Source organism: Poecilia reticulata, linkage group LG2 (genome assembly GCF_000633615.1).
Source record: "Poecilia reticulata strain Guanapo linkage group LG2, Guppy_female_1.0+MT, whole genome shotgun sequence".
NCBI classification, from domain to species: domain Eukaryota; kingdom Metazoa; phylum Chordata; class Actinopteri; order Cyprinodontiformes; family Poeciliidae; genus Poecilia; species Poecilia reticulata.
In genome coordinates this window covers 2,157,220-2,218,577 of record NC_024332.1, presented here as the reverse complement: position 1 = coordinate 2,218,577, position 61,358 = coordinate 2,157,220, and the positions used below count along the sequence as shown (strand labels likewise).

The 61,358-nt window shown below is 39.8% G+C and overlaps 3 protein-coding genes and 1 long non-coding RNA gene across 9 annotated transcripts in view; 2 read left to right on the top strand and 2 right to left on the bottom strand.

The window, feature by feature from the left end:
- Positions 1–1,358: 1,358 nt before the first annotated feature.
- LOC108165635 (uncharacterized) lies at positions 1,359–13,334 on the top strand. 2 transcript variants are annotated; one of them, XR_001777601.1, is made up of 4 exons: positions 1,359–1,451; positions 5,323–5,465; positions 8,594–8,676; positions 13,254–13,334. It is a non-coding gene; the product is annotated as an uncharacterized LOC108165635 (long non-coding RNA). The 2 variants fall into 2 exon arrangements; XR_001777600.1 differs by having other exon boundaries at positions 8,589–8,676.
- A 2,642-nt stretch (positions 13,335–15,976) lies between these two features.
- Positions 15,977–21,285, top strand: spry2 (sprouty RTK signaling antagonist 2). 2 transcript variants are annotated; one of them, XM_008428089.2, is made up of 2 exons: positions 15,977–16,432; positions 19,304–21,285. In XM_008428089.2, exon 2 carries the CDS (start codon positions 19,352–19,354, stop codon positions 20,399–20,401), a length of 1,050 nt encoding a protein of 349 aa, XP_008426311.1. In that variant the 5' UTR covers positions 15,977–16,432; positions 19,304–19,351; the 3' UTR covers positions 20,402–21,285. The 2 variants fall into 2 exon arrangements, with proteins under 2 accessions (XP_008426311.1, XP_008426336.1); XM_008428114.2 differs by lacking the exon at positions 15,977–16,432 and adding an exon at positions 17,900–19,190.
- Positions 21,286–38,893: 17,608 nt separating this feature from the next.
- ndfip2 (Nedd4 family interacting protein 2) lies at positions 38,894–47,326 on the bottom strand. The gene is made up of 8 exons (XM_008428128.2): positions 47,092–47,326; positions 42,316–42,517; positions 41,966–42,096; positions 41,395–41,482; positions 41,171–41,295; positions 41,019–41,085; positions 40,826–40,931; positions 38,894–40,710 (listed from the first exon to the last, which is right to left on the bottom strand). The coding sequence occupies exons 1-7, from the start codon at positions 47,116–47,118 to the stop codon at positions 40,828–40,830; spliced, it is 744 nt and encodes a 247-aa protein (XP_008426350.1). The 5' UTR covers positions 47,119–47,326; the 3' UTR covers positions 38,894–40,710; positions 40,826–40,827.
- A 9,102-nt stretch (positions 47,327–56,428) lies between these two features.
- The window catches only part of LOC103476088 (gamma-aminobutyric acid receptor subunit beta-3-like), a 57,174-nt gene continuing 52,244 nt past the window's right edge, over positions 56,429–61,358 (bottom strand). For 3 of the 4 annotated variants that reach the window (XM_008428176.2, XM_008428186.2, XM_008428194.2), the window contains one exon: positions 60,112–60,483. In XM_008428176.2, coding sequence (XP_008426398.1) covers positions 60,112–60,483 — 372 coding nt within the window. Of the gene's footprint in view, positions 60,484–61,358 lie in introns of all 4 variants that reach the window. The other variant, XM_008428167.2, reaches the window with a different exon arrangement.

Genomic DNA, 61,358 nt, shown 5'->3' with positions numbered 1-61,358 from the left:
ACAAAATTAGTTGTTCCAAAATAGTACAGTTTAAGTACATCGATAAAAGTATACTAAAGTATGTTAAAATTTAGTATACTAAAGTATACTTTTTTTCCACCTGGGAAGGTATCATTCCTCAACAAAGAGAACCTTAAATCAAGCCTGTTTTGCAATCATCCTACCGATATTTCATGTCGTTGCAGTTTGCCGTCCTTAAATTAATCTAGAATTGATTGAGTATGTCTATGAGCAACCATTCTATGTTTATTCAGAGCTGAAATCAAGTTAAGAGCTACGACTAACTGTGTTTGCATTATAAATCCCATTGAGAGACATTTCATTGTCCTCCTGCCACTTCCTGTCATCTTCTTTGTCGTTTCTGTCAGTAGTAACATCCGGCTGTTGATCATGTGATGTGAAACAGGAATTTTCATTGCAGTTTTACGAAATACACTAATTGTGTTACAGTGACAGCAGTTCATTTCTTCATTAGACTGGACAATAGTTGCTTTAATCTCAGGGTTTGAGGTACTGCTTCTCCACAGACCAGACATGTAAAGTTCAGGACGACCTAAACTCTACCTGGGCCACCATCTTAACAGGAAGTATATTAAAATGTCTCAGACACTAACCCGTCATGGCCCAATTTAGAGAAATTCAAGAACAGATGTGGAGGGGGAAAAAAAGTCATTGACATTTACTGCTGAGGCTTTGAGACTCTGGTCAATAAAAAAAGAACTCCAGACTTAAATCAAACTGAAATGTTGTAAAGAAGAGTAAGGCCAAATTGAATAATTGTCTGTAAAGATTTATTTGGTTTAAAGTTGGGTTGCTCTTTAAATGTCTACTTTTACCATAAAAGATCCTTAAGTCTTATTGTTGTGGTATTGTTGATCAGCTAAACTAATCAACTACTGCTTTTTTCTAGACAGAGAAGTGCTTTAAAAAGTTTCCTGTTTTGTATTTTTAGTTTTTTCCAAAGGAACCTTTAATCTGCGGTAGTTGTCACAATTTCCCGAGTTAGCAACACACAATCATTTTGACAGAGACGCTACTTGAGTGAATCAAGTCTGTTATTTGTTGTTCTTGATTAAAAAAAAACAAAAAAAACATTGACAGAGCATGTTAAGTTCTAAATTAAACCCTTTGTGGACTTTAGACACAGATCAAAGAGAAAGATAAAGAGGCAGAAGGATTCTACAATGAATTGTCTTTGCCATAAGTCTTGATTTTGTGAGTTGAGTATTGTTTTTCTTTATGCTCCCTTTACCAATGTGAGAAATTCATAGAATTGTAGTTCTCTGGTTTTCCACAGATCTGTAAACCTTTTCATCATGACAGTAACAAGGCCTTTATCTTCCCCAAATTAGGACGTTGAAAAACTGAACCAAGTAAGCTGGCATACGAGCTCCTGCTGTGCCTCGTGCTCCGGATCAGTCCATCAACTTCCTGTTTCTGTCTGGAAGCAGGTTTGTAGCTTCAAGTCTTCCACTAATTGCATTTATTAGCACTTCGTTAACTCTCACATTCCCCCTTTAGAACATTTTTGCAAGCCCACAAAGGCAGGGGGCTCTCTTCTTTGTTGTGTTCACAAGCTACTCTTAGCTGCTGAATGCAGTCAAGCAATTATCTGAAAATAAAAATCTCCATTGATGAACATTCTCCATTTTCTTCTGCTACAATGGAAAATAAAAGCGGGAATTGCAAGAGAAAGCCACAGCAGGTCATGTTGTCCTGATAAATGCAAAAGACGCCCACGCGGGGTTAACGAAGGTCCTTCGGCAGTCGACTGCCAAACAAAGCGCTACTTTTTAATGTGCAACAGGAAAAAAGCTTTTGTGGGAGTCGTTACAGAAAACCGCTCATGTTCCAGGTGAACAAAGGCTTTGCTGACCGCTTCAGAGCTGGTGGTGGCTCAGACTGCTGTCCAAGACGGAAGACGCTAGCTGTAAGAAACACCAAACACTTTACGTTTTTTAGTTTGGTCGAGCGCGTTCCCGGTCTATTCTCCCATGATGCTTTGTTGTAACCCTCTTGTTTTGGATGGCCAAAGTGCTTCTTCCTTTTTTCCCTCCACTGGTGCAGAGGTCGCATTAAAATCAAAAACCAAAGCAAATTTTATTTGATCCTGACTAGCCTGAATGGCACACTGCTGGGATTTAAAAAAAATCAAGACACTAAGGGGAAAACCCGACTTTCCCATTGTTCTCCCACAATAACAACTAATTGTGTTTCAGAACGTTGAGCTATGCGGCCGTCCTCCAGGACGGACTATTGCAATATTAATCCATAACCGCGGGGAATTGTCTCACAGTCCCGTCTGAGTCTGGACTCTGCAGCCAAGCCAGGCCATTAAACAAACCGCTGCTCTCCAGTCTGCTCACGTCGGGCCCCACAGCAGATTGCCCTGCCTGCTCTGACACAGCCCCGCTATTGGCTCGGTGCACATCGGGTAAGGCTTAGACATCATCGGCTTCCTGAAAACATTAAGGCTTTTTTTATTTATATGCTGCTCAGACAGCCCAGCTATAGACTCTTTTGTGCCGAAAAGAGAAGACTGACAAACGGATGGTGGAAAAACTTTAAATTCTTCTTATTCCGACCGAGGCAGGGAATTTCATTTTGGGATGCTGGGATTCGTATGCGCCGAGCGTCTTATCCTGTATTCATACGAAGGAGCAGAAAATCAAATTTTTAGCCTCAAATGACCCAGAACTAATAGTTTTTTTGGGGGGGGGTTTTGGAGTCAATCAATCAATCAATCAATCAATCAATCAAATTTTATTTGTATAGCACATTTCAGCAACAAGGCATTTCAAAGTGCTTTACATAATTAAAATAAAAACAGCATGTGACATTGAATAAACAGTGAGAAAGAGAAAGAGATTTTGAAAAAGATTAAAAAAGATAAAAACATTAAAACCCGCACCCCTTTTAGGACTTCAGTTAAACGTCGTTAAACTGGGACGTTTTCCGGGGGCGTTACATCATTAAAACGTAAACAGTGAGAAAGAGAAATAAAAAAGAAATTAATAAATAGATCAAAAGTAAAGATAAAAACACTAAAACATGGAAGACATCAAAACCCGCACTCTAATCCCAATTTAGCCATTAGCAACTCTAAACAGGTGGGTTTTAAGTTGAGATTTAAAGGCACCCAGTGTTTCAGCTGTTTTACAGTTTCCTGGAAGTTTGTTCCAGATTAGTGGTGCATAGAAGCTGAATGCTGCTTCTCCTCGTTTGGTTCTGGTTTTGGGGATGCAGAGCAGACCAGAACCAGAAGATCTGAGGGGTCTAGACGGTTGGTACAGCAATAACAGATCTTTAATGTATTGTGGTGCTAAACTGTTCAGTGATTTATAAACTAACAGCAGTATTTTAAAGTCTATTCTCTGAGCTACAGGGAGCCAGTGTAGGGACTTTAAAACTGGTGTTATGTGCTCTATCTTCCTGGTTTTAGTGAGAACGCGAGCAGCAGCGTTCTGGATCAGCTGCAGCTGTTTTATTGATTTATTAGTCAGACCTGTGAAGACACTGTTGGAGTATAGATGTTATCTGGCATCCATTTGAAGGGGAAAAAAAATCAACTTGCATTTTTTTTTTCTATGTATTTTTTGCTTTGGAATAACGTGTTCCAGTTGTGACCTGAAAATCCTATTCTGTTGCTCCACAGCTTTGTCAACAGCTTAATCATTTTTTGTTTTTTTTCCAAAGTCAGATGCATTTGGGAGCTTATTCAATAATGACACAAAATCCTACAAGTGCTGCTTTTTGATTTAAAGTGTCGAGTCGTGACCAGTTTCAAAAAACAACTCGTACCCAAGGACTCCTGACTCAATCCAATTTTTTTTATATATATATATATATATATAGAGAGAAAGATCTTTTTTCATCTAGCTGTTTGGCAGAGATCAAACAACATCCATCGCTTGCACCTTAATATTAAGATGTTTTATGAACAAAACATTTTAACAAAAGCGTTGGTTTTTTAGAAACTAAAAGTCAATTAACTGTATCCCAGTGTAGGATAATAATTTTATAAATCATGATTCTTATTATCTCTGGTACCAAGGACATTTGTCCCTATAAAAGGACATTTAAAATAAAAAAAATCTTTGTCCAAAAGTCATTTCTGGTATCTATCCAATCACACATGAAAAGGCTTTTTCAGACTAACTGCATAATGAGTTGCTGAAGACAATTCTGAAAATGGGCTCAAACATAATCATCATTAAAATGATACTGAATGCTCACACCCCAACGGTTAAATGTGACAGACTGTCACTGCTGCAACAAAAGTTCCTCTTTTTGCCATCCAATTCATCAATATTTAGAGGTCTTTATAGTTATTTTACACATAACTTAGTGCTAATGTCCTAAACTAACATTCACAAACTAGCTAGCTAGCTCACCAAATATATCCATTTTAGCTAGCTCATCAACTAGCTAGCTAAAGTGGATATATTTGGCAAGCAAACAATTAAAATTCAAAAATCTTGAGTAAAAATGATCTCGTTTCTGGATATTATTATAAAACAAAAATTAAAAACAAAACGGAAACGGTAAACAGCAACATTATCTAATTGCTTTTTATGTTTTTTTCACACAAAAAAAACACATAGTAATATAGTAATAAAACATCATATATTGAATATATTCTGGAACAATTCTGTTTTTATAGCTACATTTGAGCAGTAACAAAATAAATTTAAAGTTTGGGTGCTTATTGCTCAGAATATTGTTTCTTTGTGCCATTTTATTCTTACAGTGCAACAGACCTAGCGAGCTGATGTTTGCACTGTTGCCATCTTATTGACATTGTCTGTAAAGGGGAAGTGTTTTTTAAAGAAAAAAAAAAACAACTGCCAACAAATGTAGCAACATTTTCTGATGAAATTGAAGAATTTTGTAAGCAGCTGAACACAATCTTTATACAGACCTCACGCAGTCACATCTGCTCCCTCTGCATTCAGATGGCTAACAAATGACATGTTGCTGCCAGTGGTTGTTCCTGACTTCTCTTTTGGAAATACAGGTACTTCATGCACTTTTAGGTTGTTGATGTCAATGAATTTTAATGACTAGTTTCAACAATATGGTAATTAGGCATGATTTAGCCCTATTTTGAACCATAATCAGCTAAGATAAGACTTGCAAATGTGTCTTTGTTGCCTATGTTTATTCAGGAAAAAGCATGCAGGCCAAAAAGCTTATCAAACAGAAAGTACATTCTGAAAAACTGCCACATTTTAACATTTTAGTTGTCCTCCACACCCACCACCTTGCTGTCAAAAGAGGAGCCGCTTTGCTTTTAAAAAGTGGCATCTGTGTTTTCTGCAGCTGAAGAAGCAAAACGTCTCCATGGATAAGAGTGAGACGGAGGCATTTGTGGCTGTGCGCAAGCTAACCCTGCTGGAGACGCTGTTCTGCTTCAAGAAATCAACCGGAAAAGACAGACGGATTAGACTGAATGTCTCCATACAGTAAGAAGAAGCAAATTAAGCTACAAATAGTCCCATGTTGTCTTTTCGGCTCACATTTCCTATATTAAAAATGACTGGTGTTAACAAAAAGGTTTTTGTCAAAGCCACAAGAAATTGCTAGGTGCCTTCAGAATGGTGTTCATATTTAGTTTTGCGTGACTCACTGTCGTGTTAACAGCACAAAGTTAAAGCTCCACATTGATCCATCTGAGTCACATCAGTCAGGTTAATATCAGCGAAGATTTTCTGTAAATGACCGCAGGCTGGCATTGTGGCAGAATTTGCGGCAGCACACATTAACCTGATCCCACCATAAAAAACAGGCATGAGTAAAAGCTCTTACCCCCAGCAGTTCCGGTGCTGCAGGATGTTAAGTAAATGTCCTTAAAGTCGGTGACTCAACTTCACTTGCTTTAACAGGTCACCCCCCCTCCAAAAATAAAACTGCTCTAATCTTCCTGGAGACTATTACTGATGACACATGCTTGCCTTGGAAAGGCATCATCGCTGATGAAACCGTTAATGCCTTTTTTTTTCCTTCGTAGGAAATTACTTCAAAAATGACCCTAATCGCTGAGCTGTCACCTAAAAAGTTAAAAATCCTATTTTTAGGACCAGTGAGTTGAATAAACATGAAATCAGAGGAAGCGTGGAGATGACGGATGCTATTAAAAGCAAACTATTTTCTGCAACGTCTCTTTGGTTCATTGGGGTTGCTGCGAGAGAGTGAGAGAAAGCAGCACTTAAAGCAGAAAACAGTCTTTTAAAACAGCCTGTCTGTTGCATGTCATGAAAATGTCCATAACTAGCTAAGATAGTCAGTAGCATTCCATCTAGTGTTTAAGCAACGATGCTTAAGCTAAAATGAGCTAAAATGCTATGATTAGCTAAAATGCTGACAGTAGCATGTTGACTAACATCGACTTAAACCAAGCATGAGGCACCAAAAACGTAAAAGCTAGCTTGCCCAGTTTAGTTGGTACTTTACAACAAACTGCAGAACATCCACAGATATAAGATTAGAACTTTCATGTTTTCTTGTTAGAAGACAGGATTCATGTGGAGTGGATGCTAAATAAGTTGCAAAAGACAGCGTGAACTCGTCAACGGATTACAGACACATATGTCACGACATTGCCGCAGCACTGAACATGAATAATTAATGTCCATTCAAGGCAAAAGGGAAAAGAATCGAGACAGAAGGATAAGATTTCCAAGAGCCAAGGAGTGAAAATCTGTCCCAAACATCCGACTGGTGCATCTCTCGTATAAAGCAAGTAGCCATCTCCCAGTCATTACATGTAGATTTTGGCACATCTTCTTAAAACTGTACTGAGTGAGATATTTGATAGTGTTTTTATATGTGTAATTATGGAGAAAGAAATTAAAGAGAACTCTGCCTTCTGTTCACACACTCCCCAAAAGGCCTGGCTGATCCACTCTCTGGGGTCAAGTAAACAAAAGCTTTATTGAAAGGAACAATTTCTGAGCCCACGCACTATACACACACACACGCACACACACACGCATTATAAGAAAAGGCGAGAAAGAATAAAGTTCTTCAACAGGCAAATGCTAGAAGTGTTGCCCGCATCCTCCATCAAGAACATTCCTCCAGCGCCTGATGTCTATCCAAATGGCTCAGTGACGCCGCTAAGGTGTCCGTGTCTTTTGCCCGAGGGAAAATATCCATTATCCTCCGCGCCTCCTTGTTTTTCTTGCCTCGCGGGGAAATAAACGCTCAACGATCCGGGGCTTTCACCTCTACTCTGATAAAGGTTATCTTGGCAATTTAGTGCCGGCGATATCGCATTATGGAGAGAGTTATGAGGCGGAAATCAAATTTTGCTCCCAGTGACTCTGAGGAGAACAGGGTGGGGGATGAAAGGTGTAGGGGAGTGCACAGTAATGATATAGTGGGAAATGGGGTGTGTGTGTTGTACACAAATGTTGGCCTGCACGTCTTCTATTTTACTCTGTCTAGACTGGAGAATAGTGAACCATACAGCTCATATATTTATGAGTTTGTAGCCAAGATGTTTGAAGGATTTGTTGAATCTTGCTAATAAGTCCCAGGGGTGCAAGTAGGCATTTACGGGTTGTGATCTGCCAACTGTTCTGGTGAGCAGCAAGCTGCAGAAGGTAGAGTCATTTCTTTATTTGAGATCCAAAGCAAGAGGTGTACAACCCTAACATCACCCTAGTTGTAAATTCAAATCTGTGCCACAACTTGATTCAATACGTTGAAGTCAATCAAAAAGCAGTTTTAGATTTAGTGTTTTAAAACATTTTTTCTTCTAAACTCTCGGGGAGAAAAAAGAAAAAGCACATTCCTCCACCTTACAACTTTACTACGTCGGCTGTTACTGTATGGACAAGCAGACACCCGAGTGAAGCTGATAACTTGTTATAACGCGGTGTGAGGAGTGACACCTCCTTCCCTTGCACAGGAAATTAGAGAAACATTACTTTCGGGGGCAATCAAGAGAGAGAGCCTGCAAAGCTCACCGCCACATCACACCTTCCGTGTTTGTCGAGATACATTATCACATTATTATATTCACAGTTTACCCTGCTCCCTGGAGAGCAAAGAATTGCTCCATAGCCAGGCTCTTTGTGCCAAAAAAAAGGTTGCCATGACGATGAGATTTCACTCCTTCCCCTCCACCCCCCGCCTATCCTTCAGTTTCAGCACATTCGACTCTTTCTACTCCTTCATGTGCAATTATGACGAAACGACCATTGTGTTACGTTTGCCCAAGGATATCATTAGATCTGCAGCTATAAATTACAAGAAACTGTTCTTCAGACTATAAAATAGGATTATACAAAAGCAAATGCGTGACTCCGCCACCCCGAGGTAAACACTCAGAGCTCGGATTTCCATGGGAAATTGTTTATGTGACGGCGTTTCCCCCCCCTCCCGTTTTCTTGGAATAAATATGTATTTTTAGGAAAGCGAGGGAACATTTTTCATAATGCATTGTACACCCAGACTGCAGTGCCATGAAGAATCATGTAATAGACAGAGAGCGAAAGAGAGAGAAAGAGGGGACAAAACTGCCTCTGTTTGAATGAAGCAAACAAACTGAGCTGATGAAATTCCTTTTTGTTTCACGTCAGAACAGATTTCATCAAAACCGTGATGTCTGCTTCTACCAGCATCTCAGTTCTGCCCTATAGAGGAAGCACACTGAAGCCTAAATAGCAGGTAATTGTACAGACAAAACACGCTCAAACACAGCAGCAAACAAACCCTCTTCTCCACTCCTCAGGGACCTGATGATATCTTCTTTTCTCTATACTCCCGATCTGCTGCATCTATAAACACTATTATTTCTCTTCCTTGCTTCAGCGGGTATTTGTAGCCAACTGGCTCCGTCTGTCTGATGGAAAGCTATGCAGAGTCTGAATCTGTTGACTGTTTCTTCCTCTCAGAGGAGAGGGGGGAACTCTCCAGTGTAAAAATGCTACATAAATCCTCAGGACAAGGTACTGGAGATTTAAGCAAAGTTTCGTATCAATCCATTTCCTATAACTGTGTACTTTCTTAGTTTTACGGTGCCAGAGAAAGTACTTTGCCATTTTTCTTTGGATGGGGTCTGACGGATATATTGCTGTGGCTAATTTTCTACACTGTGCTCTTTGCTTGTCTTTTCCGTAGATAGTTTGGCTGTCTCTCTTTCTTGGGCTGGGTCACTGGCAAAGTCACAAGTGCCACTAACTTCGTGTACCATACTTTGTTTTCCTTTCCTATAGGAAGCACTTCTGACCCACTAGTTTTGTACTTTCCTGTGTCTGTTTCCTTGACAGAACCATTTCCTGAGCTATCGCTGCTAATAACCTTCCATATTGTTCTCTGTGTTTTTTGCTTTCCTACAGAAAGTACCTCTGGCTCAGAGGTTTCCGTGTTCAGTTGTGTTTCCCGGACAAAACCTTTGATGGCCCTGTCGCTTCCGTCTCTTGTCTCTTGTCTTTGTGCAGTCTGCTTCTTGTCCTCTCAACTTGCCTTTGGTTTTGTATCCATAGGTTGGTGCTACTGGAACTGACACACTGCCAGAATAGAAAACTTTATCTACAGGGATGGATGAAATCAGCTCTTGTTTAGATAGATTTGTTTTTAATCAATGTGCATTACAAGAGCAACTTAATTTGACATTGTAACTTCGATTGAATTGGATGTCATACATCATCTATTTGCCTTGACAAGATTTTTGCAGTGTATTGGAGCAACATGATTAAATAGAATCAAAATACAAGTGCTGCGGCAAGAAATGGTCTGAGTGTATGTAATTCATATTTTTTAGTCTGAGTTTATTTTGTCCTTATGGAAAGCCTTTGCTGCATATCACAGACTAGACAGGCAAATTTGACCTTAGACATGACGCGTATGCGAAGTGCTTTAGGAAAGTTGGGACTTGTGCGTCTTTCTAAGAGAGTCTATTTTAAAGTTCTGGCAGACGATCAGACATGAATTTATGTACTACATCACAACAGTGACCCCAGCTGGACAACCTAAATTCTTGGATATAAAAGAATAGATGCACCTTTCTGTTTTGTTATTGGTATTCTGCTTCACAACACAACACCTCCCGCCGTGATCATACCGCCGACTTTTTCCATCACTTCACCGAGAGACAAAAACCCACAGGCTTTCGCCGTAGACACTTTTCTCTCTGGCTCGGCACTCTGGTAGAGTTGGACGGATTAGATGTAGTATTTCAGTGTCAGAAGGAGCATCTGCACTGTCTGTGGCCGGCTTTATTCCTTGCCTGGCTCTTACTTTGTTCTTTTCTCCACTCCAGCCGGTCCCGTTGAGCTCGCTCTCACTCGAGAGCTTTCATGGGAATCGAGTACAGAGAGCCGAAGTGTGCAGGGTGAATGCAATATGTTTCTCCCTCCGTATGCTCTCACAAAGAATGGAGTGGCTTTCTTTTGTGGTGTCGAAGCACAAGCAAACTTCCACATGAACAGCGACACTGTGCTTTTCATGAGTTGTGAATGCAGCTACGTGAGCCTCCTGAGGCTTTTGCAACATCTCAGTTAATGCAGATCTGGGACACTTTTCAGAGCATGGATGTTTTTTTTCCCTTCTGCTAAGGCTGAATATATTTCTACAGATACAGGCTTAGCTTCCTCTTGGGTAGTATTGTTCAAAACCTGAATTTATTTTCTTTTAAGAAAGTGGGATTTAGCTGACTTTGCATACCCTACAGCTAATGAGCTTAATAAATATGGTTAACTGTAGTCCAGGAAGCAAATGTTAAGGAGCCCACGGGTCTACGTAGACAATCGTTGTGTGTGTGTGTGTGTGTGTGTGTGTGTGTGTGTGTGTGTGTGTGTGTGTGTGTGTGTGTGTGNGTGTGTGTGTGTGTGTGTGTGTGTGTGTGCGTGCGTGTGTGTGTGTGTGTTTGGGGGCAAGATGTGTAATTTTTCATTTTGCTGAAGGGACTATCTTTGGAGGAGGAGCAGTCTTTGCTTCGCATCGGATTTCAAGTGCCAAAAGGATATTGAGTCAATGTGTAATAAATATCCAGAAATCCCTGCAGGAAAAAAAAAAGTAGAAACCAGTAAATTCAGTTTATAACAGGATCAAACATGCCGGTGGCAAACGGAATAATAAATAGGGGAAAATGAATTAAGATCACTGGAATAAGGGGAAAAAAGAAAATACATTACATGTGCCTACTTCAAATTAGATTAATTCCCAATATGAAGGCTGATTCATTAATTTAGAATGTCATAAATAGTAATGCCCAACTTAATCGTGTAAATGCATAAAATATTTATTGATGGCAGTTCTATTCAAAATGTCTTTGAGACACCCTGAGAACAAAAGCTAAACACAAGAACTCACTAAAGTTACAAAAATGCAGGTATCTGGAATAGTTGAGTTCAGTTTAGCACTGTGGCTATAAACAAGGATTAACTTATCAAAGTTGTAGCCAAAATTGCACCATTATTACTTTTTTGTTTGTTTTTGCTCTCATTCTCTTTGAACCATCTATGTTAGCCATTAGTTAGCCACTTATGCTAGCATTTAGTTAAATAGGTAAGCTAACCATTAGCTAGCAAGTTGTTCCAGCATTTATTTAACCTGTTAATTTACCCATTAGTTAACCAGCTGTGCTGGTATTTAACTCTCTAAATTAACAGTTTGTTAGCCAGCTATGCTAGCCGGGCATGTTAGCTACTTCTGCTAAGCAGCTAAGTTCACCATTAGTTAGCCAGTTGTCCTAGCATTTATTTAATTAATGCATCCATTAGTTTGTCAGAAATGCTAGTATTTAGTTAATTACTTAAGCAGCTATGCTAGTCAGGAATATTAGCTACATCACCTTACCAGTTATGTTAGACAAGTCTGCCAGTAATAATATCTATTTGAGACCACAAGCCTTCTCATTAAAATGTTGCTGGAGTCTTCACCTCAGCAGAACTTTCTTTAGAAGTGAGTCTAATGTTAAATTAGTCTTAATTAAGCAGTTGGGCAATTAAAAAAATTAATTAAATAAATGAGGGGTTCTCAGTTCAGTCCAATATTTGTGTGGACTCTTTCACACCTAAGGCCACTGAAGGATCACAAAGCAGCAGTGCAGCGGTTCGACTTCCATCAGACTGCCATGCGAGAGCCAGAGAGGTGATGGACCTGTAGACCCTTTCCTTTTACAAAGCTATTTCTAACAGTTCGCACAGTCGCTGTCTGACAATCCAGACACAGTTCATCTCCCGCAGCAGCGGGGGTTTAAGTTTCATTTCAATTTTCTCTCCTTTTTATATGCCCAGGTTTCTACCAGGCTCAGCAGGGGTGAGAATCACTGTTCAGGGATTCTGCGGAGAGGAGAAGGAAGGCCATTGCTCGTGGCGTGGTGGCACGGGCTTTTTGGAAGTGCTGTAACTCAGCCCTCATTAACGACTCCACTCCCAGACCTGGCTGGCTCCACAGCAAACAGACATTTATCTTGCTTAGGTCCGAGAGAGCATTTGATGAATTTTAAGGCCTCTAAAAGAGCAATTCAGATTAAATTTAATTAAGCCGCATGTGAGTGAGGATTGTTTTTCTTTTTGATCGCACCAATTGTTTGCTAGCATGTCGTTAATGTTGTAATTCTGGTCATTTTGGTTCCGATCTTTTGCTTGAAAAGTCTCCAGATAAGTCAAACTTCAGTTTGAACTTCAGTGTCCAGCAATGAATACTTATACCACTTAAACTTTTTCACATGATAGCAAGGAACTTCAGTGTTTTATTCTGATATTGCATGATACCAACACAAAGTGCAGCATATTTAAGTCGAAGTAAAATGGTACAAGATTTTTAAATTTGACCAATAACAAGCTGAAAGATTGGAGATTAATTGGTATTCAGTCCTCTTTACTCCGATACTCCTAAATAAAGTCAAGCCTGTTGATGCAGTATAGCAACTTATTGGTAAGTGAACTATTTAGGGGGCTAAACATGAATCGTTCAAATGTAAAGTGATTAGTTTTTTATGTTTTTTTAAGTGAAAAAATTTGAATACTTGTGCAAGGCCGTGCGAGAGATACTTTTAAGGTTCAACATTTGCCTCCGATTTGACGTAACTCCTTCTGAAAGTGCTGAACCGACTAAATTTGCTTCTTTTATTCAAAGTAAGGAAGTAATTGAAGGTGGTCTGTTCTTCTGGGTAGGATCCTACCCAGATGTTCCCCTAATCAGCATGGTTTTACAGTGAGTGTGAATGGAAGAACACTTATTTATCACACCAAATCTTTTTTTCTTTTTTTGCTCATACGCAACGCTCCGCTGTGCAGCTCATCAACATGGCTGCATCTGCAAAGAGGCTTTCCAAATCTCTCGCCGCACCACAGATGTGAAAACCCGCCGCATTTGCTCACAGGTAAGAAGAGGTACGTCTTGTAATGAAATTTGCAGATTTTATTTTTAAAGTCAGCCCATTCTGCAATTATCTCCTACACCTTTTCTTTTTTTTCACTGCTTTATCAGGGTCATTAGAGGCCAAGAGATAATCCCAGCAGCCACAGGGCAAGAGGAACACAATGCCATCCAGTACCTCTGAGAGTTGTGTGGCAATATTTAATTAGCTGATAAGAAAAGTTTTAGTGATAACACTCGGAAGCAACTTTATGAAGGCTAAAAAAAGAAATGGAAAAACTGGATTTTCAGGATTTTCAAGTTCTGTTTCTTCCCCACAAATCCACAAAGAACCTTGTAATATTAATGCACAAGTTTATTAAAAGATGTAAAATTGCTAAATATATATATATATTGCTAAAAATGTAGCATTCACACACATTCACATTCATATTTAGCATTCACACACATTTTGTAGCTAAAGCAGCTTTTGCAACAACCACATCCTCATATGAAGCTGAACAAACCACAGCAAGTGGTTCTATGAAGTATTGACCAAGACATATCTTCTGATTCTGAATCCGAAATGTGAAAACCGTGGATCTTTTTTCTTAACCCTTCCAAATCAAAATCTGTGGAGGATGCTGTATGTGCTCTGGGGGGTGATGGAGGCCTTTCATGCCTCAGAGGCGTTTGGCAGGCCTTTGCTGTTAAAAAAACAAAAAAAACAGCAGCGCTTTAAAACTGAATGAACTGCGGGTAGGAGAAAAGTCTAGAAAGCTTTCTGACCCAGATCCAAGTTAATTTGCCAAGTAATACTTAGAGCTGATTAAAGTGACCTCTGCCTGCAGTGTGGCACCCAGAACTTCATAATTATTCCGTCTGGGATTGATCAGACACTCTATTACTAAAACAGAGAAGAGGAGGGAGAGGACGTCAAAGCTCATTTTTCATTAATGATTTGCTCTTTTGGCTCGCATATATTGAATACAAGATGATTGGTCTTTGAAATAGTTTCAGATCACACTTCCTTGTATCTAACAACGATGTTTGAATTTCCTTTTAAGATGAGAAAATGTCTTCCCCGATCGACATTCCTTTCTCGCATGAGTTTTTAATGTGGAGCCACATGGCCATTTTATTGTTTCTGTTCAGTTATTTAAACAAATCTATAAAGCTAAACTGCAGATTGAAATAATTTGGCATTTTATAGATAATAGAATGGCTCGTCTCACACTAATCTAAATGTACTCTCAAGAGTTAAATTCATTTTTTTTCCATAACGCTGCAGTGCTCTGGATTGTCCACGCGGTGGTGCTGTTCTACAACCATTTACATCAGTTGCAACCAAGTTTGGTTCATTAATTAGTTGCATCGACACTTATTGAATTCCTTTGCCAGTGATTTGCTGCAGCCTGGCAAAGAACCGTGAAAAGGTTGGAAATCTTTCACAGAATTAACCAAGATTAACTCTGAGTCCTACCGAGGGACTTCTTAAGAGTTAAAGGGACAAAACAAGAGAATTCACAAAAATATACACAAAAATATTCATTAAAGTAGGACTTTAAAGTAGTTTAAAAAAAAAAGTTATGACATTTATTAAATGCTTCAGATCAAACTAATTTTATTTTCAGACAAAAAGATAACTTATGTACATATAAATAGCTCTCGGGTTATTTAATATTCTAATGAAAAGCACTATTTAAGCCAAGCTGAGTAACTGATGAATTCTGCTCTCTACCACAAAATCCCAAAGGAGGAATGTTGACTTAGCATTTTACCTACCGGATCAGAGCTGTTGAAAACCACTGCCTGTAAAAATCAGACAGCGGCGTCGTTATTCATTCGCCACCAAACGTACAACCAGGTGTTTCACAAGCTTTTTGTGTGCATTGTTTCCATCATCTCGAGGAATTTAACATGGAGGCGATACACTTTTTGAATCCTGTTACATGTTTGGCGTCGTTTATAAAAGGTGTAGTGGCTCTACATAAATACCAGGTGGCGTTTTTATTGGCGCTTTTGATTTATGTCCATAATAATGGTGCAATCGTTTTTTACAATCCAGCTGCAACTTAATACACATCTGCAGGCATTTATAAAGTATGTAGTGCTAAATAAACAGCAGGTAGTACATTTAACATTGTTTATATAATACCAGATAGTGGTGGATAGAATGTGATTAATGACCAAGATGGTTGTCCATATTTAGCCAACACCTGGTGGCGCTAAGCGTTTTGAACGCTGAGTGGCGCTAACTACACGTCAGGTTGCGCTTATTAGGCATGGATTTGGCGCTAAATAACCGCAAAGTGGCGCTGGTAAAGGCATGATTAATGTCCAAAATGACTTGCCATAAATTTTGCTCGTAGGTTTATTGCTCAGAGTATAAACTAATATAAACAGAGGTCCTGTTACTATCTAAAAACTTTTTTTTCCCCACAGCAGCATAACTGAGATGTAACGTGGCAAGTTGAAAAGTGGGTCAGGAGCGATAAGAAGTCTCGAGACTTTCTTGAGGATCACGCAGGACTCGTGTTTCCTCAACAGTCGGCCGGCAGCGGGTATAATTGATCAGACTGGGTGTGAATGGCTGCTCCTCAAGCGGCCAATGGCTGAGCACCGGATGCGAGATATCCGCTGCAACAACAAGCACTCTGTTCCCCCCTCCTCTCTCTTCAGCTTTGACGCCATGTACGGCCCAAATCCCGACCTCCTCTCCGGAAAGCGAGAGAGAGAGAGAGAGAGCGAAAAAAAAAAAACATGAGAAAAAATAGTTTGTGACCCCTCATAGTGTGTCGGATAAAACACGCCGAGAAAACCACTTGTAAACTGGAGTTTTGGTTGTTTTTTCTTCTGCTCTTACTTTTTTTTTTTTTTACCCCTCCTTTCTTAAAGGAGTCTGTTAAGATTTACTCCGGCTGATGTTTTTAATGCCTCGTGCTCTTTCGCAGAACATGGGATTTACGTCCTAACGCAGCGCGTTGGGGAAAAATAAGCGACGCTTGGAAACTTTCTCAATGGATTTTGCAGACCGCTTTCCCGGCTGAGCTGCAGGAGTAAGGAAGAAACTGGGACTTATTTTACCTGAGCTGAAGCTAAAAGTGACGAAAACACGGTGAGTGTGAGCCTCTTATGGCACGCGCACGGACGTTTAGCTTTCAGTCAGAAGTGCTTTGAAAACTTAATTTGCCGTTTTAATTTAAAAGGTAAGATTTCTTTATTAAAAAGTTGCAGATTTTTCACTTAAATTTGTGGTATTTTATGTGACTGACCAACATAAAGTATTGCAGAAAACCCTAAAAAGGAAAATATCTCGGGTTTTAAGTGTGAGCTGCATATATCCAGTCCACCTAAGTTCTCTTTAAATATTTGGAGAATGTTTCTCCAATTCTTCTTTTCAGATTTGCTCAAACTCTCTTAGACTGAACAAAGAGCATTTGTAAACAGCCATTTGCAAGTGTTAGGTTTGCATCTGGGTCATTATAACTATAATATACTTTGATAATAATCATTCCCGAGCTGGAAGGTGAACCTTTGCCCTAATCTTGAGTCATTTGCAGCCTCCTTCAGGATTTCACATAGGATTGTCCTGCATCCACCTTCCCATCAACTATGACCACTTTCAGCGTTTCTGCTGGGCAAAAGCCTCCCTGCAGCACCATTCTGCCACCACTGTGGCGTGTGCAATGTGATGTACAGTATGGCTTTCCTTCCACACAGGGTGTTTTGCATGAAGGCTATTCTGAAGTTCACATTATTCTGCAATTTTGCTGTGTTCCCCTCGTGGGATATAGCATTTCTAACTTTAACCGAGCTTTAAACTGCTTAACAGCTTTCCTCCTGATTTGTCTGATTGTTCACTAATGCTCGCTAACACATCAGTGAGGCCTTCACAGAGTCGCTGGATTTATACCAAAATGAAATTATGCACAGTTGGACTCCATTTACTAGTGATTTCTGAACGCAAATGCCTGCATTGGCGCTCTATATATCCAAATCGCACGTTATTCGTAGATCATTTTAAAAGAAAAATCTACCTTTCTCTCCATTGAGCAATTATGCACGTTTGTATGCCCCTACTTTACACCACCACCACCCCCTGCTTTCCGTCCCACCCACTGTAGTCAACATGGCCTGTGCTCCAGCCCCCAGAAGTAGATGAGGGGGCCAACACTCTGACAGCCGTCAGTCTGAACATGCCTGCAAACCCCCAGTTGCTGGTTGCTTTGCACCTTTGCAACTTTGTGCTCTGGAGGCCCCAGACTCACAAAGTCTGGGACCTTCACAAAAAAAAAGATCTTTGTACACATTTATCTGTTGATCATGGGAAGAGCTGCACGATATAACACAAATATCTGGATATTATCACACAAACGAAGTTTGACAGTATTTATGAGAGAAGATGTAAATCAAAAAACACTAGATGAGCAAATAGTTTTTTTTAAGCTATAAAGCTACAAACATTCCTATTGTTGCCAAATTACTAACATAATTTTTATAATATCATTACTATTTTAGGTAGTAATTAATACTTGTCGGTAGTGCTGACCTACTCGTTTTAAACTAAGATTAACAAGCTCACAACTAGTTACTAGTGAATTAGTTGATGCGTAGCTACACTGCAGTCACTGTGTTAGCTTAACAGCAGTGACAGGTGGTGATTTTGTTGGTTTCCACATCATAAAATTGTAAATAATTGTCTATGCCTTAACTGAATGAAACAAAATACGATCTTTCATGTTGAAACACTTCTCTGACCAAAAACAGATTAAATTTCAAATGGAAATGATATAAAATGTAAAACCTTTGCACTCTAAATTAGCTATTCTTAGAGGTTTTATCACTGTAACTCATTATAATACCCAACTTCCAGATGAAATAAGCTTATATGCAGCAATACGTGCGTGGGCACAAAAAGGAAGTTGACCAGGATTGAACGTGTTGCCTGGCTGCAACAAAAAGGATCAAACAACAGAAAACAACAAATTAATCGGAACTCTGGTGAATGTTTCCTCCCACTGGTCGAGGCCTACCAAGACCTAAAACAGTTTTGCCGTAGACCCTTTTTGTTGCAGTTATTTTTTATCTTGTCACTCATCTGTTTGACAGCATGGCAATGCAAAAATGGGGTCAAGAAAAGGGATGGTTGTCATGCATCTAACCAAAGTACATCATATTTTATTATTTTATTCAAAATGAGTTGTTCAGTGTGCCGATATGACTCTATCCCGGTTTTTTTGCTGACATGCAATATTTAGTGTGCCCTTCATGTGTCAGAATTCGCTTCAGTTTTCTGTTGAGTCTTCTCTTTGACTTGTGTCTGTCTTTAGTATGGCTTCCTCCAACGCTCAATAAAACCGTGTGAAAAACCTGAACTTTGATCACCACAAATTGCAGTCTTTGAGAGAGAGGAAAAATTGACCCAGTTCAGCTTTAGATTAGAAATCAAATGGCTTTTCACTGGTGAAGCAAGATTAAAGGTGAGTGTTTTTAAGGCTTTATCAAAGAGAAGTACGAGAGTAGAGGAAGGGAATTTTTTTTCTCTCTCTTTGGTAATGGTTATTCAAAGCTGTCATGGTTGAAGGAAAACAGGAAGTTTTTAACAAACAGCCTTCAGGGAAGCATCTGCATTCAGATGAGATATTGCTTCTAAAACATAAAGCCTGGCTGTGGAACTTGCTATGGCCCCGAGCAAACAAACTTCCCTGTTTCTGAGCGCACACAAAGAGCCTCTGTAGCTTGTGGCTCTGGAGACTCCACTCTCGTGTCAGACTCTGAATCTGGTGGTCCAAACAGATGGTGCCTCGTGGCTTTTAGGTTGTTTGAACAACTATGTAATCAAATGGATCCATCTCTCTGACGAACACTGACCTGTGTGTGGGGCTCATTTTCATAGCAGTGCTTGTGCAGATATCTGTTATTATTTGCATGCCGTTATTTGCAAGCCTTGTCTAGCACGGATAAAAACGTTCCATCTCTCCAACAGGAATTCAGATGTGTCCCCAGCCAGCTAGAGAGGCCCTTCAGTCCAAAGATGGATTCCAGAAGTCAGAACGACAGCGACGGAGGAGGAGGACGCCATGGAGGGTTGCCGTCATTGACTGGATTGGCGAACATGGCGCATGACGAAGGTAGAGCACAATCCTGGTCTCTGCAAACCCTAGATGCTCCGTCAGATCCTGGGCTGAACTGCAGGTTACGGCCACACACTCCACCAGTGTTATCTCTGGATCAGATAAGAATAAGCGGTGGTAGTAATGAATATACAGACGGGCCGTCGGCTGCTCAAAGGTCTCCGGCCACCCAGCAACGGAAGACTGAGGTGGTTACATCAACAGGTTCAAGGACCAATGGACAGCAAGAGACCGAGGAAGAGGTGTCCAACAACCTCCGCAACCTGCATTCAGTGACTCACCAAGGGAATGCAAATGCTCCCATCTCTTCAAGAGAGGGTGTGTCTCAGTCTTCCAGTGTGGAGGACTCCCAGAGCAGCATCCGCACCAGCGCAGGGAGCGGTTCTTCGGGTCAGCGACTTCTCGGTGGCCCGGTGAACAGCAACGAAATAATCAGAAACCAGCCAAAACGAGCTGATTCTGAGGAGCTGAAACCCCTGAACGCAGAGTACAGAGACATAGAAGCAATCCCAGGCAGCAGGAAGCCTTTAAAAAAGGACAAACACTCCAACAGATGCGAGTCCTGCGGTCGGTGCAAGTGCTCAGAATGCGTCCAGCCGAGAGCGCTTCCGTCTTGCTGGATGTGCGGCCAGCGCTGCCTGTGCTCTCCAGACAAGGCCGTGGAGTACGGGACGTGCGTCTGCTGCCTGAAGGGCATTTTCTACCACTGCTCCAACGATGACGAGGACACCTCCGCGGACAAGCCCTTCTCGTGCTCTCAGTCGCGCTGCTGCGTACGCTGGACGACCATCGCGGTCTGCTCCTTCCTCTGCCCTTGTCTCTTGTGCTACCTCCCAGGTAAGGGGTGCCTGGCCATGTGCCAGTGCTGCTACGACCGAGCCGCACGACCCGGCTGCCGATGCAAGAACCCAACCCTAACCCGCTGTCACGACGACAGCACAGCGACGTAGGCCAGGATGAAATGCGACATTGATTGACCAACTCCACACTGAGTGAACTGCAAAGTGTCAAGTTGCACAATTTGAGCCATGTAATAGCGCCATTGTGGCTGTTGTCTTTATGTCCACCGGACATGTCAGGAAAGGCTCCCATGTATCTACTTTGAATGCAAATTTATTAAAAGAAATGTTACTGGTAAAGGCACTGGAGGTGCATTTACTCACCCTAGCATTAGGAGTTTCACTTGAATGGTCAACCAAAATAAGCACTCCACATTTAAAGGTATGGCATCTATTTAACTACTGTTATATCTTTTCACTCAAGTGCCGTGATGTTTCCTAATACAGTCCAAGCAGATAGCTTTGGGGTTTTAACATTTGATACAAACTATATTCTAAAAGCTTCTGCTACTAACTGTATGTAACGTAATAATGGAAAAGGGGATGTACAATAGAAAATGACAGACGTTTTATTTTTGTATATATATATGATACTTCAACTGTGAAAGGTTTTCTGCCATTAGAGGCACCTTGATGAATCCGCATCAGCTGCCATTTCTACAAAGTTTCTGCATTCACTGGAATGTCTATCAATCATATTTTTAAATAATTTACAATGTTGGAGATCTTAACCCTGATCCTACCTGTAAATTGTACAGTGACCTTATTATTTGAAAAAAAGAAAAAAAATGTTCTAATTCCAAAATTGCCTAGTGTAAAGTTAAAAAGATATATTTATTAAAGGTTTTAATATTTTATTATTATGACAAATATTTATTTTGAGAAAGCATTGTTAAAGACCTCCTCTGTTGCTCGGCAGATTTGACACGAATAGCTCACTATGGATTAGAAGATGAATATATTAATGTATAAAATTAAAAAGCCTTGAAGTCTAACTGAGGAGTGTGATTCTTATTGATGGTACTGAAAAGTTGCTATGACCACAATGAAACAATGAAATGTCACTGCTGTGTAAATCGTATTCCTGTTTTCACTGCTTTTTTGTGTCAGCACAACATGTTTTTTATTTATTTTTGCTATTAACCTAAAAAATAGAACAAAAAAAAAGTTGACGCCTGGTTTTGATCGTGTTGACGAAAATGACATCACAGCTTCTTTTCATCTGGAAAAAATAATAATAATAATAATTTGAATGTATTCAACTCACTTTTTCTCAACAAAGCTCCAGGTTAATTTCAAACACTTTTTATTTTCTATTCCTTTTTTTAATTCCCCCCCCTCTCTCTCCCTTTAATCGAAGTTTTGTTTGGGAATTCCTCTTGCGGATGTCCCTGCAGGCGGAACATAAAGCTCCTCACACTTGTTGACAGCGTGCGGACGTGTTTGCAGGCATTCAGAGCTGTGATTGACACGTCGAGGCCAACTTGCTCTTGCTTGTTTGATGCGTCTTTGACTGACGAATGTTGAAAGAGGGTTTCAACATTCGTGGGGGGGGCTTTTTACATAATTATCAACTTTCACCCATTTTACAGAAGGTGTTGGAGGAGACGGGGGGGCAAAAATAAATAAATAACGGGCTGAATCCCATTAGAGGCAGAAAAGGCAGAGTTGATCTGGTGTTTAGTCTTCGCGGCCCTCCTCTCCCTCTGCATTGTCTCAGCTGTGAATGAAGAAGGGAAGCGCGAGTGAGATGGAGGGGGCTAAGGTCGTTTGGAAGAGGGTCCGCTAAGGGTTAAAAGCGTCGCTTTGAATGACAAAGACCAAACAGTTTACCCCCGTATTCAGCCCGGCATGCATTCATCCTGTTCTCAATAGTTAGGGGGTTATTTTGGCTCCTCTCTGGTACCTGCTCCCACTTGGTATTCCCATAGGGAGACGGTGGGGTTGTTGTGGAAAGAGGGGTGGAGGAGGGGGGAGGAACACTGGATGCACAGTGTTGGTTGTTTTTTCTGCTTAAAAAAATTATTTTTCTAAGAGTCCTTTTTTATTTTTAGCTCTACGTAGATTATCCAAGAGAATTATTCAACTGATGAACCAAAAAAAAAAAAAACCTACAAACTGGTTTGATGAAAATATTTGTTTATCCATCGAGCAGTTGCAGCATTTTGGCAGGAGGAGGAGGAGGAGGAGGATGGGATATGAACTGGAAAGAGAGAAACCGGGGAGGGGGGGAGGCAGAGCAGCTCTCTTTGTTGGTTTTAGCCACCGTGGCCCCTGCGGTTCATGGTGTTGTGGGGCAAGAGCGGCCCATTCACCCTGCTCACCAAGGCAGAACGCAGCACAGGAAGACAGGAAGGAAGCAGGGCTATTCTTTATGGAAGCATTGTCTGTCCGTCTGATGGGGCCAGGCTGAAGCAATCAAACGGCCCTGTGAGAGACGGGAGACTGAGGCGGGGGGGTGAGGGCCCACCGTTTGCCTGGTGATGACGGAGATGTGCTCCTCTGTGAAAATATACAACAACAAAAAAATAAATACAAGAAAGCCAAATGCGTCTCTTTCTACTTCCTTTTGCTGGTCAAATTTGAGAGAAAATCGGAAAGCCACGAAGAGAAAAGGTCAACCCGCAATTTGAGTTGACTTTAACTTCGAGGCTTAAAATTGTAACAGGAAAACCAAGTTGCAGGAAAAACTATTTCTGTTTTTAAAGAAAAATAAAATAATTTTCTTTGTTTTTTATGCTCAAAGGAAGGGGTGTAAAACTCATTTAACGTGTAGATAAAAGCAATTCACAAATGAATAAATAGCTGCAGGCGATGAGTATTAAAGTATTAATTATTAATTTCACATATTTTAGCTTTGCAGGATAGAAAAAAATGCTAATATTTAAGCACACAGCTGTTATTTGAAAAGGCTTTATTTTTAAAGTTTAGAGGGCAAAAAACAATGACAAAAAATAAAACTTCTGGATTTGGCCCACAGCCCTCGAGTTTGACACGCGCTCCATTTAAGTTGCACAGCAGGTTTAAATTTCTCATTTTCTCCACCCAGGTGTTCTTCTAAGTAAATAAAAAAACTTACAAGAAGGTGCAAAATTAATTTAAACTACTCTAAAATTTGAGGCATTGTGTGTTTTAATGTCAATAGAAACTATTTTTGTAGCAAAAACAGAGAGTTGAACTGTACTCAAGAGAGCTCACCTCAAACAGCTATTTGAATTTCTGTAAAAAAAAAAGAAAAAAAAAGAAGAGGTAATTAATTTTTCACACACTTTCTAAAAGCAGCTTGAAGAAATGATGGACGAAATGAGACTGGAGAACGACTGTCACTTAAAAACAAATCAGCTCTTGACTGCTTTAGCTATATCAGTCCAAACTTTGTGCTATGAAGTCGGGTCAATAAATCCATCAGAGGTGCTTAAAACCAAAGAGGAAGGGAGGAAAAAAAAAGATAAAAACCTCACACCTATCTCGTCTCTACCGGTGAAAATGTTTTCTCAGAAGCTGAACTTTTCTTTTTCTTTTTTCTTTTTTTTGTTTTCCGATGTGGGCGGCTGAGATGCATGCGTGTTGAGCTCAAAGCCAGAGCGCAACCCCCTCCACCACCTGAGTGTGGTTTAACTTTCCACTGAGCTTTGTCCTCTGCTACTGTCGCACTTTTACGCTTTCAGGCCAAGTCGAGAGTCTTGGGACTGAAACTGGATGAAGTTTGCCCACTCGCAATTAATCTCAACGCTCCCTTTTGGTGGAGCAAAGACAATCGTTTCTGCAACGTTAGTTTCTGAGATGAATGATGTGCTGCTTTTTAATTCGAAACCTAAACCTGTAGCTGCTCAATCAGCCTCCGTGACAGCTGAACTACTGTTATGCCTTAAGAAAGAAGATTACAGCAGCCATGAAAGCAAACAGACACCGACTAGAGAGCGCATCTGCCATAAAGGTTTAGTGGGTGTGTAGAAGACAGAGGGCGTGCAAAAGAGGACGCCATGCTAGAAGCAGGAGAGTCTTTTGCTCATTGTGGAAAATGGGTAAAAAAAAAAAAAAAAAAACTGAAATGTGGCGTGCGTTCGTCCTGATAAACTCCACCGCTGGCGTATTCTTGCACACGTGTGCAAGTCTCCCCCTCGCACAATGAAATCTCCCACTAGAGGCCCGAGTCTAATGGCAGCACTTAACTTCAATCCACCACAGGAAGTCGGTTCATCTGCATGCCTTTACACACACACACACAAACACACAGCATCAGTCCGCTGCTGACAGCCAGTGGATATTTGTTGGCGACGCGGAGGCTGCAAGGCTCTTTTACAGCTTAGCGGCCAATTGTTGTTCACCCAGACACACACACACACTAAGAGCTTAGAGCTTCAGTTGTTATCCTGAAAGGCAATCCTGATCCCCCTGCAACACAGTAGGACAGACGCACATTAAAAAGAGGAATTAGTGTGGTCTGACAGCTCACTATAACACATGGCACTTAGCTTGTGGATGTGAGCCTTTGTGGCAATTATGTGTGTTTTGGGAAGGTCCGTTCGCATGTGGATGCATGCGTGTGTGTAATCGGGAACAGACTGCGAATTATATAGTAACGGTTTGCATACAGAGAGGAGAATAGTAGCCATTTAGCGTGTGTGGCGTTAGCCGAGCACAGTTTGCACACATGCAAATGGAAAAATGGGCAACTTGGAGACTAAATGGTGACTGTTGATCAATTTGAAACTTAATATTATAGTAAATGAAATTTTCAATTTATATTTAAGCGTATCTGTTCTTGCCTTTTTTTAGGCAATGCACATTTTTAAAAGAAAACTGTCACTTTATATAGTTTGATTCTATTAAACAATGATTGTATTCTCAATTACATAGTTTCTAAAATAGTTCCTTGAGTTTTAAAGCAAAGTTCAGGAATCATGATGTTTAAAGTATCCGCAACCAATGACGCCTGAGAAAACTCGGAAATATATGCTTTACTTCCAACAAAAAATATGCACATGAATCCCAATTCTTTTTTTAAATAAATAAAAATAATACAATTTAAAAAGACAATTTCCAAGAAAGCCTTCTGCAGAGGGTTTAATATGTAAACTAAATCTTAATATTAACTAAAGATTTTTTTTATTCAATAAACAAGTTTGTTTTAAAAGACAATGACAATTAAATATTATAAAACAAATATCATTAGACATGCATCTGTTTTATATACATTTTAATTTAAAAAAAAGCATGTTGGAAATTATTTCTACCTCTCAATAATGGAAATATCTATACTGCCAGCACAACTGCTTTCCATTGGTGTCGAGATGATTTTTTTTTCTAAATGTGGTTCTGTTGAGAGGTAGTAAATTGTCAACATATTACCAACACGTTATTACTACCAGGCATTTTCTTAGAAAAATGCATCTTAAGTCCTTCTGAAAACAACACTAAACAGTCTGGATTTTAAAAATCGAAATAAAAACAAATTAACCATTACACGATGTTGATGTTAAGACCACGTCTTTATGGCTTCAGGTGTTTGACTATTAACACCACACACTATATTGGCTCTAGCCAACAAGTTTTTACATATCCATTTTTTTCTCCTCAACCCAATTTGCAAACCAGCTTCCGTATTCTGCAGGTGTCTCATTCGTCGCCAATGGCATCATACAAGCGCCTACCTGAATAGAGCCATTGAGACCCATGTAGAATTATTCAAATTTGAGCATAAGCGGAAGAGGGTGAGAACATTTCCAAGTCAGATCTTACTAGATAACTCAGCTGAAAAAAATATTTCAGTTGTGCATTTTAATAATGCCAGAAAACAGAATCCAGAAAATGGAGGCTTAGCTTCCTTTCCCCTAAAATTACCATGTTTATCAGGATCTTAGAGAAATGTACAGCGAGTATGAATAACCCTTTAAACTGAAAGCACTAGGTACTGAGATATGCCAGCAAGTAAAAAGGACAATTACATGCCTTTTCATTCCAAAGCAATGCTAAAGTGTACAGAGTTTAGTTCACACACTTGAGCAACGGCTGTACTGAGATCATAAGGTATCACAATCCTTTACTCTTGTTATAGACAACACATTATTTACAAGAGGCAACCACAAAAATGTGTGTGTTTCAAAAGAAATGGGGCAATGGTTTTTCAGCAAGAACCTCAACCGGGATAAGACTGAAGATGTTCGTAGGTACATGAACATCCTTTTTTTTTTTTTTTTATTTAAGACACTATCTTTTTGGTTTAAATCTGAGGCAAACCATTTTTATGTTCTCTCTCTCTGCCTGTCTCTCTCTCTCTCGCCTGGAGGAAATGGAGATATTGGGTCTGTCATGCAGCTATGAGAGCACTGCAAGCCACGGGGTCTTGTTACCGTTCACAGGTGCGGCGCACTGACAAGCTCACGATGACAGCAAAGCCAAGGTGCGCTCGAGTGTGCGCGCGCTCGCACATATGGAAGTGTTTTCCCAGCCTGAGGACAGAAATTTGTCAATGGCTGCAGAGATTGTCAACATGCCTGAAATTCCTCTAGACTCCAAACAACTGGTGACAAGTTTGGAGTTCTCCAAAGAAAGAGGGAGAGGCTCTCTCGCCAAAGTTTTCCACTCCGCAAGAACAGGTGAAACTTTTCAGAAAATAAAGGGCCTACTGTTCTTCTGTACAGCCGTGACGTATGGAGAAGCTCAGCAGTACAAGTTTTAAAAGGCTTGATTGTGAGAAGTATCAAATTATCCAGAGGTACAGATGTGGTACAGAGTCTCATGATGAGAAATGGGTCATATGACAAACTAGTTAAGAGAAACTACAAAGTGAGGATTTCAAAGTGCTAACAGTTAAATTTAGTGGCAGCACCATTTTACTGCAGCGTTATGCTCCTAGTGACATTGTTGCATTGTACAAAATGAATAGAAAACTAAAAATGAGGCACTGACTTTAACTTCCTCACCTTCAGTCGACAGCTACACAGTTTAAATTTGGGCACAGTTTGACCAAATGTAAAAAGCTGAATTGTACCTAGTCAATAGGATTTTTCAGAAAGAAGATGGACCTGCCTTTGTACTACACATTGTGTCTAAAAAAAGTTTCTAATCAAAATTTTCCATTCTTATTAATTAACCAAAACGCAGGAGTAATGGGGGGGGGGAAATGGCCAGATCAACTCGTCCTCAGGAATCAGACCACCTGAGCCAAAAGGAAATACCCAGTTGGATACTGAAGTGCCTACATGCACATATGGGATGTTGTTTCAGCTTTATAGGTTCAGTATAAATTTTCATAAAATTCTCCACAAGAAGTTCAAATACTGCTTCAATAAATGCATTTAGGTCTTAAGGCCAACATGTGTAAGGCCACTTGAAAAGTCGTTAGCAAATTTAATGTTTATGGAACTTAGTCGAAGCATTCCAGCTCCACAGACCACGATTGCCTCATTGCCGGGACTCCGAAGTAAGAGAAAACAAGACACACACTTCATATGTCATTTCTTGAGGAGCAGCTCTGCAGCTGAGCTTGGGCCAAAAGCAACAGAATGCCATCAGCTCGGTATGCCTGCCCGATTAATATAGAAACAGAGTGCTTTACTGGGCTAATTTAGTGTAGAAGTGTGGCACTTTCCTGGTCGTTATGCTGTCCGTCAAAATAACGAGAGGGTTGGACAGAGCAGGGTAGAAGGAGCACAACTAGGATTCTGCTCAATTCCTTAAACTTTCATCACCGATCCAGTTTAATGGCGTCTCTGCAGAGTTTGGCCACTTTGCTTCACTTAAGGATATCGCCTTTCTGCGCAAGTCCAACTGTATCCATACCGTCTGCTGAATGTTAAAGCCCATGATACACAGCAGACCAATGCACACCTGCAGCAATGGTGAAACAGTTCTTCAGAGGTTCAGGTGTTGTACTAAGAGTCAGTCAAGGAGTTGTTGTGTTTGCCATCATTAAATCTTGTAATGTCCAACCCAGAAACTTACAACAGATAACATGCAGGAGGCATGAGCAAAGGTAAGTGGGCATGTTATGAACCCTAGCGTGGTTCTAGCTAGCTAGTTAGCGCAGGCAGTCTTGACCACTTCCTTTGTTAGCGCAAACTTTGATTAGGAAACTACACACTGTATGGTACTTGACAAAGTTTTATCAACAGGTCATAATTTTGAAATGTACTTAAAACGTTTATCATTTGAGCTACCACAAATACAAAAATACAAATGCAAAAAAAAGAGGCCAACCACTATTTTGTCCAGTCAGGAAGCGCCATCATGGGTAGCAGGGGCTAGATTTCAGAGCGAACAGAAATCTAGCCACATCGCTACAGCTACTGCTCCACCTCCCGTTTCCCTTGTCTGAGGTGGCCAGGATCAACGAAAAATAGCAAGTTTCATCCATAGAAAGCCTAATAGCAACATCTTCTTTGGTCTAGTGTGGTTGATATAGCAATAAGCCTGACTATTGTGGGGCAAACTCAAAACAATGGAACGAAAGGCAGCTATTTTACCCATTTTTTATTTCAAAGAATTATGCACAATAATCCAAGTTCAGACTTTGCCACTTGTAATGTAAATATAAAGCAATTCATCTTAGTAATTCACTTTTAACTGATCTATATGTACAGGCTTTCAGCCAAAGACTTGTATAAGGATGTTTTTTTAAGAAGTTGTACAAAAACTGAGAGGAAGTTACTTATTAAGTATCTCGTCTACCTGTGCCAAGATAAGCTTTGTGTCTCTGCCACTTTAACCCCACCAATATCCCGTCTGTGTGTGCTCAGGAGTGGGCACGTGTGTTTTCCATGTTTCTCGGAAGGCCACAGAGCAACATTTCCTTTATGCTTCGACTTGCACACAGTCGAGGACACAGATTTGCCCGGTCCCTCTGCCTTTTTGGAGCCTGCGCAGGGGGAGCCGCAAGCCATCGCCATAAAGTTTGCTGTTGACATCGACAAAGCAGCCTCTGTTCTTCCTTTAACGCCCCCCCCCCCTCCTTCCCTCACTCCTTCCCTCCCACTGCAGCTCCCCTGTCCTCCCCGCAAGCATTTCATTGCTTCTCCCTTCGATATGCCACTCTCGCCTCACTGTTCCTCACTGCCTCTCTCCTTTCTGTCTTTATGTCAACCCCCCCGTGGCCACTCTCCCTCCGCCCTCCATCCTCTCTTTGGCTCTCTTCCCTCCTCACATTTCGGATGTGGGGCAAGAGAAAAGGAAACAGCGCCAAGCTCTGTTTGACAGGGAGAGAGCAGGGGCAGGGACTGAAGCAAAAGGAGCCTTTTCAGGGGATCCATGTGAATGTTTGAGTGCTTTCCGAGTGGTGACAACGGCAGCCACACCTCTAAATAAGGAAGACTCTGTTTACACTTCACGACTGCTAGAAGTGTTCGATTGGTTAGATTGCTACACGCTACGACATTATTGATTTTGCTACATTGGTAACATGTTCATCGCAAAACTCTGTTAAAGGGTGCAACAGTGAAGCACCTTTGTGCCTCGTTTCCACTGAGTGGTATGGCACAGGTCAGCACTGTTTTATGACAAAATAGCGTACCGCACCAAGCCGACCCGTTGTCGTAACTCTCAGTGGAATCGAGGCAATAGACGATCGTTGAAGCTTTTACAGCTGCAATTAAAAAGAGAAGAACAATGCATAACTGTGAGAAGCTTAGCATTGAAAATTATTTACTTCTGTTTCACAGAGAACCGAAGACAATAATTATGAACGTTTTCTTTTTTGCATGAGGCTCTAATGATAGGCCATCCTCAATCATCACTATCAGATTCAACAGTTTTATGAGCCAATTATTGGTCAACAATGATTTAATAGACTGCACGTACAACTGGAAGTGTAACAAGACTATTTCTAGAAGATGAGAGACAACCCAATGTAAACCTGGGCCAGAAATACCTGCCTATGGATGGATATGGATGGGGAAGGAGTCTGTTTTATGTGTTTGTAATCAATGCTGTCCTGTTGTCCTACTTGAATGTCCTTCAAGTAGGACAAAAAACCCAAATATACATCCAGACTTAATAGATGGAGACAACAATAGAATCCCTGAATCAAGAGGAAAATGTTTTTCAGGGTTCCGACATCTCTCAAATCAAGTTTCAGAGTTCTCTGTGCTTCATGGCACATCTTTTAAAAATAAATATAAAAGTTCACACTGAATTTTCATCAACGGTCTTTAAATAGGGAACCTGCAGGAGTTCCCCATTTCCCTGAAAAGGAAGTATGGGTTAAGGAACTGAACAGAATTAGGACAGAGGGAAGAAATAAATGGCTTTACTGATTGTTAGAATTTGTTTACTTTTAGTCGAGGGAGGCAGAGAAGATTTTAGCAACCATATATGATATTTTGATGCCAGTATTGTCAGAACATGCGTGTGATGACCTGTGGTAATCCTAGTGATGCGCTGGAATAAAAATTTATTTTGCAAAACAATCTGAACTAAAAATAATACAGCTCCTCGCTTAGCCCAGAGTGAAGTCATCCGGCTGCATGGATTAATTGATGGATGTGACGGGAAGCGGGGATGAGCGAGGGGAGATTGTAGGTCAGAATGTAAAGTTGGAATTAATTAGGGCCCATCGCGGGGCAAGTGAAAGGCTCATTGTTATCAGGAACAGACTGCAAGGAGGAACAATCTGGGCTTTGTGCTACAAGTTCACCTCTCTGTCCTCTTCTTTCTCCCTCACTTTCCCTCCTCGTACACCAGATAGATGGAATGGAACGCCGGTAGGATTTTTCTATTTGTGTAGAAATAGTTGGCTATTTCTATGCAAAACATCCAACTTGTGTAGAATTCGCCAGACCTGTCACGATAAATTTTGTTGGACAATAAATTGTCCCAATCGTTATCGCGATAAACGATAACATTTGTGTTTTGCATCAATAATGCAAGAGCACATTCTTGAAGATCAATAAATTGTACATTCTAATGAACATTTAACACGGGAAGACATTTCAAATATCCAAATTAAATAGACAAAACAACAAATGAATCTCTGTAAGCAGTACCAACAACCTTTAAAGGAGTTTGACTCTTTATCTCTTTGCTTCATGTAGGTCTATACATTAGAAAGGCTGAGCAACTTCTCCTCCCCATTGAAATCTTGCTAAGTGGAAAATTGAGCTGGAAATGGAACTGCCAAAGGTCTACCAAACCTCCCCACCCTGCATAATTGCAGCCTCGAAGCTTGCAGTAATTAATCTTTGAGAAAACTTGTCAAATTATTAATAGGGCCCTTAAGTGATGGCCCTGAAAGGAGGCCACTGTTCTGAAAGGAGCGAGAGAGAGAGGCGCAGGCCTTTTGGAGGGGCTGTTTACTGTGAAAATACGAAGAGGTCGCTCTCCAGGAGTTCCACGACTCCACGTGTCAAGGCTCTCCACACGCGGACGACTTGAAGGGAGTGCGAATCTCTCTGGAAACCAGGGAGAAAGTGAACTCCTCAGTAGACGCTACAAGGATGATTGATTTTTGTCAACACACCCAGTGCTGTGTGGTTTAAGGATGTGTTCTGCTTCACATATGACCACCCTAGCAACTGTAGTCTCCCACTCCTTACCCCACTGTGCCTCTTGATCCGCCCTCTGTTGCCACCGAACACAACGGACATTGTTCTCACTAGCCGATCAGATCTCGCCGTCCCATTCTCAATTTTCAATGCTATACGTCCTCAGAATGTACAGAGCCACGGTCTTCAGGGTTTTTTTTATTATGAGTTAATGTGACTGACCAACACGCCTGATTTTTCAGTTTCTGATTCGGATTAATCCATAGCTGGAGGAAGAAGGGAAGCCTTCCTGCGAACGAGTTGACACAATTTTCGTTGCGTAACTAACGTACAAAACTAATTTACACTTATCTAGTGTAGTAAGATAATTTCAATAGAAACAAGATTGAGTTTTTGTAGTGCAATCACTGCAAAACCAATCGTAAAAAAAAAAAAAAAAAAAGAGTACTAGCCTTTTGTTGGTTGGAAAAGAGATAGCGTGGATCCATTTTTAGTCACCTCTAAATTTACCGTGCCTTTGATTTGCCAAACAATGCACAAAAGGTTCAGTCAATTCCAGGAAAAAATGAAAGTAAACTCCCTTTTCCTTTTGAGAAATATCACTACAGAAGAATTCACCCTCAAAGATCAGTTCCACGGTCAGATTAAACAGTCCATCTTCAAAGACGTCTCATTGAGAAACCCTGTCTTCCAAACAGATTCCCTTTAGGTCACAACACACGTCCTGTTAACCATCTGCTGCTAAGTTTCACATCTTTTTTGCATGTAAACAACATGTATGTAGGTTGTGTGTACTTCCACGACTTGTGAAATGTCAAGACATGCATCCTAAAAAGTTGCTCCAAACCCTTTTCTTCCTGTCTGAACCAAAGACGCCTCAAGACCCGGCTGTTTTGTTGCGACTCCTGAATGGAGGCGTGTACGTGCATGTGAACGCCGAAAGCGGAACAACAGAGCTATTCTGTTCTTCCGCAACACAGTGTTTCTTGCCCACTTGAAAGCAGCGCTGCCTTGTGCCAAAGAGATTACATATTTCCTCTCTTACTGCCACGGGGTTAAGAAGCTTTGCTCTCGTGTGGGTGACTGCTGTTACGAGTCAGCGAAGGGCTCCATGCTGCAGATCTAAGAGCTACAGTTTTCAATCCTTGTTGCAAAATTCACCTTTTAGCTCTTTGGGTTATAAAAACAAACCGAAAATGACTAAATTACTAACTCTGCCTAATTAAAAAACAAACCAAAAAACTTTGCCCTGCTGTCATGGAAACATTAAAGTTGAAATATAGCAAATTGATAACTATGATAAACTGCAACTTGATCAGATCTCTAATTTTATCACTTATAAAAATGTGGTTACTTTCCAGTGGGTTATTTTGAGCGTCAACAGAAAACCATCAAACCACAAGTCTTTGATAAACATGGTCACCATTAAAGTTTTCCACCCACTGACTTTCTGTTCGAGTAGAAACAGAAAGTCAGTAGATTTATTTACGTTAAATAGGCTAACTCCTCCAGCTAGGTATGCAAGCCTCGTCTTACATAAACTATTTAAAAATAATAATAAAATAATGAACAATCAATGCAAATTTAAAAAGCAAGGAAATTGTGCATATTGCTAAGATTTAAACGCACACTTTAGTTAACATAAAAATCTCTCGAGGCAGCGATTGCAAGAACATTCAAGGTTACATTATTATTATTATTATTATTGTAACTTTATTTTATTTTAGCATGGCCCGAATACTCTGTTGTAGCTGCTAAAATTTCATGTCTAAAATAGAATCTACAGAAGAAAATTAAGTCCGTCAGAAACTGTGTGGCATTACAGTACCACCTATAGGCATGGCATAGGTACTGCAGTGTTTTGGTCTTCCTGAGTGGATCAAGATGTCCGCAGTGTCGTTTCCATTAACCATATAATTGCACAAATTGCAGTTCAGAAAATAAATTTACCAAATGGAAATACGGCAATTTACGTTTTTCTAAGTTTTTTTTTTAATATATACTAGGATGACGTGGTTCTTCAGCTGTATCGACATCAGTGTATTTTTCCAAAACCACAATGGAGACATTTTTTCCACATCACAAGAGTCGTGATCAACAACCGGCTGTTACTATTGCTGGAAAAGACGAAGAAGATGACGGGAAGTGGTAGGAATTGATGGCGCAGCATATTTTAATGACGTCATTTTTAAGATGACATTGAATCACGTTTCTTCTCCAATGGCTCAAGCAGACTCAAATTTGGCTCCCGCAGCACTTCTGCTAACAAGAATACGCTATACAATAACCAATATAGGCATATCGCATATCTATGCATAAACTCATGTAAATGATAAAAATATTTTCTACCTCAACAACACCCAGCTCAAACACTAAATGCCTTTATGAAAAAAAAAACATAATTAAACTCTAATTAGCTGCTAATTAGAGTCACACCTGGTAAACACGCAGTGACATGGTCTTACCCACACAAGCTACCAATCAGATTAAAACCCAACCTCGCCATACAATGTGCAAAACTCACTGAACTAGCAGCCAGAAAAGACAAAAAAAAACAAAACATAGCTTATTTTACAAAGCTAAAAACATAAATTTAGTCCTACCTAGAGATGGGACATCTGAAGCGAGGCTTCGAGGCGGGTACCGAGGAAAAAGGGGGCGTGCCAGATGAAGCACCGCGGTTTTCAAAATAAGAGCGCGCAGAGCCGTGCTGCTTCAGAGGAGAATATTTGTCTTCAGTGGCCAAAATAAAAGGAACATTGACCAACATATTTGATGTGTACTTCACTCTTGTATTGTTTCAAAACGTTCACCTGGAATTTTATCAACCAATACCTTTCCAAAAATGTCTATGCTTAATGCTTTTGGAATTAAATTTGGTACAGTAAGTGGTCAGAATCTTTACTGTGAATTGCTGGAGGTTCTGGATTTCAACTGCATGGCTTCAATGAAAATCCACATTACGTAATGTATTCTATTTATTTATTTTTTCACTGTGCGCCATTTGTATTGGTTCTTACTCATTGGTTCTAGAGTATTCTCTAGAATATTACCTGTTTTGATACCTGAACCAGTCAAATGCACCTTGAACTTCCTCAGATATATGGAATTCATTGTGAAGGTGTCATTTTTGAGAACTATCAAAAGAAATCCCCAAAAAAGATTTATTTTTTTTGACTATTGTTTAGTGGAATATCAAAGTCAATATCAATATTTATAATGGAAACGGAGCTACTGAGGAACTTCTCAGAAACACTGAACAGATAGATTGTATTTTAAAACTCCCGACGAACAAGCTAGTTTAAAAACTTAACTGAGGTACCATGTGGTTTCTTGTGTTGGTGCCACACCTTGCAATAAAATCAACACTTTATGCAAAAATGTACGAAAATAGAACGCAAAAACATCTGCCAATTAAACATGGCCCCCTGTCTGCCTTTGACAACTAGCAGAATTCCACAAACATTGGAAAGCTCACACATGGACAGGCTGAGCAGTGGCTACGCAGCTGAGGGCTGCAGATATGCTGCTGACAGAGACTGTCGACGCAGTTCCCTGCATTTTTTTTTTTTCCCTCTGCGCATGTCAGGGTTCGCTCTGGGCCCTCCTCAAAGGATCCCACCTGGTCAGAACGAAGACGAGATGAACTCGGATAAAGTGGGGGGAAAGCTGGGAAGCGTGAAGAGGAATGAGGTCAGTAGGAGGAGAGAACTTTGTTGGGGAATGTCTGCAAACCGGAAGAGTTATGTAAATGGGCCCGCCATTAAGGCCCTCAAAAAGAAAGAGGCTAGAATGGGGCCAGGGGGCAGGAGAGCTACGTGAATGGACTTTTCTGTCCTTTTTCTTCAAGATCCAAACATTTTCTAATGCTTAAATAACATACTTTTGTCCCTCCTAGCTTCGATGTCTGCTGTCAGGAGTCAGTGATTCTTGAGAATAGGGACAAAATGGGTTTTAATTTTCCCATATTTTTTTATTATTTCTCAACCTTATGTATGCAAATATGACAAATAATGCTATGGAAATGTGAAGATGCTAAGGTGCAGGCTCCCAGTTGCAACATTTTTTTTTTATTCCATTTTTAATCGACCTGACCCATGTCGTCAACATCTGACAAAAATAAGTATAAAATGATTTTTAAAATACCCTCTTAGTGATATTTTTACTCATTTTACAGACAAATGATTCTCAAGAAACAAAAAAAATATTATTTAAAAAAAAAAACAACAAAAAGTCCATCTGACAGAGTTGACAGTGCATGACGGAGTTGACACAGAACTGAAGGTGGTGACAAACTAGTGAGTAAAAAGAAATACTTGTTACCTGTGAAGTAATGTGATTTATGTAAAATACGTTAAAATGAATTATTTGCACATTTAAGTGAGATTTGACAACAATTTCACTGAAAGAGTCACAAAAACTCTGATGGAGTTGACATCTAACGGAGTTGACGAAATGCCAAAAAACCTCAATTTATATGATGTTATTCTGAAGGAGGCCATACTGTAGCTCATCAGGTCCATGAAATCTTTACAATATACCAAAATTAAACTTTTATTTCACAAAATTTCATCAAAGTTTTGTAAATTGTCAGTTATGGTGTTGACACATCAGGGTTGTGACGAGCAACTTAGGAATAAAAAGAAAAAACTAAAGAATAACAAAAGCTAACCAGAGCTAACTAGCCCTCTTAGCAAAGGAAGAGAAAGGAAGTGGTCATGGGGTCCTCAGAAGTTCTGGTGCCCCCCAATAATGCCTGATTTTTTTACATTCTTTTCATGTCTGACTGTGTTGACAAAAACTAGGGACAAATTTCAATGGAGTTGGAAAATATATAAAAAATATTTTTAATTCAATTTATTGATACTTTTATAATTATTTATATGACTACTTATACTTGTCATAATATATAATTTTTGTATTTCTTTGTTTTAAATTATTATAATGTATTGAGTTCTGCTCCTGGACAAGGGCTTTTACAGGCATCATCCACTGACTACAATGTTTAAAATAAAAAAATATTCAGCAAACACCAGGAAAATATACATTGTTGTGCTCACATGACCCAAGTTAGTTTAGTAAGATATTTGAAAAAATATTTTGTGTATATTTTATTCAAATTTTGTGCTTTATCCATCGGACCTGTTTCGTCCATATTCTCAAGAATCACTGGAGTATTAAAGTATTTATTTTTATTTTTTAAAAAGTAAAAAGTGCTGACAGGCATCAAATAGAGCTTTGTAGTACAAACCGGAAAAGAAGAGCAACATCGGCATTTTGCTGAAAATCAGTAGCTTTCATCCAGTCATTGCAGGAATGAAAATCTGATTTATTACCTCTGGTCTGGTTTTCCTCAAGTCCAGATGTCAACATGGGCAAGACAAACACGTCTTGGTCAAAAGTCTTATGTTCTTTGGAATGAAACACAAGTGAAAGGCTGAGGACTTCAAATCTAGTCATCCTCTACTATCGCCGTTTTGCTTCGTCATGATTTGACCCATATTCTTGATAGATTATGAAGCCTACAAAATCATGCAGGTTGTTCAGCCTTAAATGACTTAACACACTTATTCGTCCTCGATTGAAATATCACTCCTGTTAGCAAGTCATGATGGATTTAAGATTAGTACAGCAGAAGTCTGTGGTCAGAGGCCTCTTCAATTTCATTGCAGCACCAACTGCTGTCGGAGACCCTTCCACCCCACAGCGACTCGAAAGATACTTGGATACGAGTTACATAGTTTGGCTGTTGATTAATAAAGTATGTTTGAATTTATCCGATTATGGGAAATGAAAGTGTGTGAATATTGCCCTCGTGTGGTGAAAGGTAAATTCTGCTTAAAACAGCAGCGTTAATTTTGACTTTAGTTTGTCTTAACAATTTTAGTCAGAATTTAGTCATCACAATTGCTTTCGTTTTAGATTAATCATAAAATCTTAGCCAAATAAAAAATATCATTTTGTCTGACCTTGCTTTCAAGGTCAGACAAATGAATAGGATTCAGCAGCATGTTATGTTTAGCTGCTTACTGACAGATTACATTAACAATAGGCAGAAATGTCATACACCCACCAACATCTGAATCTAGTTTTGTCTCGTCATGTCTTAGTCACGAGCTTAGTCAAAGAGTAATGTTATTTTTGACGTCTCTTTGTCATGAAAGAAGTGGCGTCAACGAAATAGTTTATACTCATTAACAAAATCAACACTGTAACGAAGCCACTCGTAGAATTACAATCAATAATCACATTACTGCTCAAAATTTCACTTTGCTGACACTTAAAAGCGTTCACTAAGCTTTTTATTTTTTATTTTAGGCTTTTACAGGGCAGGCAGCAGCGATAATAGATGTCCTTAAATGCTGGTGCTTGAGCACACAATGACCTAACCACAAAAGAAACCAAGCAGTGGCCCTAAATGCAGACCTTGTGCCACTTAAAGCAGTTATATTCAGTTCAGTCCTAGCATCTTCCACCGGGATTCATAAACTGTTGGGACGCACTAAAAGTTAAACAAAAATCAAAATGAGAGCTAAAACTGCTCCCATATTGGCAATACTGTCCACCAAGTTGGTCTCAAGTGTTTTCAAAGATGTGCATAAAAGGCAGATATGTTTGTACCAGAATAAAACTTTCAGGAGGAACAAATTTACTAAGTCAGAAGTGAGTAAAAGTGATCTCTGACTCCATCTAGTGGTGAAGACAAGTCATTTTGCAACAATAACAATAGAGAGACACACCAACTTTAAAACCATTTCGTTACTGAAGGCATTCCTTATTGCTCTAAAAAAAAAAAAAAGGTTTCTACAGGCTGACAAAAGGAAACCAAACTACCATCACATATTCTGTGCTCGTCTCTTTATAGTTTTGTTTAGTTGAGGGGAAAACAAAAGTGAAACCTGATCCTGGGCACTTAAGAGTTTAACTTAGACACTATGTAGTAAATACTTGGGTAAGACACCAACTCCACTCAAGACTGGACACATTTCTTCAGGAAGAGTGGTTGGCCATTGTGGAACTATGAGTTGGACCGCAAAAACATAATATAAAAAGGTGAAATGATTTTCAGAAACAAACACATCAGTGGCAGGCTTTTGAACTTTATTGGCATGTTTTTTTATTGTTTTTTTTTTTCAAGATCTGTCATTTTATTTCCAGTTATAGTAAATGCATACTAACTGATTGAGATGATTTTCTGAGTCTCGCCTCAGAGAAATAACACCCCTTACTTACCATTTTTACAAAGAAACATGGATTTGTAGATTAATCCTAACGTTACCCAGCCAAACTAGTTCAGGTGGGTAAATCATGCAGTAGAGCTCTAATTCACTGAAAGTCCTTGGTATTGCTGAAGGAGGCTGGATTAAGATATGACCAGTCAATTTTTGAAAACAAAAAAAAAATAGGTTTGGCAATTCTCAAACTGTCACAGTTCAGGTTAAAAGCAATGAAAACAAGACACATAAATATTATTTTTGACAAATAAAAAGTGCAAAAGGCAGATTATCCTTATGGGATGATTAAGAATTCCAGTTTAAAAAAAAAAAATCTTGGATGGCTAAGAGACGATGTATTTTTTTTCTACCCCCACATCAAGTTTAGCAGATTCACAAATCTTCTTGTACATCAGAACTTCAAAGTGCAAATATTATAAAATGGCATAAGCTTGTATATACACACATATCATTTCATGAAAAGGAAAAATAAAAATCAAAACTTTATCCTCTTCTAATGAGGCTCCATTTCATCTTCTCAGGCTCCAGTCAAACATGACCGCACGTCAACCCTAGACTTCATCGCCGTCACGCTCGTGGATCACCTCAACACCTGCTGCTGTTCTTGTATTAAACAAAGCCGCGCCTCGTCTCCACTCAAAACAAGAAAACGTTAACACCCAAACCGAGATCCGTCCGCGTCGCGCATATCAAGTCAGCCCGGCGTTTCTTTGCGACGTTCTCGTTCTTCCAAACGGTCCTCGGCCTGCGGTGGTTAAACGAATCGACTAAATCTACTTCAACGCACGACCTTACAGCCACGATAACTAAAATTCATTACAGCTAAATTGCATAAGACTCTTGAACTCCAAAGAGCGTTTTCGAAACAAAACCAAGAGGGGGAAAAAGAAGAAAAAGCAAAGCACTGTGTGTGAACACGCTTCCCCATCCACAGCACCAGAAAGCTGACCTGATGAGACCTTGTGCAGCTTAAAACACTGTTTTATCCAAAAATATACATCATTGATTAGCTCTTTCTAGCTTGCATGTTCTCAAGAACAAAAGCATGGATGACAAAAAGAGTGTCTTGAAGCGCAAGAGTTGAGTTTAACTTGGCGTATGCTATGAAATTATCAAGTCCGAAAGCTTTAGAAGCTGAATCTACTTTAAAGTGAAGAAGTCTTAAAAGGTTTGAAAACTGCAGTCCTGTTTGTTCTGGTTGCATTCTGGGCTCCGCATCTCTGGATTGGTTTTACCGTAAAACAACGTTACATCACAGTTAAAGTAAGACTAGTTCGGACTGTTTGATACCCACCTTTTCTGTGGATGACAGAGACACGCTTCCAAGGACAAAAGGAAATCTTGTTAACACTGAATATGCAAAACTAAATTAGACAGATTAAATTTGTTTGAATAAATTCCTTCATTTTTGTGAGATTGCTTTTTCCCCGTTGTGCTTCGTGAAACACGACGAGTAAGCCCGACGAAAGCAAAAAAAGGCGGATTTGGGGGAGAGAATGAAAATTCATCTTTCTTTTTTGGCTCAGTTCAGAAGCACAGACTTTCTTTAGAGTGGGTCAAATTGTTCTAGAAAAGATGGGTGAAACCGGTAACACTTTCTCCATTCCTTCCCCGCTTCCTCTCGTCGCTGTCGGGCTCCTCTGTCAGGTCATGCGAGGGCGATGGAAGGAACTGCGCTGGAAAGGAATGCTGGCGGCAAGGAAACCTGGAGGAAGAGAACACCACTGACACATCAGTGCTGTAGTTTGTCTTTTAATCCAGCAGAGTGCGAACTTTAGTCAAACAAAAGTGGCAAGATTTGCGTTTCCTTCTAGGCTTACTTTCAGTATAGGAAGAAGAGGCGTGTTCTGTGCGACGTGGCCATATTTTCTGACATGTTGCGTACTTTCAGGTAGTTCACAAATCCTCTGAAGAACAGCAGGAGGCCTGAACAGATAGAATTGGTTATGTTTTTGATTTTTTTCCACCTGCTTTTTCATCGTTACCCTCGATTGAGACGATGGAAATACTGACCTAGCAACAGGAAGATCCACCAGAGCCAGTACTGGCCGTTAAAGTAGCCAGTGAAGTAATCTGAGAACTGAACAAACCGGGAAAAGTTCAAAAACACATTCACCAACTTAAAAAAAAACAACAACTAAAAACTCATTTTGAATTTAACATACCCTGACGATGAGGATCCACTTAATGAGTGAGAGGCCGAAGCCGCAGATGGCGCCGTAGCGTCCGGCGATGGTATTGGTCAGACAGAACGACAGACAGAAGCCAATCCAGTTGAAGAGAAAGGCCACTGGAGGAATAAACACACCATTGGTGCTCTGTTGTAGCAGTTTACAATTTTCTTTTTTTGGGGTTTTGGTTTGTTTGTTCGTTTCCATGGAAAACTCACTGAAAAAGGCCAACATGAAGATCCCGTCATTCCCGACTCGAAGCTGATCAGCGTCGCTGAAGTCATCTCTCGGGGGGAAGTCATCATCCTTTAGGACAAAAAAAAAAAAAAACTTGAGGCACATGGGAGAGAAAATTTGACACAGAAAGTGGCCCCACTAAAAAAAAAAAAAAAAAAAATCAATAGATGCATTGCTAAACATGTTTGCCCTTTTTCGCTGTCAGGGATATGGTGTTTGATAACTTTTAGGTCTTAAAATAATATCCTGTATGACAAAGTGTTAGGGCCATCCTAAAAAAAAGTTTTTAAGTAAAATTACAAGAATAGTGATGTGAATAAAATAAATGATGTGAATAAATGATGTGAATAAAGTCATAGTTGTATGAAAGTCATAAAATTCTGAGAATAAACAGTCATAATATTACAAGACTTGGTATAGAGTGTGGCCCTAATACTATGTCATAATCCTGAACTTGACAAAGTCTTCTTTGCAGTTCCTCTTAGTTCAAGGAATGTTTCCCTCAAAATTGAAAGCAAACAGTGACTAGAAGGTCTGGGTGTGGCTCGTTACCCGGGGCAACACCTCCACGGCGGAGGCAGCCAGGGCGGCTGCTTTAGCCTTCTCTGCTTCATCGTAGGTTGGTAGTGACGTGGCGACACTGTAGGGCGGAGGAACGGGGAAGTCGCCCTGGAAGCTGGATTCTGTAAAAACAGCAGATGACGAGAAGCCGCAGTTAATAAAAACAGAGGGAACCACGTACAGAGCCTGAAACCACAATAAAGAGGTGAGGCGGTGTAAGAAATTGGCGTGACTCAATGGTCTGAACGCCGCAAAAAAAAATTAAACCCTCTGTAAGCTGAAAACACACAACCCTGGGAAGACATTTAGAGGAGCTCTAAGGTAGAACGGAAAAGCAGTACCAGGTGCCGCGGCGGCCGCACCGAGGTCAATGGAGGCGTACGGTGGCGGCGGCGCGTCAGCCTCGCCCGCTGAGGGGGCCGGGGCCGCGCCGGCCTGAGCCTCCCTCTGGTCTGGGCCGGACGCGTCGGCTCTGGCTGATGCAGAAGTGCAGGGCTGCTGCTCTACGCTGGAAGTCTCTGACGAATCTTCCTCGTTGTGCAACTGCAAAAGAAGACGAGGTTTTAGAGTTGTAGGCGCGAGTCAATCATCTGATCATCTGCGGCTGCTTCAGGGGGCGACCCTCGCTCGTCGCCGGGACGCTTGGTGGACTAAGCAACGCAGCACCAGATAGTATTTTAGCACCAACACGGGACTGTTTTTAACTCGTCAGCAGCCGCCTGGAGGCAACAATTTGGTTTTGACATTACAGAGCTGAATCAGGTGATTGTTCTGGACTTTGGTTCTTAGAAACATCCTAACATGCTGTTATAGACTTGCGGTTGGGATTGTTGCCCTGCTGAACGACCCGTTTCTGAACAATCACTACCACAAACAAAATGTTTTTGTTTTCCTTTTAATTATTCATTTTAAAATTATATCGTGATTATTAGAGGTGTGCCGATCGATCGGCCACCGATCATAATCGGCCGATTTCCGTGAAAAAGTGTATGATCGGTGATCGCGGTCTCTTGTGCCGATCACCTGCATCTCATTTTGCAGCCCGCCTGTGCAGCTGGTCTCTTCTTCCCTTCACTCTGCGCAAATGCGCAGCAACAAATCCTGAGCGATGTGGAACTATAACGCACTGAGTGAATGGGGAAGTTTGTGTGTTGCGGCGGAAAATTGAAGCACGTGGGGTGAAGCACGTCAAAAYGCATCAACACGACGAATCTAATATGGCATAAAAACAATGCCATACTTGGCGGAGTTTGGCTACATTGAGGCTCACTGCAGTAAAAGACATATGGAGGATCAGATAGCAGGTAAAGCAGCGCACAGCTACAAACACTCACCCAGATTAGCATGACGGTCAGAAAGCTAAACAAATAACCCATAAAATTATTTAAGTCTTCGAGCTGCGATGTAAGACGCTGGTTCTGTTCTCACTGTTGAACCGCTGCTCCGCTACAGGTAGTAATATTTCACAGACATAGCGCCGCTTCTGCTCCACCTGGTAGTGACTCTCACACCAAACCTCTGCTTAAAGCTGCAGCATCTAACTTAAAAAATAAATTTTACATACTATTCAAACTTTTGCTGTACTAACATGAGACAGATAATCTCTAAAAAAATTATCGATCTCCTCCCTGTTCTGCATAATTACTCTGCTCAGTCAGAAACAACCAATCAGAACTAGCAGTAATCAGCTAGCCGCCATGCTATCAGGAAGTTTTCATTCCGTAACTCAGTATTGTTTATTGTAATGGATCCTGTATTTGCCTTTGAATGTTAAGTTTTATACTTGAATTTTTTGGCAATGTTGAGAGGTTTTATTTGGACGTTTTGCATTATTTAGCCTCTTCAGAGCCTTCATATGTTTTCAGTCTGTTAAAGATAGTATTACCGATAGCAGTACAATTTGCACAATGCCCGTTTTGTTTTTTTCTTGGAAAAAGTTATTAAAAACAAGTTTTTGTCTAAATTAAGGTGAATTTATGGTTCCTTTTTCCATATAATGTAACCAGTAGTGCTTATGATTAAAAAAATAATAATTATGTGATCGGTATCGGTGATCAGCCCTCATGGGTGATCGGAATCTGAATCGGCAGGAAAAAACCTGATCGGCACATCTCTAGTGATTATTATAACTCTGTATATCCATGAGCTGCAAGTGGTCGTGTCTGCTGTGGTTTTTTTCAGTTCTACCTGCTCAGCAAACTATTTTTTTAAAAATAAAATCAGTACATCATAACTGCCAGATCCAATACATAAAAAGTGTGTCACACTGTTCAGTTATTTAAAGATATTATAAAAAAAATTTGAAGGGAATCAATTGTATTCCGTTTTGTTGGAAAACTGACTTATTCAGGGAGCGAACAAAATTATGTCAAGGGCTGCAAATGGCCCATGGGCCACACTTTGAACACCACCGGGGTAAAGATATTCTGTTTTCAGCCATTTTCTTTTCATGGATGACATTACAGTGAAATACAGTGTACTTTCTTTTAACACAATCAAGTCTAACGGTCTTTGTAACTTAAAAAACTAATTTTAAAATATGAAATAAAAGCCTTGTTTACATTTCTAACATGACTTTGCACATGGTTAGGCAACAATTTTTTCCAAAACTAAAAAAAATAAATCCATTAAAGAAAAATGCTACTTCACATTATCATTTGTCCAGAACAGAATGTTCATCCCGAGAAATGCAGGTACGACGAAAACTGAACCGCATGCAGGTAATCAGTGAATGAAGCTTGCTTGTGCGTCCAAGAGTCGTCTGCTGACTTGAGTCTATTAATTTTTTTTTTGTCAGCGGCGAGAGCCAAACACCTTCTGAAATTACAGAGAGGCGACCGGGGTGTTATGGGAATCTGGAAAGTCAACAACCAGGAGGGAGATTACCAAACTACTCCAGGGAGGAAGTGGGGGGAGGTTTCTGTGTCTAACAGTCGGCAAACTTTTGACGAATCACCTCGTTCTGCTTTCACACTGATCCACAAAAGAGGCTAAAGATTATCATTGCCGTTGGTCGGCTCGCATCTGGCTTTGAGGATGGCGCCGACGTCATTTCGAGCCGCAGATAATCGCAAAATAAACTGCTGACATAAACCAAAGATTAACTAGAAGGGCGCTCAGGGAGCAGAGTCCTGAGCCAAGGCCGGCGCCCTCTCCGCCGCCCGCCTCCTCCTCCGCCAGTGAATCACACTGACACACATGCCACCTCTCGCCGTCGCCACACCGGGAAAACGAAAGCGACCGAACCAGTCCGGCCTGTCAAGTCTTCAAATTCCTACGTCAAGGAAAACCTCAGAGTTCTGGGAACTCTTTAAGTTGTAACTGTAAGTTGCTGAAGTTTCAACCAGAATCTTGATGGTGTGACAGGAAAAACGATTAAAGAAGTGAATTCTCCATTTTGAAGTTTTTTTTCCACAAAGTAAAGAAACGGCAAGCCTGTGGTTTACCACCTCTGCATATTGGGGAAGCACCATTTTTATCGCAGCTGTGACTAATATCCGAGCAGCTTTTAAAAGAAATGCAGTCATGTTGAAAACAAAAAACCAAGAACTCATGTTTTACCTCTTTAGTGAGTAAATACGTAGAAATATTTATTTTCAGACATAGTTCCATTAATCGGTGAGTGAATGATCGGCCAACGTCTGGCTGGGAATCAAGGACAAAGCCTTATGTTGGGAGGAGGGGGCTGCGGCGGGTTACATAAGATATTAAACAGCATAGCCACAAGCCTCCTCGTGTGTCTAAATCTGACTGAAACTGAACAAATACTTAACAGGAGGGACGGGGTGTGGTGAGGAGAACAACTGAACCCCAACAAAACCCAATCCGACGAGCGTTTTTGTTCCGTTATTCCTGGAATACGAGAGGCTGTTGCAACCCCCTGGCTTTGTTTGGTCATGAAACGTTAGAGCGCGCCCTCGCTACAGGGGTCACACCAGAATCTGAGAGGATTGTCAGTCCAAACACCCACATGCACGACTGCAGGTATCCGGACACGAAAACAAAACGTCTCCGTTTGACATTTGAACGGGGCTGTGAGGGATTATTTCACTGCTTTAAGAGAGTGTGGGCATTAGATCCAGCTCCAATAAGTGCATAATTATTATCTATACACTTCCACCTCTGTAAAAGTGTACAGATATAGATTATATTAACCATAAAGACAGTTGATAAAGTGCAATTTCTTCATATTAGCTTTGTTTCCATTCTTATTTGCAAACTCCAAGAGATTCAATTAAGTTGCTACATCTTATGAATATATCAAGCAACAACCTGAATATGTTGCAATTCACTTACACTAAAAAGCTGTTTTTAAGGATGTGAGCTTAGCTTCTGTTGGGTGAGTAATCCTTTGTCAGCTTCAAACTTCACAGAAAAACAAAGTAAAAAAAACAAAAACAAAACAGCCGGTCAAAAAGCCTGATTGGTGCCTTTCTGTATGCATTTTGACATCTGCACATTGTAATTTCAAAGCTAGACACTGCGGTTTACAAGGTATACCTCATTTAAAGTGATACTAGGGCACCTAAGAAAAGGTTTTGAAATAGCCTGGTTACCCCCACCTCACTTTATTTTTTTATGAAAGTAGAAGAGAACTGAAAAATAACCTTGTACCTTATCAAATAGTTCTCCGTGGTTCACAGTACAAAGCGCGTTAACCATTTTAAGACCTTATCGCCTCTTCTCGGAAGCTTCAGAAATTACATTTTTAGCTAGCATGCTAATTATTTAGCATCCTAAACCGCAAAGCTAACTTTGAGATATGGTTTCGTGTTTTAACACTAAACAAAACATCAGGTTAAATTTTTCAGAAATGTATCAGAGCTCAAAAGATTTATCCAATTAATTTTAGCTGGCTAAGTGGGTAACGTTAGCCTAGAAAATGCGGAAGTGGTTTGTTAAAGACTAGTTAAAACTGGTTTTTTTCGACAGTTTGAAACAAATTATGTCAAAAGTAAAATACGTGAGGATACATGACGTAGAGGTGCTGTCAGAAACGTTTAGAAAAGGACAACATAACGTTATCAAGTTTATGCTGTATTTTCCGCAAGGCCTTGTTTGTTGTTAGGCCGATTTAATCAAACTGTTTTGATCTGATGTCGCTGCGAACAACTCACCACTTGGTAACGGCTTGCTGGGTCCATCCCGACGTGGTTCAGCTGGCGAGGAAACCAGCTCAGTAAACAAAGAGGGGAATCTGACCTGCCTTTCCTCAGGCGGTTTCTGTCACGGAGAGAGACTTGGGTCTGAACAAATGCGAGAAGAGCAGAAAGCAGTGCGAGAAATGGCTGCACCCTCGACGCACTCGCTTGGAAAAATACTCCTGTCAGTAGTGCGTCAAGCTGCCAGAGGCAGTCACTATTCAATTTAACAACATCCGGTTTGATGTTTCAAAATAAAACAGGGTCGCCATACAAAACATCTAAATTGCAACAGAAAGTTAACTTATTTTAGTGATTCAGTTCAAAACCTATATTTTTTTTATTTAAAAAAATGCTGTTTCGTGTGCCTACAGGGACATAAGACAGAATATAATTGCTTTCAATGCTTTATAAAATGTTATTGATTTTATAAAGCATAAACATTTTACGAGACGTTAGATTTTGATGTTTTATTACTAAAATTAACAGAATTTTAGAAATAAAATCTTTGAGTGCGTCACTATGTTTGTAATAAAATAAGATGAGATTTCCCTTTTATATTTAATATATTGAATAATGGTTAATAACCCATAGGCTTGTACTATTTTCCTGTGACATCTTTGAAAAAACTTTTTTTTTTTCAATTAATAACAATGACAAGCTGTTCAGTCCCATGGACAGCAGCACCCTTTAAGTCAGGTTCAGGTTACCTTTGATTCTATTATAATTTCATTGTAGAAAGAGTGAGTCTTAAATACAGCAAAAACCTTTTTGAAGGAAAAATCATTAATATTCTAGTCCATATTATTATTATTTTGAAGGAAATTCACCCGAGTGCTTGTTCGACTCTAGTTAACTTACCGCTTGAGGTTTTGATGACGGATTTCCGCGGAGCAATGACGTCAACGCTCGCAAAATATTTAGCAAAGCTGAAACCAGTAGGTGGAGCCAAAGTTCTGTCTCACCTCTCAGCTGCTGTAATCACTTTTCCACAGTGCCTGCTGTGATGAAATATATATAGTTTTTATTTCAACCACTGCATAGTTATTTGCATAGAAAAATGTAGATGCATTCATACCTAATTTAAAGCATTATGATGGCTCTATTTTCTTTCCATGGTGAAAACATGCAGAAAGACTGAAACTTTCACGATTAAGAAAGCTCGTGACTCTGTCAGCCGGTGGGGCACATGTTTTGTATTTAAATGAATTATTTGAAAAGCTGTTCACTGAGATCAAAAGTTGTTTGAATTTTTCACTAAATTCAACACCCACACAGAAGGAAAAGCCGGTGCAGGACTCCTTGTGGTGTAAATCACTGCATTCCTGCAGAGAAAGACCAAAGATTTCATACTGTTTGCTCAGACGCGTCTTTAAGAACAATGTGAACAGTTTAGAAAAATGCAACACGCTCATATGTTGATACCCTTAACATCCCGGGTTTGTTTCTTTACCTCATCTCAAATGTTATTCCGTCATGTGTTGCTGCTTCTGGGATAATCCTGGATCAGCATTGCAGTGGATCAGCGCATAATGGAACCTTTATAAATTGAAATGCTCAAGTTTAAAGGGTGAACACTGAAAAGCTGTCCGTCCTGAAAGTACTTTGAGAACAACAGCTAAATAGAAACTGAAGGACAGGTTGGAGGAAAACACAAGTCGGTCCCACCACTAATGCATTTCTTAGATGCCGTCTTTATTATCTTTAACCTCGGTGACTCACTCACTTTGCTGCATTGCTGATAAATTCATCCTTTTAAGATCTAAAATACAGACAGCTCTTTCCACTCCTATCTTCCCTGTCTATCGCATTAATGCTCTCACTCCTCCTCCTTCAGTCTGAGGAAAAAGCTGGCTGAAGTCGCCCTATGCACAGTGAGGTATCGATAAAAGGCTCTTCTTGAATTAAACATTAATCCCATTCACTAAGAAAGGGATTACTGTAGTACATGTTTCAGTTAAGTGGGTCACGCTGAGTCGGAAAGCGACGGAGAAAGAGAAAGAGGCGAGAAAAAAAAAATATGAGAATGAAAAAGTATCTCCCATCTTGTGGTGTTTTAGCCTTTTGGGAACAATTAGGATTCCATGATCCGGCCTGAACTGCTGGACAGCAGCAGGGAAGCACGCTAGTTAAAAGAAGTTGAAGTCATTTGGCCAGCTGCTTGTAAAAGACCTCTTTTACAGCCAATAATGGCACCTCAAGACATCCATCACTGACACCGCATGCACACCCTCTTCCCACGCGCACACAGCACACAATTGGGAGGCTGTTACTTGGCAACATGGTTTCAAGGTAAATAGGTGCTATAAAAAGGTGTTATATAAAGAAACAGTGGGTGTCTCTGTCGGATGGTGGAGCTTTTTAGCGCGGCAGACTCATTCTTCTACTATTAAAGCTCGACTCGGTTTGGCTGGAAGGCGAGGGTTTGGCTCGAAGAGACATATTCGTTTTGCAAGGTTCACTAGGTGGCAAATGTGTATTTTAGGCAAATGTACACCGTATTGTTTGGGATTATGGAATGAAATTAAGGCAGTACAGAACTTGGATTTTGATTTACGAATTAACAGAACTTTGACATCAAACCTGTGAGATTTCACCATAACCATAAAGTTTGAATATATAATCCAACATGGCAGCCACACACCTTAGCTTAATCAACACTCCAGCCAATCATAACCAACACACATAACAACACAAATGGTCCTTGTTTAATAATTAACACAGAAGTTGCTTTATCAGTCAACACACACGTCATGTATCCATTCTTTAACGACTGACACACCTGTTACATAACTGATCTTTATATATTTACAACTGCACCTTTGCATCATGTTAGAAAACATCAAGGATTTCAACTCTGCTTGGGATTTGTTTGGGTTGCCATTTTATTGTTCTGTAATTACTTGGTTTTTGCGTTTCAAACCTCATCTAAGGCAAGTTGAAGTGGAGAAACGGTGCTGATTAGCTAATCTGAACCATTCTGACAATAAAGCAAAAAAAACAAGCTGTTATCAATTTAATTTAATTTCTGGAGATGATCTTAAACTCCAAAGTTTTGTGAATGCTATGATTAACGTAGGAGACCTTTTTTGAAAAATAAAATAAAATAAACAAACTCACGTTATAGTAGTTAAATCATCTGCAGAAAGCTGAAAAGCAATAATGGCAGTGGGAAAATGTGACCTATTAAATCAGTCCAGTTTAATTGAGTGGTGCTTATTTTTCCAGCAATCAAGCAGTAATTTTCAGATGTGCAGCACAATCAAATCCAGTTGATTACAAACTGGCAATTAGTTAAAATATATCCATAAGAAAACCCATACAACAGTAGTTAATCCTTAGCTCAATAAGTCAGCTTGTGAGCTGTTTCATAGAAAGAATAGAGAATTTAGAAGATACAGCATATACCAACAACTTAGTCCTGCAAGATAAAAAATCCATTCAAGTATTTAGGCGGATTTCCTGATTGCAAAATACTTCTTCCAAGAAAGCTGTTTTCTTGAAATAAAGACTCCACTTAAATTCATCTTAGGATGGGAATGCCTATGAAACCAACTAGATGACTGTTGGGCAAATAATAATAGTTGAATTTCATGTCACAAACTGAGGGAACAGCAATGCGCAATTAATACAAACTCCGGTTAAAATCGTCCCATTTATGGGACAAAATGTGAACTTTCTCTAACTAAACATGTAATTATAGCAGCTACGGCTCCCTCTTTTAAATAAGCAACACCATGAGAAACTGGCAGCCGCTAATTAGCAGGAAATGTAAAAAACAGACAATTAGTCACGGCACACGCCTCCCTTTGTGTCTGCAGATGATTGTGTGGGTGTGTGAATGTGGATTTGGGAAGACGGTGCAGTTTCTGCAAGCTGCAAGTGCTCGAGTTGTCCAGCAGGGTGCAGAATAGACAAAGTTATTTCATTTTTCGGGTTTTTGTCATCTGAATATGCATCACCAGCCTGTCTTGAATTCATTTCAGCCTAAATACGGATTACTTAGAGGGCCGATGTAAGGTGCAAACTCCTCAGGAAATCCAACTGAAACTGTGAAGAAGTAAGGATAGTTTCTTATTCTTGAACCGTGATGGACTTGAACCATGATGGTAAAACAGAGTCGTTAACCTTTTAGCTGACATTTAAAACAAAAATACTTTGCCATCAGTCTCTCCTGGAACTGATCGAAGTGCTCTTGTCATTTGGAAAAGAGGGGCTGGGGGTAAAGCTCACCATTGGTTGGACTGGATTATCACCGCAGTACAGAATAACGAGTTATGTGCTCTAAGATATTTTTTGAAAAGACTGCAATAAGAAATGTTCTGTTTACTATAAAATCTACTCTTTCAGCATACCTTGTGGTTTTAAGGCGTTTTTTTATCGGTGGACTGATGGACTGAGAGGCAGTGCTTCAGCAAGGTTTAAATTATTCCACTGCATCTGGCAGAGCTGGTCATTATTGGCAGAGCGAGAAGTTTGTGTAACGACTGAAACCGGAGCGTTAGAGTGCTCTAATCAAATACTGTTTGAGAGGACCTCAGTGAGACTTGAATCTTTGGAACAAATTAAGCAAAGTTATTAACGTCTAGTGTTTTCTTTCCTAATTATAGAGTTTTCAGACCGAGAGTTTTCTCCATATATGTAGAATATGAACAGCATTAAGTCCATAAGAGTCTGAATTCCCACTTATTTCCTGCTACCCATAAACAAATTTCTCCAGGTTTTGCTGAAAAGACAAAGATTTTGTGTTTTATATTCCACTGTGTCTGTATCTGCATCTTTGTAAACAGACACTCTTGTAGGTAGAACTTAGTCGTACATACATAAACTTGTGACAATACTTTTCCCAGTTCATCATATCTGTTGATCTTTCCTAATAAACAGCTGCTGCATAGCTTGCATGTGTTACTTTGCAATTCATGTTTAATTCAATTAGCTGAACAACTGCTAATGCAGCGACGCAGTCATGTTCAATTAAACCCAACATTAATCAGGCTTATATTGCCTCCGCGAATGTGGAAGCGAGACTGTTCCAAAACTTTCGCAGCACTGTGAGAAAACAAAACTGCATTATAATCACCACATTGAGACCAAGTCAGTATTCTCTTTAATCTGTCTCCAAAGAGCTTGTTTTGCTTTTTTTTCTTCTTCTTCTTAACAATTATTGCAGTGAGGAGATGCAAGTCGAGTCATGAGTGAGTTGTTTCTGGGTCATATTTAATAAGGTGTCTTATTCTCTGCAGAATTGAACATTTGGGGAATAGCCCTTTACATTTTTAATGACTTGGGCCTCTTCAAAAAAAAAAAAAAAAAAAAAAAAGAAGTTATTATTTTGTCCAGATTCACTGCAGGACAGTTGATCTGCAGAAATATTGGTTTTTACAGTGTCTGCCTGGAAGTTAGTCTTAGGAACTAAAATGCAGGTTATAATACATGCAAGAAATGAAATAATAAGCAGCAGGGTGTATTAGGATGAGTGAAATAGATAATACATTTCTGTTGCTGTTGCTGCTGTATATTGAGCTCATAAAACAGAAATGTTTAATCAAAAACTGCATGGAAGAGTCAATGTATTCCCCCTAGTCTCGGAGACAGTCTTTTGATGCTGAAACAGACTTTCTTTCTTCCTTTCTTTCTCCATCAGTCCCTCCTCACTCCTACTCTCTCCCACACTCCCTCCATCCCTCACCATGCTGCCGTCGAATTAGAAGAAAGTATGTCAGTTTGAAGGCGGGAGGGAGAAGTGAAGTAAAGAAGACATCAGAAAGAATTCATTCAGCAAGCGAGTTTCTCAGCTAGAAACACGGGGCTGAGTCGGCACCGCCTCGTGAGTCTTCAGTACTCTGGAGCGGTCGTTTCGGGTCAGCCACTGTGGTTAAAAGTTACCTGGGTCTGTCCGGTTAATACACCCAGAAAAATGCTCTGATTAGGGGGCCTGCCACTCACTTCCGAACAACTTGCCCATGTCATCTAACCGTGTTTAGTTTTTAATCTAAATATGTAGTGTATGATGAGATGGCCGACTCAAAGCTGCTGTTGCTATGCGACTGGCCAGAGTGCAGCACAGCTACTTTAAATCTTAAAATGTTGTTGTGGAAAACCAGATGACTTTGACATGCATGCTAAAAATTCTAAACATCTGAATGTTGTGCTGTGGAGAAATTTCCTGAATAAACTGTGCTGTGAAAAAAGTTTTTCCAGTTATCCTGAGTTCGGCCAGACATTCTCACTGTGGAGAACAGAATTTATGGTTACATTGTTTTCAAATCTAGACACAATTTTGTTGGCTGGTAGCAAAATATAACTCTGATTTGTTGAGGGTGTTAGTTTAGGGTGAAGGTTCAGCTTGCCTGGTAGTCTGTCAGTTGAATTACAGTGTCATGTCTTGGTAGGTTTGGAAATGTGCCGTACTCTTTGCATTTCCAGACAAATAAATACATTCGGTTGTTTTAGCACACAGCGGAAATGTCACACATGTTTCAGAGTCCAAACCTTTCCTGACCAAACAGTACCACAAAGGCCAATGTATAAAACATTTCTCTATCCTTTGTTCGGTGTTATTTGCCGCATTACCAGCTGCTGCTGTGACCTCATTTTTTCCCTCTCTGGTGCTGAAAATTTGATAGAATCTGTCTAATTTCTGGCAAGCAATATAAAGTAACAAACCAATAACCGCAGAGCTTCAAAGCACCTCGTGTGCCTGTCTTCTCTCTCCCTCAGGTCATGCCGGCTCTCCTGAAAAATCAGCAAATGTTTTGAAACTTAATCCCAAAATGAAGTCCGCCGTTTCTGTAATTTTTCACCAACACATCCCTGTGCTTTTATAGCTTTTGCAGCAATTGTAGACCTATCAGAGGGTGTCTAATGATGTCTCAAGTGCTTCGCCTCATCCGTAGAGTTTTTTTTTTTTTTTTGAAGCATCAAGATCAATAAAATCAGAGTGAATGATGGGAGACAAAGAGCTTATAAAACAAACAATTTCTTTTGTCTGGCTGACCTTTGGTTGACTTAGTTTACTGCCCCTCCCGAGTGATTTTTTTTTTTTAGTGCCATGGCATCATGGTCATCAATCACAACGTCCAAGGCAGCCTCTCCACAACCACCATGCCCTGGAGGGATAGTCACTGCAAACTGCTTGGATGAACTGACTTCCTTCATTTATCTGTGGGCAGGTTTTCACAAACTCTTGAGGGGATCCATCTTTACTAACACAGCCAAAGCAACTGACAAAGAAGAAGAGTAGGAGTGTTTTTTCTTATTTATCCTCTCAGTGCACCAGATGATCTGGGGACGTCATGTAGTGTACTAGATACAATTTGATAGTACTGTAAATCTCGACTTTGGTTTATTTCCAGTAAGAACAGTTTGTGCTGGAAGAAGTTTGGAAACAGAAAAAAATATTGACTGAATTTGCTTTGATAAACCCTTCAAATCCTTCTGCAAAATGTACAGTGGCTCACAAACACATTAAAAGTCCTAAAACTGTTCTTAATTTTGTCAGCAACAGCAAAAAATGATTTTCAGTTAGTGCATAGTTGTGAAGTAGAAGGAGGATGTAAAAAAAATGTAGCCTGCATTAATATCCTGTCCGTGTTTTTAACCTCCCCAAATAAAATCCAGAGCAATCAATGGTGTTCAGAAGTCAGCTAATATGTATGAATGAATGAAATTCTCTGGCAAGACTTTCATGACACTCCCCAAAAGACTCCCAGCTTTAACTGCAGTGAAGGGCCGTTCCACAGTAAATGACCCTTTATATAAATCAGACTCCAAATTAACACAACCAGTCTGATTTCACTGTCTCTGACCTCTTGTTCTCCTTTGAGTTCCTTCAATACTCTGCTGGTTATTTGCCTGAACAGCAGCCACACTCGCACGCTCCCACACAACTGCTGAGCAAAGAATTTGCTCATCTTTACTTTCATGACAAACGGTGTTGTACATCGTCAGGCCGGAACCTTGAATATACGTTACACACTCCTGAGATTTAGAAATCTATCAAGAAATACCTGCAGGGAACTCGTGCTGTAGAGAGCCAGGGTGGGGTTGAAGTGCCAGGGTCAGCATTTTCCAATATCGCTTGGCATAAATATTGTTAAAAAAATAAAAGAAAAAAAGATACATCTTCCATATTGGCTGTGGGGCTGTGGCCACGAGTCGCTCCAGAGGAACACATTTACATAACTGAAGTTCAAATTTCTATCTACTTTACGCATGCTTAATATTTTAAATGGTTGTGTTTTGACTATTTCATGATTTTGTAAAATTTAATCCTATTTTCTTTTAAATAAAAGTCATGCTTTTTGAAGAGGGTTTTTAGCAGCCAATGTGATTAAATCGTTTAGAACAGGAGATAGTCAGACTCAAATTTTATTCCTAACTCTTTGTATGAATTCATTTGACTTCCACTCAATTTTCCCTGTGGTTTCGCAGTTCCAGCTTGACAATATGACGGACCGTTTTGACAATTTGTTAGAAAACAAAACTGTTTTGTGAAAGTTATCTGCTATTTTTCATTTCACCTGGTCTAGCCATGTAATTAGATGCATACATATATGCTGTAAGACATTTTATTTTATAGCCTGTACATGTGTGCAGTTGTCAGCAGATACAATCAAAAATAACTTGGTGTTAGTCCCCTTAGTGGCACTGACCTCCTTTGAATGGCCTAATTATAACCGTTAGCTTTAAAACTGAGTATTTTCTTTTGTAAACAGACCTTACTCTCTGTAGTGGCAGCATGGTGTTTGTGCTACTTCCTTCCTTCTTCACTTTGCACCAGCATGCTTGGTTTTCTCAGCAGGTTCCCTAAAATATACTGAGTTATATATACTTTACTGAGTTACTTCCCCTTGGATAATTTAATTATTTCTTGTTCATTGGCATATCTGGTGCAACTCTGCATTGATTTGCCTTGTATTTATCATTTGCAGCAACTAAGTGAAACAAAACGTTCATATTCTAACAGTCAATAATAATCTCCATGTTTTTTTTTACTTTTCCAGAATTTATTTCACCATGGAACTACTGTCGCCTTACACCCGCTCCCTCCGGTTTACATTCATGAACCTTTTCTTATTCACATCAAATTTCTTTCAAATGGGATTTGCCAAGTTAAACCAGTGTCTTGAACTGTCACTGAGGTGTTTTGTTACCGTTCTTCAGTTGTGTTGATTCCAGATTCCGTTAGCATTTTTTTTTTTTTGCGAGGATTCCTTTAACTTACACAGTCTGGTATTGTATTGTCATTTTATACAGTATAGGCAGATAGTTAATGGCGTCTCATGCATGCTCGTAATACCAAATGCACAGGTACAATGTATATCATTTATTTCATGGTATAACATGGTACTCTATTGAAAAAGGAGAAACATACAGATATATAGTATAAATCTAAGCCTACATACAGTTTGTGGCAGCACAGAACATTTCACATTCCATTATGGGACCAAGGCCATACAACAACTTGAAGTGTTTGATGGCTGTTCTTTTTTTGTCTTTTTTCTTTTTTTTGTTTTTTATTGTTTTTTCCTTATTATTGTAGGCTCACGTGGCATAGAGTAATCTCTAGAATGAGCAGTTGGCAGCAGTTGGCAGCTGTTGTCAGCGAGATTGCTAAAAAGATCTTCTGGAAGTCGCTCCAAGTTAAGGGATGCTGCATGCATAATAAACAAGTTTCTAGAGTGGAGCTTATAAAGTCACAATTTCACTTTGTATTTTGATAAATTTAGAACTCGTACAACTCATTTTTAAATCTCAACACACAACCCAAAAGCAGTAGTTTAAATCGAAGAAGCCTTTCTGCCTGGAAGATCTTTTTTTTTCTACATGGACAGCAAAATTGTTTAGCTTTGTTTTTCTAGAATGAAGACTGAAATGTCTTTGGACTAATTTATTCTAGGAATTTTACAACCTTGGACATAAAAAGGGATTTGTGCAATAAAACATAGTCAAGAATCTTCTTTTGTAGTATCAAATTTAAGAGGTAGTCAGATCTCACACAAAGTCAACGGACGTTTTTCCGATTCCCAAATAAATGGGAGTCTATTGGAATGCAATCTGGTGACTAGAGAAGCAGAGCTTTTGTGTGACTCCTTGAGATCTTAAAATGTTTTGTCTGGCCAAATTGATGCAAAAAATGAAAAACTCCTCATGACACACTTTTAACCAATTACTTCATTGGTATGTGTTCTTCCTATTCCCCCTCTACACAGTAGAAAATGCAACTCTTATACAGTCATTTAGGGCCCAGAAATCAAATTTCATTTGTGCTGTGACAATCCAAGTACTATACATTCACTTGTTTGTTATATTCTAGACTGTACATGTTACAATAATTTTTTCTTTGTGCCCAAACTCACTGTTCTCAAGTATTTTTGCGTTTTTTTGTTGTTTTCTTTTCATGAACACGTATTCTCGTACATGCACAAAGCGAATGTATGAACAGGAATGCCGTGAACGTGCACAACCAGATTGTAACTGATTGCTTTGCGACCCTCTGTGGAATCATACACAGTTGGTCAGAAAGAATCAAGACAGGGAAGCCATTTTTAGCCACAAAACTATTACACGTTGACATTTTGTCCAGAGCTCAGCAAGCAGCGCAGAAAACAAATGGCGTACAGAAACTTTTCAATCTTGACATTTCCATGCCTATTTTTCTCATCCAACACATGCAAAACTAGTTCCTGCCCTCATTTTTACTAATCACTTGCAAAGTCAGAAGGGGTGGGTTACATTCTAATGGAGAAACGATGACCATGGCTCATTATCCTCTCCCTGAAGAATGGATCTGATACATTCAATGCTAGTATGTGCTTAAAATTACCCGACAGACTGGTTATCACGGGCGAGCTTCACGTTCTGTGAAATCCATTGGCGTCACTTAGCAACAGAAATGCAAAGCTCACTTTTCAGTACATACAGTAACTGGAGTAGAACTTCAGCATGGTCGGCTGATACAGTGGCATGCCATGCCTTCTGGTACCCGCGGTAAAGATGTGTGCAATCTTTTTTTTGCAGTTTCCTAATCTTAAAGTAATAACTTTACAAAAATCCAACCTTTAACTGGAGTACATTTACAGAGTGTGCAAATCCGGTCGTTTCGCCTCTGCCATTTCTTACAGACCATGTGTTGATATGTACTTGCAAAGTCGATGTCTTGAACCAGCTTGGAATAAGTAGACGGTAATGAAATGGTTTGTTTACGGGTCCTAAAAAGTAACAGAATAGGACAGAATAGAGGTTTCAAAAAATGGGTATGTGAGCTATGGTCCAATTAAATCATAATTCTGCAATAAACACACAAATATGAGCCCCGTATTATGAGTAATTGCGTCTTTTGTTCCAAGTCAATCCGTCGAGATCACAGGAATTGTGTGCTTTCAGAGCGTTCAGCTGGGCTGGTGGAACTAAAGAGGCGTGGCTTAATATGGCACCGGCAGCATTCATTTAAATATGTTAAGATTTTCATGGAGGCTGTTCTAATGAGTGCAATGGCACACCTTACCACATAGTGTTTGTTCATAACACAAACACTATGAAACCTTGTGGTTCCTCTGCTCCACATGCACTAACAGACAGGAAACTGGCCAAAGGTGCTTGTACAGTGTTAAAATTAACAATATCAAGAAGTGTAGCAACTGATTTTGGTAAAAAGTGAAAAAGAACTATTAGGAACTCCACAGATGTATTCAAATGTACTCATTTTAAAGGATGCATTTTCTTTTTCCAAGTTTTACTGTGAAACAACAAAATATGCATTTATTTTAAAGTGTTTTTAAAGATGCTTATAGAGCTTTCGGTATTTGTGAAGGATGCTCTAAGTTAGGAACGTATTCATAGTGCTCAGACATGCTCTGAAATGGATAAGATGCTTGACTTGGGACATTAATCCCCATCTCTCCCCATGAAATAATCTGACTATTGGGAGTCAGTGACAATCACAAAATTATTATTTTCATTTTTGGGTTGAACACATAGTGTATGTATAGACATATATACACACCTATGTACAAAAAAATTAAGTAATTCCACCATACTGTCACAATAAAAGAACTGTTCTTCCATAAAACAACACAGGTCAGGAAATCAAATAAATACCTGAAGACAAGGAGTACAAAAATATCATAATATTTTATGGGTAAAACAGTAACTATTTTGCCCAATAGGGCCATTGGCAGTTGTTTCAAATAGAAAATAAAAAGCGCTTTGCGAAGAACTATTGAAAATCTGAGTGCAATTTTGTCATGCAGTCACATAAAGTTTTGCTGTGAAATTGGAAAAAACGGCAGTTTTATTCATAAATTGTGCTTATTTTCTTTTTTTTTGTCCCCAACAAACTCAAAAATTGAGAACCTGAGACAAAAATCATCCTGAAGGATTAAAATTATTTTGCTTACCAGATCAACATATAATAAATTGTAGACAAGAGTATTATAAACACTATAAATACACGTTACTCTGTTTCTGTAAGAGTTTTGCCGGTTCAACAATGCCTAAGTACATTAAAAATGCATAGCATACCACTTTAATGGATTTATTGTAGATATTGCCTACACCCGATCAACTTTTAGTTAAAAAATCTTGACCTAACTGCTTCTGCATTGATTTTTAAAATAATATTTTTTAAAACTTGCTGGCTTTGTATTTTGGTATTTACATGTAATCAATAAGGGTGACGAATGGGGGGAAAAAACTGTCACAAATCCAAATTACAGTACATACTCTCAAAAATAAAAAGACCTCAGCGTTCGGGATTCAAAGACTCCAAATATATATATATATATATATATAAAAAAACTATTTCAATGAGAACTTGGTCCAAAACATAGTAGTCTTTGTTAGATCAGTTTTTCTCTTTTATCTTGCTGTGTTGCAGTCTTTGACTCGACAGATTCTCCATCACGTATAAAAGCAAGAGAGAAGAAAACGAAATGAACAAATGAAATGAAAGTCAAAGTCAAACAACGACAAACACCAAAAAAACAGATCTGATCAGACATAGTAGAGCCAGTAGATGAGGTTGAACAGCGAGAAAACGGACGGGAAGATGATGCGAGACCAGCGGTCAATGGCGTTCACGTCCGTCAGGTCGGGGATTTTAATTTTGAGCTGGGAGGACCGCCTCCGTAGTCGGCTCCGCTTCATCTGGGCAGAGCGGTCCAGAGAGTGGCGGCTGGCGGAGCGTGGCCCTACCCCACCGCTCTGCTTGCGGTATTGGATGTTTGACGACGCCGTGCTGTCCAACTGTACCATGGACTGAGAGTTTCTAATGTCCGCCACGCTGGTGGTGATCTCACCTCCTGCAACTTCGTTGTGGATCTCTAAGGTTGTCAGCAGGATGTTTCCATGACCATGCGGTTCCGCCTGAATGGATGAAGAAGAGACAAAATGTCAGAATAATGGATGGAAATACCTACTTTTAGAGTGTTATTGATTTGTTAATGTAGAGGGGTGAAAAACTTGTCAATAGTAAATTAAAACAATAAGTAAGAAAATAGGCACCCCAACATAATTTTTATTTTTGTATCTTTAATTTCTCATTGTACCAAGTTCTTTAGTGTCATTTTAGTTAGTCCTATGCAATTCCGCACACAACCGCTGGAGGCGCTGCCGCGTTGGTACAATAGAGAAGATTGAGCACACAAGAAGAATAAACCTTCCTGTTTGATGCTAAAGGAAGCTCGACGTGTGTGTCTCATCTTTTCTATATCACAGCATCACACGTTGAGGGAAGATCATCTTATACATTACCCTCAGCCATCCAAGGTTGCAGGGTAACATTGACCTGGTGGAATCCAACAAACACTTGAGAAGGCTTGACGTGCTGAGAATGATGACTCAGCTCTTGCTTTGGGCATACAAGATTTGGTTTTCCCTTAAAAGTCACCCAATTATCCCATACTTCAGTAAATACCTCAGTGGACACAGTCATAGGCCTATTCCAGATCCACAAAGCACTTATAGACCAGATAAGCATACTCCCATAACCCATTCAGCAATTCCACGAGAGTGAAGACCTGGCCCACTGCTCCATAGCCACATTGTTGTTTTCAGTAAGACACATCTAATGTCTCAAGTAACACTTGGGTCAGTCGCAAAAACCAACACAAACTTGACTACGATTCATGCTCTGAAGAAGTGGGACTGAAATCGAGAATTGAGTTTCACAAAAAGTTGTTCTTGATTTCAGTGCCTTTTTTTCAATGCCACACACACCAGCTGTTCCAGTGTGGATTTCA

Coding starts and splice junctions, on each gene's coding strand:
- spry2 (XM_008428089.2), top strand. CDS start 19,352: ATGGATTCCAGAAGTCAGAACGACAGCGACGGAGGAGGAGGACGCCAT.
- ndfip2 (XM_008428128.2), bottom strand. CDS start 47,118: ATGGACCCAGCAAGCCGTTACCAAGTG. Junction 42,097..42,315: donor TGCGGCCGCCGCGGCACCTG/GTACTGCTTTTC, acceptor CTGTTTTTACAG/AATCCAGCTTCCAGGGCGAC. Junction 41,296..41,394: donor CTTCATGTTGGCCTTTTTCA/GTGAGTTTTCCA, acceptor TTATTCCTCCAG/TGGCCTTTCTCTTCAACTGG.